This window comes from Peromyscus maniculatus, chromosome 7 (genome assembly GCF_049852395.1).
Source record: "Peromyscus maniculatus bairdii isolate BWxNUB_F1_BW_parent chromosome 7, HU_Pman_BW_mat_3.1, whole genome shotgun sequence".
NCBI lineage: Eukaryota > Metazoa > Chordata > Mammalia > Rodentia > Cricetidae > Peromyscus > Peromyscus maniculatus.
Window position 1 is genome coordinate 38,288,139 of NC_134858.1, and position 60,948 is coordinate 38,349,086.

Here is a 60,948-nt window from a genome sequence, read left to right on the forward strand (position 1 = left end):
GCCCAGGGAGAGAGCCGAGAAGAAAGGGGGCAGTGTGGTCTAGGAAAATCCAACTTGTCGCTGATTTGTGCCTGATGCTTGCTGTCCGTCAGCAGCCTCCCTTACATGCTTTTTCCTCTCTCTCCTTTTTTCTCCCCTTGCCTTCTTCTTCAGCGAAGCCTAGGGGAGCCAGTAAAGATTAAATGTGCTTTCTCAAAGGCAGCCACTTCATGCTGCTATGTCGAAAGGGCTATTATTATTAATAATATGAGAGAGAGAGAGAGAGAGAGAGAGAGAGAGAGAGAGAGAGAGAGAGAGAGAGAGAGAGAGGGGAGACTAGGTATGATGATGACGGACTGGCTCTTTGGAGAGGAAAAGGGGAAGGAGAGGAAGAGGAGAGACGGCGAGCTGAACGGAGAACTGTACATGAGCAGGACCTACAGAGGTGAGGAAAAGAAGTTGTGTGTGGGTGTTCTAAACAGACCCTGTACAGAGGGAAAGAGACGGCTTAGAAGGCTGGCTTGTGTGAGTCTAGTTCTTCTGGTGGGGAGGAGGCGAGCCTGGAGCTCTTCACTATTTTTTCTTTCTTTCTTTCTTTTTTCTTGTCTTTTTTTTTTTTTTTTTTGCTCGGAGTAGAAGGGCCCCCTCCAGTGTCTTCCTTAGGCCGGTGCTTTGTTATTCTGCGTGCCCAGCCAGCCATCTACTTTGCTCAGGCCTGGGATAAAAGAAAGAAAGGAGGGGTGAGGGGAAAGAAATTTTTTTAAAAGAAGCATCTTCCCGTCGGTCCCCTCCCTTTCGGTTCTTTTTTTTTTTTTTTTTTTTTTTTTTTGAGTCTGCACAGGAAAGCTCAGCTTCCAGGCAGAGGAGGTTGGGGAGAGGGACTCTATCAGGTACAGCACTAGTGGCTGTCTGTGAAGATGGAGGGGGATTATGCCTCGGATTCCTCTGAAATATTGGCCAAAGGCTTCAAAGGATCCGCAGCGGGAGGCGAGGGTGGGGGGGAGCATCTCCCCAGCTCGCACCCACCCCTTCCCACTTTGCGTCTACCAAATGACAGGCTGGTGCTCGCTCTGGGTGATTTTGGCCTTGGCCTCAGCCAAGCAGCTGATGCAGAGGAGGGCCCGGTTTGCAAGACTGACAGAACTCTGCATGCTAGAGAAAGAAGAAGGAAAAGAAAAAAAAAAATTTTTTCCCCCAAGCAGTCCTTGGGAAATTTTCTTGTTCTCTCTCGATTTATTTATTTTTAATTTTTTAACCGACTGTTTTCCAAATTTGATCAGCCCCAGCCCCTCCCTCCACTCCCACCCTACTGCCTCTCCTCCCACCCTCACGCCCCGGCCAAAGCATAAACCATAGAGTTACGGTCTTCTCTGGATTTTGGAGTATCGCTTCCTGCCCCCGCCTTCCCTCCCCGCCCCATTCTCTGTCCTATTGAACACCTCGCCTAGCCTAGCGCACAGCGAGCTCACATTCTCCCCCCGGCTCTGGATGGCGCTCCTGGAAGCTCTGCAGCCGGGCTCCACTTCAAATGGGTGAGTTCAAAAACCTTTCTAACCTCGGAATCCTGCTTCTCCCAATCCCCATCTCTTAGGATTGTTGCATGTGGCACGCTTGTCCTGGGGGAAGGCAGAGGGTTATTTTCTTCTCCTTAGTCTATTCCTGCTATTTACAAATGAAAGCTTTGAAGAGCTATTTAATCCTGATTGTAGATCACGTTTTTTTTTTTAATTAACCAAATAGAAATGGTCATTTCTGAGTCTATTCATATTATTTCCCAATTATTTTGCCCAAAGCTTAAAAGTTTTCTTTGATATAGCTGCCATTTGCATGTTCAGGCATGTATATATATATATATTGCGTATGCAGGGTTGTACGGAGTCAGCAATGGATCTAAATTTTGTGAAGGGAAGAGGCTTAGAAAGCCAGGATGTCGCCACACTGGACCACCTGTTTGCTGCATTTTAGTCCCGAGTCTGCAACTGAAATTGCCTGTCATTCTTGTTTTGCTTTGTTTTGTCTCAAGAAAGAAAAAATACTGTGTTGCGCTCCCCTCAGTCCCTGAGACCCTAACTTGTGATGTTTACCGTTTAAATCCACGGGTTAGGCTCTTGGGAGCTGCGAGTCGTGCCTTTGCGTCGCTGAAGGAACTTTTTGTCTTTTAAGAAAAAGAAAAAAGAAAAGAAAAGAAAGTTTGTCAGAAGTGATGAGAGTACACCTCTGAGGCTTCCATTGTTAGATGGGATCAGGTGACCAGAGTGTGGCAGCTCCTGGCTTCTGTTGAAGTAGACTGTTAGCATCCTGTGTTGGCTGTTATGGACGCCTGTGTATATGGCTGACACTGAGGCTGGTGGAAAATCATCGGCAGGGTCTATTCCTTGAGAGCAACACGCAGTACTACCAGAGCGTAACACCAACAGCTCAGTACCTGGTGGTTGACCTCAGAACATCTCAGCTGAAGTCCCAGCATGCCCCATGCCTCCAACTTTTAAACTCAACAGTTAATCTGAAAATTGTGCTCAATTAAAATGGGCATGAGAATATATTATATCTGCATTGTCCACACATGTGTTGTATATGGCTAGACAGTAGTTTCACTGACCTAGGTATGATGGAACCACTGGTTTGGAATAAATGAATAGGTTAAATATTCAACTCTTGTATTCAATACAAAGGAAAAAAAATGAAGAGACTGGGAAAGATAAAACATGTGTTACTTTGCAAGATTTCTTAAAAACAAAATGGAAGGAGTAATACTACCTCCTTGCTTTGGTACCTCTTTAAAAATGTTATGCTTGGTGAATTTAAAGGTGATAAGAATAGAAATGGATTTTCTAAATATCATGGGATGAAAGAAATAATTGAGTGCATTTGATATTGCATTCTTTGGGGGAAATCAATGCCTACGACTCTTCTTTAGAAGCTGGGAAGATTTTTATCAGGATTTTAATTCAATTCGACAAAGCTATTGGTAATACCAAACCACATGTAAAAAGGATCCTCTCTTGAGGTAATTGTTAGCATTTTCTAGTTTGTAGTTTTCTGGGATTATAACTTTTCATGGCAGGGTAATTTCAGTGATTCAGGTCAGCCTCACATCAGGGAAGAAGGACGCGGCTTACCTTCCCTTTGTTGCAGAAAATTCGGGCGTACAGTTTCCTTTAAACACTTTTACTCTTCTCAGCCCAGCCTTTCTCTCCATTTTTGGAAAATGCCTAAATCAGCCCAGACTCCAAATGCTTTCATCTTTGAAAGATTTTGTAATGGTTGTAACCTCATTGTACACAGAGAGAGGAAAGGGAAGGAAGCTGCTCTTCCCATTTTTAAATGCTTGTCTCAATTTTACTCATTTACCCCAAATTACAGTCAAGAAAGCATTTTGCATCAGAATGCTGAATTGAGAAGTGTGCAACAATTGTGCTACGTCTTTTGTTGAAACCTCTTGTACGGCTGTAATTTAACTATTACTTGGCAGCCTTTGATAGAATGTGCTTCAAAGCTTACAGTTATTTAAGAGATTTTGTCCATTAGTTTATATAAAATGATTAATGATTCCCCATCCCGTTTCAACTAATGTGCATGCATAGCTATGTGGAAATTACGGTGGTGCATCAGTTTAACTTATGGGTAACATATATTATCACATTATACATTTGAAAGATTGGCAAACATTTGGTGCTTTTTGAAGGCAAAATATGTATGCAGCTGACATGACAGAAATGTGTGCATGGATCAATAAAGATATGATAGATGTGATTTCTCTGTGATTTCAAGTGATAGAGGGACATAATTCAACACAAACGTTTCAGTTTGTACTAGCAGGCACTCCTGCTTCCCCATGTTTTCACGTGGATTGCTCCTGTTCTCAGGCTGCTACTGTAATGCAGGTTGGCCAGGCATTCAGCAGTGTGTACGACACAACAGATTTCTATATTTCAGCAGGCAACTGCTTCGGCGCAAGGGCAGGGTTCTCAACACCCCCTCTTCCTCATGGAGCCCATCAGCGGAGTTCAGTGAAATGAATAACATAATTGGTGGTTGGTTCAATCACTACCAGTCTAGACTAGCCCAGACGCATCAATTAGAGGGGACTGTCTTTTAAAGGGAGAGTGTAGCCGAAACAAGCAGGCTATTATTGATACTGATCTTTAAAAGCGCAAATCCAGCCTGGCAGATAAAAAAAATAAAAAAATAAAATAAAAAATAAAAAGGCGGTGAGCTGCAGTGGGGGTGCACTGGGGGAAGAAAAGAGACCCAGGGAACTGGAGCTGGGGTGCAGAAGGACAGGAAGCTGAAGAGAAAGGGGGGATAATGAGTGGAATGCAGTCTTGTACCTCCTTGGAGCACAGTTACAATTCAGTTCACAGGGTGCAGTGGCTCACCGTATTTTTAACTAGCATGCACACACACACACACACACACACACACACACACACACAAACACACACACACACCCCTTCACTAACACAACCACCTCCTTTAAAAAAAGTCTTCTTTTTTGCCAGCTTAAAACCAAAGCAGTTGAAATCTAACAGCTTTAAGAAGCCGCACTGATAACAAGAAGAACCAGCTGAAACCTCTTTTGCAATATTTACCCAAAAGAAAAATATGTTAAATGCTTAATTTTCAAATCTCTATTTTTTTTTTATTTTATTTTGTTTCAAGAGAGCAAACTAGAGAAGAGTGCTCATTTTTAAAATCTGATACTGGAACCAATTTTATGGGCAAAACACCTTTATACAAAAAGTTTACAGTTTCCCATTGAATACAGTAAAGTAAGAAGAATGTAACAAAAGGCTTTGGTGATTTGGTAGTTTTTTTTCTTCTCTCCTCTTCTTCTTTTCTGAGGGAGAAAAACAGATGATTTAGAAAGTGTTAGGAACATATCAAGCCCCAGGGAAAGAAAACGTTTGATTGGTATTAATTAAAACACTGCTAATATATTCTAATAAAATCAGATTTAACATTCTAAACTAATCCGCCTAGCATGTCAAAGGCAATGAAAAGTATTATCTTTCTTATTTGCATCTAGACAACTCGAATGCATTTGCTCATTCGGCAGAATTAATTTCTTCCACCAGTCTATTAAATCTCCTCACAGATTTGGTCAAACTTATTCTTTGAGACTAGAAGGGAGTGGGGTGGGGAATCCATGGAAGGTATTTGGAAGACTAGTGACTGTATTTAGGGCCGGGTTTCTGGCTGCCTGTAGTCTTTTCTCTTCCTTCGCTGTAATGGGGTGTGGAGAACAGCGGGGATTGCACAGTGATAAATGGCTCAGGGTTTTTTTTTCTCCCCCTTTCTCTCCTTCTACCTGCTGGCTTATTTAAAATTTTCAGTTGCCAAATTATATGAATGGCATTTATTCTGTGCGGTCAGCCTGCTCATCAGCATCTAATTTTTGTTTTCTAATTTCAGAATTCATGCTATCACAGATTCCTAATGGAAAATAAATAAATAAATAAATAAATAAATAAATAAATAAATAATAAATAAATAAATAAATAAATGTCCTTATAACCAGAAACCCATCATCTTTTCTCGGCTATTTTTTTTTTTAAATTTTAACTTCAATCCTAAGGGCAAGTGAGGAAAGGAATGTAAAATTTTATTCACCAAGAGCTGAGTTCTTTGTTCTATTCTTAAGTCAAATATTTCTCTGGAAGAATTCCATATTTTTCTGGAGCATGGTGTTTTAGCTCTTTATTGCTAAGCTCACCCAACTGATAATATTGTCCTCAGCTGGTATTATAGCTAAAATGTTTCGCCTGTCACCAGTCTCCCGAAACTATGATAGCCCATGCAAATATGAGGCTAACACAAAAAGATGAATGGGCCGGAAATGCTGAAGACCATATGGGTGTGTTTCCACAAGGAGGGAGTCCTCAGGCTGTGGAGAGGTGGACTGACTGCAGTCTGCACCGGGGAGGTGGCTGCAGACTTCTTCCTCCATTGCCTTTTCAAGTCTCCAAGGTAAAAGAGCAACCGCGGTTTGGTTTCACTTGTATTGTTCTATAATCCAGGCAATAAATGCTAATTAGTAATGCTCAAGGATCCGACCATTCAGAGTAATTATCATAATTTACTTCTTCCTCGTTAAAGACATTCCTTGCTGATTTAAAAAAAAGAAAAAAAAAAAAAGTCGTCCCTTCCCCATGGCATTGCAGTGAGGATTCACTAGAGAGACGTTCAAGGTACACTCAGAGCCTCCAGGCTGCATTTGAAGTCACCGACATGTGCTGTGCCTTATTCAGAATGGAATTGCAGCTTGATTTCTACGATGAAATTCATATAAATGCATCAGATTCTGCACATGCACAGGAATGTATGATTTTATTTTACAAACCCCAAGGCTCCTCCTTCGGGTCCCACCCCTTTTTCTAAAACCACTTATGAGCTGAACAAAGGAAAGTACTAACTATAGAGGCATCATTAAATGTGAACAGTCACTGCACTGTAAAGTGTGTGCTATGACAACATATTTCACTGCACAAAAGTGCAGATAATTAAATAATTCAACAGCAACCCCGACTAATTAGCAGAAAGATCTTTAAAGAGGAATAAAAAAAAATGGATCCAATCAACTTGAAGAATATGCTTCATTCTCCGAGAGATCTCAAATATATTTTAGTTCTTTGGAGATTGATTCATGTAGGGCATGAGGACAAAGCCAGTTGCTCAAAGCAGAGCTTGGATCTTCTTTAGACACACAAACTGGATGTCTGTCTTCGATGAGCTGAATTTAGTGTAAGACTTTCCATTTGCAGTCAAAGGTATACATGCCACTCAGACGCACAGGTCTCTTTTATCTATAGATCTATGACAGCCAACCCTTAGCTTTTCAGTTGGCTTCCTCAATGTGTGTATAGCCTCTTCCACATTTTCTAATGATACATGTTGAAGTTCCTTATTGCTTGAAGAAAGTATCGTGTTCACAGTACAGATAGAATAAGTAACTGTACTCAGTGTTGTCCAGGGTAATACCCCCTCCCCATTTCCTTTGTCAAGGTGTTATTCTTAGTGTTCATTGTTCACTGGTCCTTTAAGCAGGAGCTCCAGATTTAACTTGAGGGCTATAAGCACATTAGAAGAATAATTCCCCTTGGATACTGTACAGAAGGAGCCACCTGCAAAATGTTGATGCTGTTATTGAAGTCTCAAGTGGAATCAGCTTTCAAAAAATTAGATATTAGATACATCCGATATAATTTGCAATCTGTAATTATACTAATGTGCATAGAGCTGCACGTTGCTTTACATGTAGCCTACTTGAGTTTGTCGCCCACCCCCACCCTTGGGCATGTCTCATCACTTGCAATTGCTTCTGAGTAGAATGCTTTTTAAGCCAGCTTATTTTTTTTTAATTCCTTGTTAATTAATATAAGAATAAAAGGACTTTGCAGCCAGTGTGCTTGTGTGAGAATGAAAGTGAAAAACCTAGATGTTGAAAACTAATGATCCCTCGAAGGGTTGTCACTGGAGACACTTGAATTCTTTGCAAAACATTCGCAATTCTTTGTGGATTTGTTCTTTATCCTGACTTTGGATAACTTGGAAGCATGGAGAACATCAGAGTACTAAATATTACTTATAAGGAGTACATTTCCTTTGTTGGAATTAGAGAAATGACATTAGGCAGAGATAATAGTTTTTAACTTAATCAAAATAATCAAACCATTAACAATAATAAACAATTCCTTTTCTGCTTTTCCCCTCCATTTTGCATGTCACGTGATGAGTAACTGGAACTCTTGTGTACTAACTTCAGTTCCCTTTTGGGGCCTCAACATGATTCCAGAGATCTACTGATGGCTCCCCTGGGGAGCCTTCTCCAGCAAGCTGCCCCATGAAGATCTACCTACCAAGGGAAAAAAAAAAAAAAAAACCCAGGCAGAAGCACAGTGAGTTGGCTGGTCAGTCTGGCACTTGGCTAAATGCAATAGGTGATGAGATTGTCAAGACAAACTTGGAGAATTATTACTGAGCAAGGCAATGTAAGGGTCTCACTTGTATTTCTTCTGCATTCAAATTACAAAAAGGATCCCAAGAGACTCTTTTGCTGAGTAGAAGACCCCGCACCACTACTCGATGCAATGGTAGGTATAGAACCAAAAAAACAAAGCTGATCTGCAAAATTTTTAACTCATGACAAACATGTGAAATCTGTCCATTCCCCTACTGTCTGCTGCATGTTCATTCCTCAAATTTTTTAAAATAGCACTTATAGTATATAAAAGCCATTTTTGCATGGGTTGGGTCTGTGTAACTCCAAAGCAATATGGAGCTTGTTTTTTATCTTCTCACATATTCTTGGTCTTTCCATTACTCACTATCTATATGAATCATGAAAGTACTATATACAGTGTTCTTTTGTAATACAATATCATGCTAATTTATTCACAAATGAATATTGCATGTATGCCAAAAGCTTAGCACCACATCTTCAATATCATTGTTTATAAAATACATTGCCCATTCACAATATTTAAAAGTAAGTCATTCTACCAGTTAGATCTTGCCTCTGGAGAACCAGCATCCTCGGTGTACTCTTATTTAGTGCAGTGATGTGTCCTGGTACATTCCATTCAGTGTACCTAGCTCATTGATGCAATTTCATTGTGTGAGTATAATGGAGAAGCTGATGTCAAAGGTTTTAGTTAAATTAAAACCACCTGCAAAGCACATCTCATTCACAACAACTCCTGCAGAGTAAGAGAGTAACATTAATACCTCTCTTCTCAAATATCCTTATCTGTGAAGTGAGTGGGTCAGACCAGGAAAGTTCTCAGTTCTTACAGCTCTCAGAGTTGTTGAAGCTATTTTATAGTGTGGGGCCAATAGGAACAAGGCAGAACCCATGAACCCAGAGTCTGTTGGTATCAGTTGCCCTTCAAGGTTACATCTGATTCCACCTCCCGGGTTTAGTATTTACTAATCTGTTTTGCCCTGTTGAGAAAGCACAAAAGATTGGAGCTCATTTTCAGGAAGGGATGGTGACTGAAAAAACACCAGCCTAGGGGCAAAAATCAAAGAAAATGGAAATCAAAATAAGGCTGTCCAGTAGGAAAAGTGAATTCTTTATCATAGTTGTAAGCCCACATCCTTCAATGTTGACTTGGAAGATTCCCAGACAGACACCTGCCTTCCTGTTTTAGGCACACCCTGTCCCCCAGCCCTTCTGCTTGCCTGTCATCCCTCGGAGTGTGGTTTGTTTTCTCCCTTGGATCGATGCCTTTAAGTTTTGTGTTTCTTGTTCCTCTCGGTTCATTGGGATTGTGGTAATGCTCCTTTCAGGAGCCTACAATGGTTGCTCGACCACAACACACTTCCCAAATGAAACACTGACATGTTCAAAGCCACCTGGAAAGGGCCCCACCTCATTTTTCTCAAACAACCCAGCATGTAGAAGCCCTTCTTAAATCAGACTTGACTCCCCAGTCTTGACACCTTTAATATGCTTACATCTGACTAATTTTCTTCTGGGGCACACTCTCACCTTCCTTCATTAGTTTCTCCTTCCTTTCCTTTCTCCTATTTTCTCTCCTCTTCTCCCCACTTCCCCTCCCTCCTTCCATCCACTCACCTTTCTTTCTTCTTTCTTTCTCTTTCCTTTTCTTTCCCTTTCTCTTTCTTACTACTCCTGCTCTCCCTCCTCCCCTTTCTCCCTCTCTTTTTCTTTAAGTACCATGTACCAAGTTCTGTGTGAGGTACTAGAAAGACCAAGATAATTTCCAGGGGTCAGCAATTAGCACCCAGTAATTCCAGTGCTTTCCTTCACTCCTGCATGCTAAGCAGCTAGGCACTGACAACCAAGCTAGTTCGTCTTCATCCCCAGGACTTATTTGAATGTGCCCTGGACCCTGCAGTCTTTTGATCTCTGCCTGTGTGTCCTGTTTCGGTGAGGGTAGACTTGAAGCACTCCTTTCAGTAGGACGCTCTCGTCCACACTGGGACAAGACCACTGCTTAACTGATCCTTGAGCAAGGGGAACGATGAAAGAAAGCTGTTTGTTGTTGTCCGAGTGATGTAGCATTTCTGCAGTAGTTAGAAATAGCATTGTCTCTAAGGTGTCACAAATTCATTTCCTTTAAACAGTCAATGTGGTAACTGTCTGTGACATGTTCTATTATCTTTTCAGTTGTACTGATGTTGCTTTCAGCTGGTCCTATAGCCCCCTTTCTCAGGAATGTCTCCCCAGGGAGAGGACAAAGACGGCAGAGACTGCTAGACTGATGGACTGCTCATGCCAACTGTGAAGTTGAAACAAAGCAACTGACCACCTGAAGAGACCCCTCCTGCACAGCAGCCACCCACATGGTGCAGTGGCAGCCAATAGTAATCTTTACAAGAAACAGAAAAACCCAGCCCATTCACGAGTCAAAAGCTTTCCTTTCCTTGTGTGTATTTGTCTGTCTGTGTTCAGATTCACATGCCATGCATTTTTGATCCTAGTATGGACATGCTTGTTAGTGCAATTGTGTAAAGGCAACTTTGCCCAAGTGTGTTAATGTATGAAAAGACTGATTTTCTGGGGAGACTGATTTTTATCAACATACAGTATTTGTTCCTGAGAGAGATCTAGAAAGTGAAAGACAGTGTCATCACAGGTGACCCACAGAGACCTCATGCCACCACGCAGAAACACCACATCATGCCCCCAGACTCTGAGTGGCAAGCTTGGCTCTGTGATGTATGGCAGCTGCTTCCAAGGGTGGAAATCAAACTGGACAAGGGTACATAAACTACCTAAAATGTAGTGATAAACAGAGTCAGTAGACAATAAGAACAGAAACAAAACCAAAGACAATGTGCTTAGAGGAGGCCAAATTGGTTTGCCTAAGGAAGAATGTTGCCCTAAAGAGAAAATATGAAAACAACCTTTAAGGATGTTAAAAAAAATACATAAATGGGAAAGTAGGAGAAAATAGAGTCCTGAAGGGCATGGCAGAGGAAATCCACGTAGCGAGTTTTGGAGATTGCAAATCGTCCTGTCAACTTGACTTCACTCAACACTCAGCATCCCTCTCTGTGTGTCTTGTAAAGATGGTGCACACATGTATTTTCCCTCTCCCACCCCAGAAGTCACCTAAACCACACTAGAACTAAAGAGCCAGTTCTCTGACACTAGAAGGATGAAGGCAATTGGTGGTACCTGTGTAGAACTCATGATTCTTCTGTTTGTAATTGCTAGTTACCAAGTTTATTCCTTGTAGGAAATAATTTGCATAATGAATCTCATGAGAGCTCTAAAAAATTACACATTGTTCCCACTTCCCAGGTGACGAAACTGATTTTGATGAGGTTACGTGCCTGGCCAAGGTGCTATGTGTGGCTATGAACATTCAAGGTTGTGGTCACAAAGCTCATGAGCTGGAGCCTGAAGTCAGACTTTGTGATCAGTACCCACACTGCTGTCACTTTCCCCACAGCCCTTACTGTCTGTCCATGGAAACAAATAGCCCTTCTGCTTACTTATAGTCTCGATGCTCTCCACGTTTGTATATGAATTACACCAGAATGATAAAATGTATTTTCACGACAGAAAATTGAGAATTTAGTGGAGGAGAGCCTGTCAGCAGTTTAGACATTTCCTTTTGATTTTGGTCAGACATCATGAAACTTTTGACTTAGTTCTGCAAAAAAAAAAAAAAAAAAAAAAAAAAAAAAAAAAAAAAAAACTCTAGAAGTTTTAAGAGTAGTGGCCTTAAGTTCCCTGTCACAATATCTTTTTGATAGAAAACATAGATCTATAGTCTGTAAGCAGAGTAACTTTGAAAAATAAAAACCAACCAACCCAAACAAACAAAACAAAACAAAGCATATATTGGAAGTGTCCCAGCAAGGGACAGATACAAGGCCCTCAGTTATCATTTCATTGGCTTTTAAACTACTCCCTCCTGCCCTAAAGAAACATGAACTTCTATTTGATTACAGAAGGTATTCTGTCTATATGATCAAGGAATGCCTCATAGACTGGATCTAGTAGATCTCTCCAGTTCCTTCCCTCTTTAGCACCTCACGTCATTGTGAAGTACAGCTATGAACTAGTGTATTTGGGCCAAGAAGTTGTCAATGATCTGTCCCCAAAGAATACAGAATAGCGACAGTTATGTGTATACTATATCTTTAATGATATTCCCAATCATGTAGTCACTGTTCACCTGTACAGATCCAATCTCCCACTGTTCATCTTCTCAACCCACTTGACCAATGGTCAACTTTTGCAAATGTTGTGAATACTTAACCATGACTAATTTCAGTAATACTGAAATATTAACAATGACCACTAGTCATTTTGTGTTGTAATCCTCATTTATGCATGTAACTAATTCAAGATTCCTTTGGCCATAAGAAACTAGAACTAAAAATCCCATTCTTGCTTCCAGCTACTCTGCATTTGATTGACATTTAGCAGTGATTAATTAATACAGTGGCCATCTAGATACCATAGATGTCTAAATTGTGATTTTTTTTGGCTGAAAGGAGATGGTTAAGCTGGCTCTGCTAAGGGACAGATGTCTAACTTTTTGAGATACCTGGATATTTAACTGATGTAACTTTCTACTTAGCTGTTTGACATTGTCATAAGCAGTCCCCATCATGGCTCTGGCTGTCTTGTTTTTTCAAAGTACTTGTTGGCTCTGTCTTACACTGTTCTCACTGACTTCATAAGTAAACAGGTTTGTTGTTACCGAGTAGCCCAAGCACAAAGTGTGACTTCGTTGACATCTGAGTCCTTGACTCCCAATAAAAGAAATGTTGCATTAACTGTGGACTTGTGTTAATTTATTGGAAAAGACGGCTCTCATAGCTTGCTTTCACTTGTGTATGTATAAATCGAAACTAGTTTGTGATCCATAAGGACCAAATATCTAATGGGATAAAAACAATTGTTAAGTTAGAGACACTCTCTAATAATCCCATATCACCTTTAAATGCTGTGGTGATCTACCCAAGTCAGAAATCTAGGTTCAGTCTCTCTTGTGCACAGGCCATGGCTGGGAGTTCAGTGTCCCCTTTGGCCTTCCCCCTTTTCTTCTATTCAGATAAGTGTGCTTCTTCCCATTTCCTGTGCTAATGGAGTAAGAAAATGTTATCTTTTCCTATCTGGAGTACTGCCTCGTCCTACCAGGACTTCCCTGCAGAATGTCAAGGGGAATCCAGAGAATTCTCTAAATCATGAACATCATTCTCCAGGAATTAAAATCTTTATAATTACCATTGCCCTCGAGATCTCATGGCACCAAGTGAATTTGATGTTCTGGCTTCTTCTTCCAGCAGAACTCTCTGGAATCATCAAGTACTCATCTACCTCCCTCCTCATACCATCTGTCTTCTCTTACTCCCTCATCTCCTCACTTTTTTAGACCTGTAGCCTTTTGTCTATATCTCTCCACCATCCCTTCCAAATTCTATCATCTGTCCTTCAATTCTTATCCCAGTAGTCATTTCCTCTCAGAAGCTAGCATCCCAATGGTATGCTGGCTTCCCCACCAAGGTGCTATACTCTGAATTATCCCATGATTTTAAAAAATAGCAAATACAGGACTATATACAAATGACATTAACTCATTATATATAAAGATACCCAGAGCACTAGCATAAAAGTATAGTTGAGAAAGTCTGCAACAGCCATGCACAGTGTAATGTTAGTCCTCCCAGATGAGGATCGCTCATCTGGATCCTTAGCAAGAGGTAATCTGACTTCTTGTTATCTGAGCTGTGGTGCTATGTAGGAGATGTGTCTTTGGATTTGTAAGGACTCCTTGTCTCGGGGGTACACAGTCACAGGTGGATTCCTTTCCATTCATCCCAAGGATAGCTGAGTGGCATTACCCGATAGGATGACCAATGACTTTGTTTAATGTATCCACAGGCAAACAAAAGAAGGACATCGAGCTCTTACTTACAGTGAGGTCCAAATGAGAATGACTCAAGTAGACAATAGATTTGATCAGTCCTATTTTAGTGAAGGGTTAGCCAGATTGTATTACAATAGTGATTATTTATTGGGAACATGCTTATTGTATGTATGGCATACACTGGCCAGGTACTTATTGGATCTTAGGGATGCAGCAGGAAATAGGACAAACATCCATGGTGAATAATATGAATGTAATTATTTTAGTTATTTAGCAGCAGCCAATATATTAGTTCTCACACTTAGTTGCCCTTGGTAACTGCTTAGGGTGTTTAAATACTGATACCCAGGTCTCTTCTAAAAATATTCTGGGAATTGAGATTCTTGTTCCTTGGAGCCCTTATAGAGCTTTGACTAGGCAGATAAAACTGAAAGCTTTTGACCTATGGGAATATAATATTAAAATGAGCTCTGAGGTCAGGCCTGGGGTGCTGAGGTGGGAGAACGGCAAGGGCAAGCACTACCTGAAGTACAGTGAGTTCAGGCTCAACTTAGGAAGCGAAATGAGACCTCCTTCTCTGCAGAAAACCATAGAAAGTTAGGGATGGGGGAAGCCGAGGGGTAAAGCACTTGCCTAGTAGGTGCTAGGCCCTAGCTTCAATCTTCTAGACAATGAGTAAAGAAATCAAACATATTAAGAAAACTAGGAATTTGGTATTGGCAGTTGATATCAGGTTAGAGCCAAAAGCAGAAAAATTAAAATCATCTGCTTAACATATCTTCATTTCTTTTTTTTTTCATTTGTCAAATTTCCTCAGAAGACAAATCAGTACTTCATCACTGAAATGCCAAGATCAGCAAGATAATGACTCAGATATGAGCCAAACTTAGTTTCTAATTTTAACAAATACTCTTTTTGCTATAGTAAACTTTCCCAGGAAATAAAATCATCTTCAAACCATGAAAGAACCAGTATCCACTGTGATCATAATTTTAAAAAGCCAATCATCAAGTATGAACACTGTAAATTCTCTTTGTTAAAACAAAACCCACACATGTACACACATATAAAACTCTCTCTCTCTCTCTCTCTCTCTCTCTCTCTCTCTCTCTCTCTCTCGGATCGGGTCCCCAGGGGTTCTAAGGACATTTTTTTTTTTTTTTTGAGACAGGGTTTCTCTATGTAGCTTTGCGCCTTTCCTGGGACTCACTTGGTAGCCCAGGCTGGCAGAGATCCGCCTGCCTCTGCCTCCCGAGTGCTGGGATTAAAGGCGTGCGTCACCACCGCCCGGCCTAAGGACATTCTTACAAAGATCAATGTGCCTATGTTTAACTCCACTCTTAACTAGGAAGGACATTGTGACTTGGAATAGCAGAAATGACAGTGAAAAGAGAAAATTGAAAGAGTGTGTTTTGCTCTTGCAGTCTTGGTTCCCAGCTACCTCATTTCATGACATTCCATTCAGTTTAACATTTCACAGAACAGGTCTGTCAGTCTGTCAGTCTGTCCCCAAGAGAGAAGTTGGCATTAAACAAATAACTACTATTTTCCAAATAGCTTCTGTGACCTGCCTACCGTGTCCAACTTTCAGATTCTTCTTATAGATGAAGAAAATCCTGGAGACCTGTCCTCTAGTCTCCATTTTCACAGCATATAAGACCACAAAGGGAAAATGTGCCTTTCCGTTGGTTAGCCCAGTGGTTCTCAACCTCCCTAATACTGCAACCCTTTAATATAGTTCCTCATGTTGTGGTGACCCCAACCATAACATCATTTTCATTTCTACTTCATAACAGTAATTTTGTTACGAATCATAATGTAAATATCTATGTTTTCTGATGGTCTCAGGGTAACCCTAATGAAAGAGGTTCCTATGGCCCCCAAGGGGTCGTGACCCACATGTTGAGAACCACTGTTCTAAAGCCATCAAAAATCCACATCAGCATCCACACACTTCCTTCAATGCACATTTTGGTGTTTGAGCATCTACAGAGTTGGGAAACTCGCATTTCTGTTCCAAATTCCCCACGCTGTTGTCTAATCGCATTTTCTCTTGTTCCCCATGGAGAAAAAAAAACAGCTGGCTCCCATTCTTTCTAAATTCAACCTCTTCATAAAGACACCTACCTCTCTGGCCTCTCTTTCCGGGAATGAATAATAATTTCCCATTAGGAAATCATCTCTTGGATTGTGTATGCTCACCGCCATGTCACATATATGCACGCTCATTGCGTAATGCTCTTATTTCTAACAAGCCAAAGCCCAGCACAAAAACAAGCACATGAATCATTATTTTCATGAATGAAGTTACAGGTCCAATAATAGACACTGAATAAATAGTTGAGAACGATTGTCTTCTAATAATCACAGGCCAAATTTTGCCATATTTTCTTGCACAAAGTATTGACAAGCTGCTGCTTTGGGAGAGGCAAATTAAAAATTAAATGATCAGGTTTCAATTTCCTTAAAGGGAGTCCCCCCACCCCCACCCCATGCCCTACAGTGGAATATTCCATTTGGCATTCCATAGCAGGAGCCACCATTGCTTGGACAAAAATAGATACAGTATAGAGCATTCAGTCAATGGAGTAATCCAATTGTCTGAACATTCTTCTCTGCTTTGTCATTTACATTTTAATAAATCCCAGAATACATCAAGCTGCCCTGAGTTGCACAAGTGTGGCTAACCATGTGTAGTTTACCATATGCAGCTAGGGAATCCAAACACGCAACTCCTATAAAACGTCAACATTTGCTTTGCATATATATTTCCAGGTCCTTCCATGTTACAGAGAAGCACTCCCAAATTAAAAATTAATATTTTTCAATATATTTTCTGTCATCCACAAGTATCTCATTGTATCTCATTAGTATATTCAGATTTTGTTAGTGAAGGGGAGAGGGTGGGTGTGCCATTACGTGATCTTAGAATCCTAGTGCCTGTGAACTCAAAGGAAGATTCAGCAGATGCCAAAAAGAAAGAGAGAGAGAGAGAGAGAGAGAGAGAGAGACAGACAGACAGACAGACAGAGACAGAGAGACAGAGAGAGAGAGACAGAGAGAGGAAGGAAGGAAGGAAGGAAGGAAGGAAGGAAGGAAGGAAGGAAGGAAGAAAAGAGGAAAGAAAAGAAGAAAGAGAGAGAGGAAAAAAACATAATTATTTCTCTGCCAGTTTCCTTTCTGTTCACCAAGGAAGCTCATATAAACCACAATTTTAAAGCCATCTCACCTTCCACACTGCCAAAATGCCAGGCATCTCAGCCTTAACAGATGTGTATATGTGTGCATGTGTTTGCATGTGTGTGTGTAATTATTTTTATTAATCTATATGCATAACTTAGTTCATGCATATATTGGCCACCAGCTGCTTCAATGCTTTGAGACATTTGTTTTCCTGGCTTAACAGAGCCCGGTGAATTTTTATGATGCAGCAGAGCTAGTCATGGAGTGAGCCTCAGCATGTTGAAGAGAGGAGGGGTGTCTAAAGAAAGAACTCTAGAATAATTTCTACTCTAATATATATATATATATATATATATATATATACTAGTAATATATTATATATACTAGTAATATATAATATATACAATATAATATACCAATAATATATTGTCATATGTTAATTACACATTATATTATGCATAATTATATATTTATATATTACATGATATATTGTATAACATATTACCATATATTATATATAACTATATATTACTATCTAATATATATATTAGAGTTATATATATAATATATGATATACTAGTAATATATTATATATACTAGCAATATATGTTATATATGCTAGTAATATATATGTTATATGTATACTAGTTTTATACATGTATATACATATATATATACATATATATATATGTATGTATGTATGTATATGTATATATATATATATATATATCACATCTCGGGCATGAGATTTAAGCCCAATTTTGATTATCTCCTTTGCCCTTAATTAGCTATGTTGTTTAATCTTGCTCACCAGAAAACTCTCACTATAGGCTTTTCCTCTCAACTTTCTGATTATTGTTTGGAGTACTAATTGCCAGAAGACCAGTGTTATTTCCAACATCAGTGAATCTGCTCAATTTTGAACTTGAAATAAATTCAAGTGTTAAAGGGACGCTTGAAAGAATCCATTTTCTTACTGGTGCTTGGATTGGCTAAAATGCTTCCCATGGGGACTGTGAACAGTTCACTACTGCTACATGAACTCAGATGCTATGTTGGAGGGGGTGGGGACTGATACCATAGTGTACTAACACCAAAAAGAAGAAAACAAAAGGCCGGTGACACACTAATACATACACAAGCTCACGAGTATTTCTTGGGTCCTGCAGATGCTCTTCCCCTTACCAGAGTGTGGTAACTAGTGGGAGAGTATGACCTAGCCAACAACAGGATAACCACAGAATCATGTAGACTCTGAGAGCAGGACCCTCTTCAGCTTCCTGAGCCACTTGAAGTGTCATCAGTACATGAACTCAAAAAAAAAAAAAAAAAAAAAAACTACTGTGTTTATGGGACAGTGGCTTATAAGTGTAGATGATACTTAACAAACTTGAATAAATGGACTATCTCACCCCTCACTGGGGAGAATTTTGAGTCATATGCCAGACCATGAAGGTGAAGAGATAGTGTTAAAAATGTCATCTACATCAGTGAAAGGCCCAGGTTCCAGATCCAATTCTATTACTATGGTTTGAGTACAGATTGTTTGCCCCAGGGCGCATGTGTTCTCAAAGGTGACACGCGGGGAGGAGGTTTGGAACTTTTAAGATGTGGGCCTATGTGAATATCCTTAAGCTATTTGGGGGCGTGCCCTTAGAAGCAAGAAGGTATTTCTTGTGGAAGCCCAATTAGTTCTCAAAAGATTCTAACAAAAGCCCGAGCCTGGGCCTGCCTAATCTCTCCTGTTCCAGGTATTCACCTCTTCCAGCCACACATACTTTGCCAGAAAGTGAGGTAGTCAAGAGAAGGCCCCCAAAGAGCCTGCAGTGTGCAGTTGGAAGGAACCTTTAGCCTCCAAAGCTGTGAGGCAAATAAACTACTTTTCTTCCTAAAGTTAACATACCTTAAATATTGTGCTGTCACAATTTCCGAAAACAGACCAACCCACCTGTCCGTAACTAATATTTTTTCAAAGCGTTCTGGGCTTGACTTTTGCATACAACGAGAAGCACGGTAGTTGATGTATTTATTTTGCAGAGGTTTTAGAAGTAAGTATAGCTGCATTTTTGAGAAGACCCTTAGAATATACACAGCCCTGGCTTTTAGATACCCAGTTCACAGCTGCAGGCACCACAGAAGGGAACATGACGTGCAGAATGGACTGCAGACGTTTTGCTCCAATTTTCTTTTTAATTTCAGGTTTACAGACGTTCAGAGGTGAGGAACCACCTACACTCGCTCCCCTGATCAGAAAGTCCAGCTCAGATTACTTAAATACGTGTTCCCTGGATTAAACCACAGAGGCCTCCTCCATATGCCGTTAGGATACACAATGTCTGATCTCTCTGTTCATCAATCCTTCAGACAGTTAAAGGGAAAAAGGATGTCTCCTGCAATGTCTTCCCTTCATCAGGCTACAGGCAAGCCCCTTCATCATCCCTGAGGGCTTCACACCTGTGTGTCTACCTGCCCCCCGAATTGTGCTTCTCTAGATTGTAGGCAGTTTTGTAGAGATGTGTTCACAGAGAGGGGAGAATAATGGCAGCAGAGTCTTACATTTCTATGAACAAAGTTTAATATTCATCTTCTTAGAAAACATATAGCGGCATCAACCCACTTAGCCTTACTACATAAGTCTGTTTTATATTTTACATATGGCCCTGACAAATATCCATTTCTTCATCCTTAGATTCAGGCCAGATCCCAGTCTCTTTTGAAAATAATTGCTTTTACTTTACGGTGTGTACGCAATGTGTTTGGATGTGTGAGGGTACCCATGCACAGTCTGTGTGGACAATCTCGGGTATCATTTCTCAGAGACCATCATCTTTTCTTCTTTCTTAGATGTGGTCTCTCACTGGTCTGGAACTTGCCAACTAGGCTAGACTGCCTGGCCAGTAAGCCCTAGGGATTCACCTTCCTCCACCTCCCCAGAGCTGGTATTGGAAGCACTCATCACCATGCCTGACTTTTAAGCTGTGTGCCATGCAGATTAAACTCGGGTCTTCTTCCCCCCCCCCCAAATTATTATATTTAGTTATGTTAAATATTTCTCTAAGTTTTCTAATTTACCAGATTCACTCAAACTTACCCCAAAGAAGCAAAATATTAAGTGACTGGTGGAAGTTAAAGTTTCAGATGTTATCTTGTCACAAAACTGTATCAGAATAGCTCATGTCAGCACACACACACACACACACACACACACACACACACACACACACACACACGCATGCACCTGTACATGTGCAATTACATATGCATCCTTCAAATAGTTAAAGGAAAAAATGATGTTCCTTCCTGTGTGTTCCCTTCGGCAGGCTAGGAAGCAGACATCTAGGTTACTGCTAGTGACGCGGAGAAGTTGGTTGGATCAGCACTTTGTTTCAGTTAACCAAAAGAGGGAAAATTCCCTCTTGGAGGAATAGAGATGGCCACTGCATGAGCTCATGTTTTCAGTAACTGTGCCTGCCTCTTTCTTGTTCTCTGTCAGGTTGATAAATAGCCCTTTGGCGAAAGAAGAGTTTTAGGGCGATGGGCACTGGGATTCTTGTGCTCTCAAAAAAAAAAAAAAAAAAAAAAGAATATAAGTAAATATGACTTTGGAGCACATCTTGCTGGTTTCTCTTTGAGTAATGATTCTCCATGTGAGGAGAAGAGGGACTATTGGAAGGTGACTGTGGCCTGGTACTGCCCCGAGTTCTTTAGTTACAAAGTGCCTAAAGGAACTCACCAGAAGGCATTGCAACTCACTTCAGATTCTCTACATAATTTGAACTCCATGAAAAAGCGGATACAAAGTTTGGGCCCAGAGGATGAAATTCTTGCAAGATTCTAGGGGAGTCTGTCTACGTTATCAGGTGGCAGTGGTGTCTAGAAGCCCCTTTCTATGTGTTCTTTTGATCTTCCTGGGTTGAGATTTGGCAACTTGCTTCTCCTGTTCCATTTGCTAGTAATCTTTATCTTTCTCTCTCTCCTTCCCTCCCTCCCTTCCCCCCCCCTCCCTCCCTCCTTCCCTCGCTCTCCCTTTTCTCCTTCCCTCTCCCATTTCCCTTGCTCCCTGTCTTTCTTCCTTCCTTATTTTCTCTTTCTTTAAAAAAGATTTATTTATTTATTATGTGTGTATGTGAATGCCTGCATATATGTGTGCACCGCATACATGTCTGATGCCCACAGAAGCCAGAAGAAGGCATTGGGTCCCCTGGAGCTGTAGTTACTGATGAGATCTCAAGAACTGCACAACACTACACAAAAAGGCTACAACTGTTTGAGTGCGGGGTCTGTGCGGCTTCATTTCTTATTCTACCACTACTCCCTTGAGTAGTTCACTTTTGCACCATGGACACACATCATATCGAGATACAGGCATGTAAGAAGCACCATCTGACGCTGTCTGTACTTTATTTGAGAGGAAAACAAGAAAAGAGAGAAAAGGAGGGGAGGGAAAGAAGGGAGGGAGAAAAGAGAGGGAAAAGGGAGGCTTCCTGGGATGAACCCTAAGACTGTCTTTTTGTCTGAATTTCTTTGCACATTTTTATCTCTTTTGCTCCTGGTACCTAAGAGCCTGAAGTGCAAGCACTGTCAGCCTAGGCAGTCATCTTTTCCCTTCCAGAGGTCAGTACACTCCTTCACTGTCTCACTACCACTGCTTTCCTCACAACAGCCCCCTGGAATCAGGAAGTGACCTCGAAGGGTAGCTAGACACTGACTGCCTGGCCCCACCTGGACCTTTTCACTCAGTACACGTGGGAGCGAGACCAGGGCTGGCATTTCTCACAGGTTGCCAAGCGGTGGCTGCAGATCCTGGCAGGACATGCTGGGAACTGCTGCTCCAATCCAAAATCATCAATTCATCCTCTCTGGATTTCTCTTCAGTAGGATACACAAAGGCTGTTCCTCTAACCTTCTTCAATGACACAGATTTCTAGGACGCTTTTGTTTGTTTGTTTTTTGGGTTTTGAGAGAGGTTGGATTCAACTCACTGCAATTCTCAATCCTGCCTCAACCTCTCACATACTGGGATCACAGGCCTGAGCCACCAGTCCCAGATGCATAATCATCAGCCATCAAGAGTTCTATGATTTTTTTCTAAACTATATGTATCTGGATTAGTAGAGCCAAATATGAATCTGTGGCTAATTCTAACACACACACACACACACACACACACACACACACACACACACACACACACAAAGTATTTCCTATGATTGAGTCCCAAAGGTCAGGGTGACCTATTGCCTTGTGTGCACAACACCTGTGAGATACTATCTCATTATGATAAAAGGGATGCTTGAGGAAGGAACAGGCAACATGAAGATGTATGAGATTATGTTAGAATTCTGCTGTTTTGACTCCCAGTTCAAGACTCTAGCAGAGATCTTGGAGAATTTGTTTTTAATTCTTTTGAATCCTAAGTCAAGTGCAGGTCACAGCATTAAGATGAAGTTTCTTGATCTTTTAACACTGCCCCCCAAAAAAGAAAGAAAGAAAGAAAGGAAGAGAGAAAGAAAGAAAGGAAGGAAGGAAGGAAGGAAGGAAGAAAGAAAGAAAGAAAGAAGGAAGGAAGGAAGGAAGGAAAGAAAGAAAGAAAGAAAGAAAGAAAGAAAGAAAGAAAGAAAGAAAGAAAGAAAGAAAGAAAGAAAAGAAAAACAAATATGAGACAATTGGGAGATATCTCAGCGGATAAAATGCTTGCTGAGCAAGCCAAGCCTGAGGGCTGAGGGCTAGCATTCGGATTACCAGTGCAGCATAAAAGCCAGGTGGGCGTGGCAGCCTGCCTGAACTCCAGCGTTCTCTACAGGCGGAGACTGGGGCTCCACAGGGCCAGGAGTTCAGCATGATGAGCAGAAACAGCTAGCTCTGGGTTCAGGGAGAGAACCTGCCTCATGAAATAAAGTGGAGAGTGATCAAGGAAGACATTCAATGTCAACTTCTAGCCTCACATAGAGGAGCGTAGATAGGTATGGCACCTGTACACAGGTGTGCCCGGTAACATACAGACTCAAGTGCTCACAAAACACATGCCTACCATGTGCATACACACAAAACTGGTTGTTATTTTTGTTTGTTTTTTTCTGGGGGTGGGGTGGGGTTTTTAGTTTTATTTTGTTTTGTTTTGGTTCTTCGAGACAGGGTTTCTCTGTGTAGTTTTGGTGCCTGTCCTGGATCTCGCTCTGTAGACCAGGCTGGTCTCGAACTCACAGAGATCCACCTGGCTCTGCCTCTGGGATTAAAGGTGAGCGCCACCACCGCCCGGTCACAAAACTGTTTTAAAGTCATAGAGTTGCTTGATTTTGAATTCAGCTTGCTATTGGTTGTGTGAATAAAACTAAGATGAATTTAGACTTCTGCTGAAACAAGACTAAAGCTGTGAAAGCTTTCCTTTGGCTTCTACCGTATATTTGCAAAGAATTATTTTAATTAGGGCCCTGCCATTGGATTTTAGTTTACTAAAGGTAAAAATCAGGATACAATTTGTCCTCAGATTTGACCTTCTTTAGTAAAACAATTTCTACTTTATCCTACAGTTGATAAGGATGATTTGGAATTGGTGGAGCAGGGATTGAGATTTTAATGCACATTTCCGGAAATGAATACCAGAATTCAAGGGAAAGAAATTCCTCATCACACCAATTTTACTATTTATATACTCTCAACGTGTCTTACTCTTTTGTCCCCACGGTCCTCTCTCTGCTTTGTCGCATCCCATCTTGTCATGCCGTCATGACAAAGCAAAGCAATAGTCTAACAGCTAATGAAACTGCAAAGCTGAATTGGATAATGTTTTATGGGTTCTATTGTTTGGTCCCTAACCACTGCTGTAAAAGTCAAGGGTCTAAGTATGTGACCGACACACAAAGTATTTGAAGGAGTATCATTAACAACATAAATAGCAAAAGCTGGGTGGCGGTGGCGCACACCTTTAATCCCAGCACTCAGGAGGCAGAGCCAGGTGGATCTCTGTGAGTTCGAGGCCAGCCTGATCTAAAGAACGAGATCCAGGACAGGCTCCAAAAACTACACAGAGAAACCCTGTCTCGAAAAAAAAAATAGCACCAATGATCTGAATGTCTTTCATCCAAATTAGTCTAACCTAATCAATTCACATCATTGTAATACATTGCACAGAATTATATATGTCTGCTTTGTAAATAGCTATTTGCCTGCTTGCCCAAAGCAATAGAATAGCTTATGCTAAACTAACAGTTTAAAAAATTATAGAGTCAACTGGCACTATAATATTTCAATTGTTTGTTATGTACTTTGTATTTAACTCATTCAAAAAACATTAATTGAGGACTTACTATATTCTGTGATTATGAATAATACATAACCTAGCCCCCAAAGTGCTCACCCAGTGAGAGGAGGCAGGCATGTAAAGTCATGCAGGTCTTAAGGAACATTCAGTGCCAGGACAATTAGTGGTGTAGGTTTCCACTTGACAGAAAAGAGAAGCGATACCTAGAGAATGGTAAAAGAAGGATTTGAGAGAGTCTACTGAAGGATAGCTGCCCAGTGCTTTCTCTAGTAAGTGAACGTAATGAATGTGGTGAGCCAGCAGAGATGGTGAATTTTGCATTCCAAAGTCAAATGGCTCTGGGATGCTCTACGAGACTGTGTTACCTCTGACTCCATTCCATCTGTTCTTGTACATAATTATGTCAAGTGCATTAAAACACATTTGCAAAAGAGTCACTGGGTGGAGAAAACATGTACAATCTTTGAGCTGTCTTTCTATTCCCAGTAAAATACATTCACTTCAGTAGAATGTTCATTCCTTGATATAGCAGGATGCTTTGCTTAAATCCTCTCACTGAAGAGAAATGCAATGGGAGCCTATGCATGGGACCCTCATTTCTTTTAAACAATGGCATTTCTCGGAAGCTCCTGGTTAGTATCACATTATATAATGGGGACAGACGTGTCTGTGCAGTAGAAATGATTTGACTTATACAGGGATCCAACATGACCTCATGAATACCAAGGTCATATCAGTCAATTGTACAGTCCTATGATGACAGAAAAAGGTGAAGATTTTCTGTCTTTTAAAAAAGACACACGCCTTCATGCTAGTTGTGGTACTCATACCTGTAATCTTAGCTTTTGTGAGGTTGAGGCAGGAGGATTGCCGTGAATTTAAGGCCAGCTTAAGCAACGTAGAGAAATCTGGTCTCAAGAAAACAAAGCAAAACAAACTCACCTAATTGTAAATGAACAAAAGGCATACCACCAACTCAACATATTAAGTTAATTTTGAGATACCCCTCCCAAGGTGGATCACAGAAGCCTTCTGCAGGCCTTTGGGGAAGAGAGTCTGTTTTCATTAACTTCTCTCTTGCTGTGATAAAACACCATGACCAAGAACATTCAGAGAAGAGTTTATTTAGGTGTATGGTTCCAGAGGAATGAGAGTCCATCATGGGGAATGGAGAATCATGACAGACAGAATCAGGTATGACAGCAGGAGCTAAGAGGTCTTTTTAACATAAACAAGAAGCAGAAAGCAATCTGGAAGTGGAGCAAGACCTTAAACCCTCATGCCCACCCCTAATGATGGACCTCCTCCAGGAAAGCCATACCTTTCCAAGCAATGCCACCAATTGGAGGCCAAATGTTCAAGTGCCTGAGCCTGTTGGGAACATTTCCCATTTAAAACACCACAGAATATGTAGCACACAATTTGTTCAGTGTGTCCCCTGAACTCCAGAGGTCAGAGGATAGTCCCCATTGATCCAATGCCATGCAACATTTAAAAGTAGGTTTTGAAGGTGTAAAAGTTATGCGAAAGCAAGTCATTGTAGTCGGTCACCTGTATTTTTGTATGAGAGCCGGTCTCCATTTTCAGCCCTCCTAGAATGCTTTGCAGTGGTGATAGGCTTCTTCTTCACTGAGCAAGCAAGTCCTCATGTCAGCTGAATATTTACTGCTGTTGTGTATACAGTTAAGTCATAAAGAACTTTCAAAGTTTTGTCAGCTTCTGAATCCTAGCAAAAATGTGTGTTTTGTGTGTATCTATGTGTGAAGAGAATGTGTGTGAGAGCAATAAAAGGAGGGAGGATACACACACACACACACACACACACACAGAGAGAGAGAGAGAGAGAGAGAGAGAGAGAGAGAGAGAGAGACAGAGACAGAGACAGAGACAGAGACAGAGACAGAGAGGAGAAGCATGGACTCAAAGCATTACTGACCTGGGATTTACCAGCCTGCGTTTGGTTCCCATGCCAGTCGGCAGCACCCATCCACAGCAGTAAACAGCAGGTGAGGCAGCTATGCGAGCCCTAAGTGACTCTCTCACACCCTCTTCATTCAGCCAGTAGCCTTTTCTTTTCTTGCCTCTGGCTAAATATCCAACCACGTGAAGTGCTATGACTACCAAAGAAAAATGCCCTTAATATGGTATATTTTTATTGTGTAATCGATGCACATGACTCCTTTGTGATAAAACGTTTGTGCACACAGCACCTTAGTGTCAGGTTGGGTTGGGAGCTGTTTTTCAGGAGCCAACACATGCTCTCCCACAACGATGAACTTGGAGAGGATTTCCCACTGTGCCCTCCCACTCCTCACCTTTGTGTCTCTGCCCAACCCGCAGCTCTCCCACATCTCCTCCCTTTAGGGCCTCAGGATTCCTCTCGGTACCTATGAGAATAACTGATGGATTAATCCTTCTCTGAGATATTATTTAATAAGGTGGGTTCCTCCCATGGGTGTTAATGCTTTAATAAAGGAGCCTTATAGACTGTAAAGACTTAACAGCTTAGAGAAGGATTCTCCCAAGACAGATCTTTTGACACGGTGGAAGACACGTGAAGGTGAAAAGGAGGCACCTGGATAAATCACTTTTATTCGTGTTTCCTAACACCACTTAGCTTTGAGACCCTGTTAAGCAGACAATGTTCCTCTTGTGTTCGTGAAACTTCTACCTTCTCTACTCTATGTTCTCATTAGTCTAGATACTCAGCACTCTTCCCTTGATTCTACCAATCTTCAAGTCCAAACCCACTGGAGTCTAAATGCACAGGTCTACCCAAACTGGAATTCTTTCTGCTGTAGGCATCTCCATGTTATTGTGCCAGCAAAGGTGGACAAGTTCATGAGATCACATGGGAAACCCAGTGATTATCCAGGTCGTCTAAGCGTAAACAGTTCCCCATCCATATCAAACCCTTAGTGCATTGTCTCATAAGTCTTGTGCCTTCTCTGGCTTCTTTTTCTATTCTTAAGCTATTAGCCCCTGGCAAAGGACTCCAGAAACCATCACTACAACTCCACCTGCCTTCTCCTTGTCCAGCTGCACACCACCATCCCAGTTATTTCCACAAGTGCAACGACAACTGTGCTTATAAACAGAATCTAGCCTGAGCCCAAGACATCAAGGCACTGGCCTCACCTCTCACCTTTGATCTCGCCTAACCTTATTACTCACTGGACTTCTGTCATTCCATACACCCCACAGGCAATCACTCACACGGGCTCCAGATGTGGATACAGAGGTGCCTCTTCGAATGTAAGGCACAGTAAGATTTTCTTTCAGCTTCAAGTTCAAATGCAGAAAGTTTAACAGCAAATGCAAAGCAGTCACAGTTAAAGGCTTAAAGGATTTGTCATGTCCACAACAGAAACTAACGGCGTCCTCAACATCGCCTCATTTTTACTTGTGATTTTTTTTTTCTCTACACACTCAGGTTTATTATTAATTCATTGAGCTGTTCCCCACCCCCACCCTCGAGTCTTATCTCTCCCCTCCTTTATCACCTTCTTCTCTCAACCATTCCTCTTAGGGCCTGTCTCCCTTTTTTCGACACACACTCAAAATTATTAGCACGGATGGCAGGCCACTGCTCATCCGCACACAGTCTTAGAAACTGATGGCAGGGCAAGATGCCATTAATGGCCACTCTGTTCAGTTCCCTGCCATCAAGCCTCAGCACGGTCCGTGAGCCACTGCTATCATCATTTCAAATCTGAATTGAAACATCAGTTCCCTGAGGAAGCCTTCCATGACCTGCCCCCAATTAGATATTGTCCCTTTGTTTGTGTTCTTGAAACTTACTGTAATGTCTTTCTCTCTATCATTCATGGTTTGCAATTATATATTTGGGCTGGGATTTGACAAATGCCTGTTCCCGTGCACCGGCTATATGGGTGTGTGTGTGTGTGTGTGTGTGTGTGTGTGTGTGTGTGTGTGTGCAGATATGAGTCTTTCATTCACCACTGCTTCACTCTGCTAGGTCTTAGTCCATTCTTGGCTCATAGTATTGATAAGTGCTAGTTCATTCTCACTATTACTAATGCTAACTTTACGGTTAGCTTGGCCTTTATTATAAAAGCAAGCCTGACTCTAGGTAAGGCATTTATAAAATCAACTTTTTTTTTTATTCCTTCACGCATTTTTATTTCACACAGCTGTCAAACTACAACAACAACAACACACACAATGATGATGATTGGAAAATGAAAATAAGAATGAAATGAAACTATGGTCTCATTAAAGAAATGTGTCACTGTGTGGAGGACAAAAGGCAGATAGTACATGATTCTAATTCAAAGCAGCAACTGTCTGCTGCCTAAGAGAAGCAGAGTTGGCTTACTGCCTGGGGAGGAGGGGAGTCTCCACAGAGGAGGCAGCTTGTAGCTGGCATGCAGATTAGAATGAATTTGTCAGGTGGAGGTAGAAGGAACAGTGTCCTCCCTAGAGTGTCACACACACACACACACACACACACACACACACACACACACACACACACACACACACACGACTAGACGGGCAAAGAGGGAAGGATGAAAGCAGAGACGAGGAGGAGGTGGGTGCCGGTTGCAGGAGCTCGGGTGTTCTGTTCTTAGGCCAGCGTGGTCACTGGTGGCCTGTGGGAATAATTAATCTGAAAGGTTAGTTTACAAGATTCATTCAGCTCTCCTGAGTTTCAGTAGGAATCAGCCACTGTGTGGGTCATGTGACCTCCAGCACAGATATTTTCAATGATTCCTGTTTCTGGGGGAATCCAGTGTTTGGGGTGGTATGACTGTAGACTGGGTCCTTGTGTTTATATGACAACTACTTTATGGACTGATATATATATATATATATATATATATATATATATATATATATATATATATATATATATATATATATTTCCATGTTGTTCCCCATTTCCTAGAAGAGGGACCCTAACCTCTGCTGCCCTGGCTTGGCATTAGCTGCTGAGTCTCCTGGATTCTCATTGCCTATGGTTAGAGATTTTGCATTTGCACGCTCACTATTCACACTAAGTCTTGGTCTCTTGAGATGAATGGGTGGTTCATCATCAACTTCCACACCTCACTCTTTTCGGTGGAAGATGGGCCTGGCATTTGCTTCATCATCTCTTTTACTTTTAAAAAGAATGAGTAAGTGCAAAATTTCACTATAGCAATAAAAATCTAATGAGTTCTCACCATGTATATATGCCACACAATTTTTTTTGTGTGTGTTATGTTGTTATATGTGTATGTTTGTATGTAGGTGTGAACACCCATGTTCATGTATGCAGAAGCTAGAGGATGATGTAGGGAGTCTTCCTCTATTATTTTTCCACCTTTATACAAGGATTTTTCTTTTTGCTCCACTAATCAGCTCCCAAATCATGATGCGGAGACTTATTATTAGTTATGAATGCTTGGCCATAGCTTAGGCTTGTTTCTGGTTAGCTTTTTCCTTCAACTTATATTAACCTATTCCTCTTAATCTACATTTTGCCTTGGGGCTTTTTACCTTTTTTCTGTATGTCCTACTCTATTGGCTGGAAGCTGCCTAGCTGGCCCTGGGCATCTCCTCTCTTTCTCCCTTGTTCTCTCCTCTCTTCTTCTTCTCTCACTCCTCTTAAGCCTAGATTTCTCCTCCTATTTATTCTCTCTGCCTATTAGCCCCACCTAACCTTGTCTCTGCCTAGCTATTGGTTATTCAGCTCTTTATTAGACCAATATGGTGCCTTAGGCAGGTGAAACAAGTGCAGCACATCTTTACATAATTAAAGAAATGTGGCATAAACAAATGTAACATACCTTACATAGTTAAAGTAATAATCTGCAGCATAAACAAACATAACACATCTTTACATAGTTCAAATAGTAATTCCGCAACACACCTTAGTTTTTGAGACAGGGCCTATCACTATGCCAGAAGCTGGCTAGCAAGCTCCCCAGATCTGTGTTTCCTCCCCAAATGCTGGAGTGGCAGGGACATGCAGTCATGTGTAGCTTGACATGAATGCTGGGGGTTGAACCCAGGTCCTCCTGCTTTCACATCAAGTGCTCTTAGCCACTGAGTCACCTCCCCAGCCTTCTAAGCATTATTGTATACATGGAACAACTCCATAGCCATAAGAATTTGTGAGGTGTAACTACTACTACCCTCTTGGTTATAGATGAGGAAATAGCCACAAGAAATTTTAAGCAGTATGCCTTTTCATGGAGTTGATAAACAGAAGAAGCTGGGTGGAAACCCCAAACAGTCTCACTAGAGCCTGAGATGTACTGTGTGACAACACTCTAAACTCTCTCTCTCTCTCTCCATATATATATATATATATATATATATATATATATATATATATATATATATATATATATACTCTTTACTCATTGTCCCATGTGTAATAGCTGCTAAATAAATGTCCAAATTCCATTCTTTCTTTGATGTGAGCCCTATACTGTATATCTCAATTTGCCATCTCCAGTTTATTAACCAGATGCTCAAATGTAGGCCATCCCTTGACTGATGTCTATACTACTGTGCATCTATATTTTATCCCTTAGCCCTTGCAATGTTGTGCTCCATTTCTTTTCTGTTTTCCATCATGTCCCACCTTCCCTCTTCTGGATAATTACAGACAGCATTTGCTCTTCTGTGCCTACACTCAGCACTATAGGTCCGTTTGCATTGTGGCACTCTGGGGAACAAGCCTTTCGAGGACTTGTCTTTCCTCTACTCCTAGTGTATGAACTTCCAAAGACTCAGGAAAAACCTTTTGGAATGGGCAAGCCTTGAGTTTAAAAAGCAAACCAGGTAGCTATTGTAGACCTATTCTTGTGTCAGGCACTTCACAATTCACATATGTCCTGTTTAGGAGTCACAACAATCTAGCTAAGACATTTCCTCCTGGGGCTATGGAGACCCAGATATTGCATTTGGTCCCTAGAACCCTAGTGAAAGAATTGGGTGCACTGGCACACTCTTTTAATCCTAGTGCTGGGGCACAGAGATAGGATATTTCCTGAGGTACCCTAGTGAGTGTGTCTTGCTTACTTGGCGAGCTTTGGGTCATAGAGAGACCTTGCCTCAAAACTAAAATAGGTGGATGGTACCTGAGGAATTGAACCTCAGGGTGTCCTCTATAAATGTATGTACATGCACTGACACAGCCGTGTACATGCGCGTGCACACACATAACACACACACACACACACACACACATCTAAGTGGAAGGATGGGGTAGTCTTCTCCACATTTTATGGATGAGAAGTCAAGCTCAGAAAGTGAAGTTTCCCACAATGGGAAGTTTGTGGAAATACTACATTATCGAAGCAGACTCTGTAGGATGACTTCAACGCTCATCTGTTTTATTAACAGATATTTTTAAGTACCTACTGTGAGCCAAGCATTCCGTTAAGACTTAAGGATGTGTCGGTGCAATAAGATAACCATGACCCATCTGTGGAGGGAGAGCTCAGAGCTCTGCAGGAAGACACCTGATTAGTGAGAACACTAAGTGTGATAAATGTCCAGAAAAAAAGATGAGGTAAGTGTGCTCCCATGTGTTCCAAAAGTGGTAATAATAAAAGCCTTCTTTAGAAATATATATCATGCTTAATAAAGCAATTATTCCTTTCCTATCATCTTCATTCCTCGTCTTTTTTTTTTAACTCTTGTTATTAAGGAGTTTATTTGAACAACTAAGGTTTTTAATGGTGTGTAAACCACGTTATTGTTCTGATTGCAAACTCTGAAACTATTGATAGGTGCCATCTTAGGCCTATAGAAGCTTAGAAAGAGCTAGCCATCAATGATATCATGCGATATATGAGCTAGAAACTTCTAGAGGAAGTTTGTGAGGGTCAGTTTCAATCCTACGGGGTTCCCTTTGCATGAGAGACCAGGGAAATCCAGCTCACAAGCTCTAGTGTGGCAGCAGCAGGCTGTGGGCCCTGAGGACTTTGTGCCCTGGTCTTGTTTACAATTTGTCTGAGGCTTCTTGAGCTCAGCCCAGCCAGATGGACTCTTCCTCTCAAATATCAGACCTGATCTTTTCAAATAAAACAGTACAGAGCACGTTAAAAGCTTTGATCCAACTGTTTACTTTGCATTTGTGTGTGTTGGGGAAATGGGGACAAAAGGAGGATTTATTAGGCCTTGCTGTGGGTGGCCAGTGCAACCACTGGGCATGTGAGAGGGAAGTTTGGGAGGACTCTGTACCGGCACATTTTGGCCACTTGTCAGTATCCGGATGCCTGGTGCTTCCACCAACATCTGTCAACTGCTCTGGGGGCCTCTTTCTTTCAGCCTTCTTTCCCTTCAAAGGCAAGTTCCCAAAAGAGAGTGCAGAGTTGAGCAGTCCTTTCTGTATGTTAGGACAGGTGGGAGCACCAGGTCTGGGACTCTCCTATAAAGTTTTGCGACATCTCTTGGTGATTTGCTTGCCTCTTCACAAATGACCTCATATTTTTCAAAGCACCCCGTGTGGGATAACCTATTTTGTCCACACCCTTCTGAAACAGGTGGTTGTGCATGCATAATCTCTTTCTTCATTATCTGCCTTGCACAACAGCATACACACAGACTACACAGGCATTTCTACATTCTGATCATGAGAAGAGAGACTCTCTGACTGACTCTTACCATATGACCTCAGGAATTCTCTTTTTCCTGCAAAGTAGATAAAATTTGCCCAGTTTAGAGATTTTAAATTGCTGTAGGTCAGAGAGGTTAGTAACTGATTCCTTGACACTGAGTGTTGATATGCATTCTGATATCACCAAGGGTTAGAGCTGAGCTAAAACTCATACTAGGCATGTTGGCCCCGAGACATGTTTAATTTGTGCCTCATCTTCCTCGAGTTGCAGGAGTGAGCCCCTGATGGGGCATTTGTCCTCTAAGCACCAGCTGAAAATTCTTTGCCTGTACCAAATATCCAGTGCAAGGACCATCACTCTTCCAGGCACACTCCTGTAGGTCTGCTCTCCAGGTCTGCTCTCTTGTTTATTGGTGTCTGTCTAGCAGAGACTGGAAACGTCTCGGAGAAAAACTGCAATGAAGATTTTTGAGATGGAGCAAATGGTCAGGACCTACAACTGCCTGGAGCCCAGCCACCTTTCCCTGATCAGGAATGGAGATGGATCAGAGGAGCTGCAGATCTGACTAACCCTGACTAACACTCTTAGTCCACACCCAGTTTCCAGAGTCTACAGCATCCACGAGGCTAACAGACAGTTTTCTTATTGCTCAGCTCTAGGTCTCCCTTCTTGCCTGCCCCACCCAGGCCCCAGATAAAACTGTTGCACGTGAACCCTACGGTCTCTGGGGAGTCCAGGCAAGAGACCATGGAGAGGAATTTAGAAATTCCAGAACAAACCAGCACCTGAAGCTTAATGAACTGCCATGTTTGATGGAATTAGCTGCCTTAAAACAAAAACAGAAACAGAGAAAGGAACAACAACAAAAACAAAACAAAACAAAATAGAGATTTCTGGATTTTAAAAAGAAATGAAGCCTTTTGGAGAAAAGAGATAAAACACATTTTTTTCATGTTTATCAAATAGTGTTTAAAATTTCTGATGTGTGAGAGTGAGAGAGTGTGGTTAGGACTAGGTACTGTAATTAAATTGCTTGTAATCTAACTTGGCTTTTTGTTCCCATTTTCTTCCTTTCTTTCTTTTCTTCTTCTTCTTTTTTTGTATCAGTTAATCTGTTGGTTACATTTTCAGCTTTTCTTTGCTTCTGGTTTCATTTTCAGATGAAAAAATGCTAGGCACACAGGGCTGCTGTCTGGTTGCCATGGTGACCACAGCCTATTATCCTGCCTTGTCATTCATCAAGAAAGAATTGCACTTGACAGAGGCAGAGGGAAATGCCTGCAGTCTGCGGCATAGGAAGGGGGGGAAAAGCTTTTCTTGTCTTCTATATACGTAAAGGCCCTTTAATGCCCGTTTAGTTACATGTTTTATTTAGCATTATTTATTACTTGTAACGCTGATAATTGATACCTGTGAAAATACAGCCCCTCCCTTCAACGTATTTAACGTGCAATTTGTCCATTTGCTTTGCTTTGCTTTTCCCATTTCAGACCCATAACTGGTGTTGCACCCCCACTCTCTGCCACCACAAATACTGAGTCCATTCCAGGAATAGAAACTGCCAAAGGATTACATTCTCCACGGAGAATGGTCGCTGGGAAGGTAGCTAACGGAGCCAGCTCTCCCCACTTTCATAATCAACAGTTCCTGCATCTCGCTGTTCCTCAGACTGATGAGTGCAGTGCATGGCCAATGAATAACTGAATCTAACTACTGATTAAATTATTTCTCCAGGTGTGCCATGTCTATGAAAGACAGTGCCAGCAAAAGAATTCCAAACTCTGGCGGTCTTTTCATGAGATAATCACACATAAACTCATGGTTGTTCCTTTTACAAATTTGGATCTACATTGAATCCATTGTTCTTCAAAGGCAGGCAAGGGCTCTTGCTTATTATCTGGCTGGTCCTCATTACAGCCACCTGAATTAATCCAAAATACTTCCAAAAATAGATGGTCTCATGACTTTCATATGTTGAAAAACCTAGTCTTTTGTTTATTTTTTCAACTCTGATATTTTCCACCTCATTATTCAACTCTTAAAATGTCTGTATCCGACTGGGCCATTTTAAAGAAGTTTGCTGACGGCTTGCTTTGCTCTCTGGAACTGTTTGGTTTCCTTGTTAAGGTGAAGCATGTTGTAAAACCGGCAGCATTCTAAGTAGGGACCTTGAAGGGTGGTGTTTGAACATCTCCTCTGTTGTGTCTGTGATCAGGGAGGAGATGGACAATGTCTATACGTCATCTTGAGTTGGTAACACTGCAGCAGTTAGCATAAGCCATGCCGATGGGGATTAAACCACACTGCCTTGGGTGTACATAGGCAAGTGGAGAGAGGAACATGTCTGAAGTTCCAGTGTTGTTCTGTCTGAAGACAATGTCCCTGCTAGAGGTTGAAGGCAGCCAGCACAAGCATGGCGCCAAGCAGAAGTGCTCTTCCATTATAAACAAAGCAGAAACGCACACAATTATTTGGTCAGTTTGGCATTTGAGATGGTTCAGATTCTAACCATCCCACTACTTCCTTTTTGTCTTGATAATTTTGGCAAGAAGAGGTTTGGGGGTGGAGAGGGGTAATTCTAAAAGAATTAAATAATTATAGCTGTCAGGAAATCCATCCAGGACTTTATAAATTCCCACATAACAGTTCAAAATCTCTTGATTTTCATTTCATATGAGCTGAGTCCATCAGAGCATACCTCACAGCATCTGTTGAATACCCAGCCATGTTAAAATGCAGGGCCCGTGCAATGTGTTTTGCTTGTTTCTGTTTCTTTTCTATCTTGACTTTTAGAGACTAAAAAGTAAGAACAAAGAGAGAGAGAGAGAGAAAGAGAGAGAGAGAGAGAGAGAGAGAGAGAGAGAGAGAGAGAGAGAGAGAGAGAACTGATACGTTGGGCTGTTTCTTTCTGGTTCTCAACTTTTCCTTTAGTGCTGCAGTAACACCACTGTTCATTTCTTGTTAAACTTCAAACATACCTTTTGATTTTCAAATGTCCCTTAGGCTAATGTTTTCACTGCAGAATGAAATGAGCAGGCAGAAACAATTAAGTGAGCAGATACAGTGAAAATGAACACCGTCCGGCGCTTTCACACAACTGGAATTGGCGAAGGAATCCTGCTTGGAATCTGATCTTCCAGCCAGAGTTTTCACCTCCCTCGTCATTTTTTTCCCACCCCCTAGTGCACACCACTTCCCCTTTCTGGAAGAAAAAGCTCTAGGCATACAAAGAAAGGCCTAAATACTCGCAGGCATGGGAAATATTTTCTCTGCCTGTTACTAGGACCGGATAATCTCCAAGAAAGAAAATCCACCTAGACATTTTAAACTCTGAATGTCTCCCAAAGCCTGTTAAATGTTCACATGTGTCTTCATGAAATTTGTAATACGAATTGTTTACACAGCCCTGATTGAGGGCACGAGTGCCATTAAAAAGGATCTAGTCAGTTTAGGGATGGAAAATTGTGAAAATCAGGACTGTTATCCACAAGAAGTGTAGGTTTTTGCTTTTGTTTTGTATTTTAAAAATAATAATATATGACTCTTGACATGAAAAGGTATTTCAGCAACCCAGAGTAAGCTGTTTGAGGGTCTTCGGAGTTCTGTGAGGAATTAACAAGGCAGGAGTGAACTGTCCCCAACAGCTGCCCACGCGTGTCAAGGGCATCCCCGTTGTTCTATGAGACCTGTCACTTTTTCTGGAGGCACACTGAGAGATTTTGCATGGCAGGAGCCCAGCGTTCCTAGTATGGTGTTTGCTTTGTTCAGATGTTGGGCTGTGATACTAGAGACTGGCTCCACCTCTGCAAGGTGATGGTGCTGAGGACGGAGTCCCCTTGTGTGCATCTCAGAAGCCTGTTCTTATAGGAGAGGTGGCCTGTGGGACTGGTTCAGTCTGAATTCAAGCTTTTATTTCTTTAGCCCAGATGCAATGGGGAGGTGTTGACGACAGACAGACTCAGAATCCAAGCCCCACAAATCTTAAATCCTCCGGCGGACATCCTCTGTGAAGCAAATGCTGTACCCTCATCCTGAATGGGGAAGATGGAAGGCGTCCAGAGGATTAACTAAGTGGAAAGCATGGCTTCCCTTTCTAAGTTTTTTTTTTTTTTTTTTTTTTTTTTGGTTTTTCGAGACAGGGTTTCTCTGTGTAGCTTTGTGCCTTTCCTGGAGCTCACTTGGTAGCCCAGGCTGGCCTCGAACTCACAGAGATCCGCCTGGCTCTGCCTCCCGAGTGCTGGGATTAAAGGCGTGCGCCACCACCGCCCGGCCCCTTTCTAAGTTTTTAAAAATTAAATCCATCATTCAGAATTTTCTCAATGAAACACTTCTCTTGTAAAACAAGTCTTTGTGTTTTTGCTGTAGTTGTGATGGGGATGTGTTTTTAATGCCATGGAATGGTTTAACTCTAAAATAGCAAAGAGCTGGAGATGGCAGCTAATAAACACAAACACAGCTATACACTGACGTTACAATGGATTGCTTTAACTTGAATTTCCAGGATAGGGTAAATTTCTTACTCCACCAAATGGCTGGTTCCATGGAAATTGACTTCACATGAAAGGAAACCTGCCTGGAAAGAGCAGGCACTTGGTATCACTCAAAAAACCAAACACAGACACACTTCCTCCTCTTGGTTATTTACTTTTTTAAAACCTACAAATAAAGCACCCAAGGACTGTGGAGATCTGAAGCTCTCCAGTAAGGCATTCTTTCAGAGTTTATAAACCAGTTCAGAAGCAGTTAAATAAATGAGTTTTAGGCTGTCTGTGGAGGACTTAAGCAAAATAGGATTTTTCTACCGGGCAGATTGAAATCACTTGATCATCTTTTCGACACACACACACAAAAGAAGAAAATCTAAAATGTCTCTGAATGGATATTTCAACATAACATTAAAAGCCAAAATGGCTAGACAGAAACAAGAGATAGAGCAGTACAGCAGTAGGCAAAGGGTCAGTAAATCTGTGAAAGAACCTCTTGAAGATGCATATAATGTCACAATTATATGTATAAGTGCGCAATTATAATCTATTGGTAAAAAATAAATAAATCTACTGAAGTGATTTCACAGAACCTGTGAGTCCACAGTGGCTCACCTAAAGATCTATGCTGAACTCATGATGAGACCTTGTTGGGGAAGATCTTCATGGATTTAATAATGCTAAGGAACTCTCAAGAGAGGGGCATCATTGATAACAATAGGTCCTAAGTCCAATAACACAATTCCCTATAAGAGGCCACAAAGGGATAGGACACACACAGTGGAGAGGTCATATGAGTACGGAGGCAGGAACTGCCACTAGGCACAAGAGCCTGGGAGAAACACATGGGATGGGTTTACTACTGTGAGCACCTCCGGCAGAAAACACCTTGATTTCAGACTTGGGGCTTTTAGAACTGTGTGACAATGAATTACTCTTATTTTTTTAAGACATACATTTGTGGTAACTGGTTAGAATTTCCCCCAGGAAAGCAATACAGGGCTATCTGACAATGAGGGTTAAAAAGAGGCACACTGACAGAGTTCAAGGAAGGACAGAGTGACTGAACTCTTAGAAGAGGATGCATGGAACTAGATCTCATGAGCAACCAAAATTCAGGGACCCGTTTTAGTTAGAGTACCTTTCCTCTTTTACTTCACCAACTCTGATGGAAAACCAACTGCTTCATTCTGCTAGCCTCTGAGTTTTCCATTTTACAGCTTCTATCACTTCATAAGGGTGTAATCCCCATCCATATTTACAATCCCTGTGGAAGGATTCTATAATGCCAATGGAGTCATGTCTATCTGTAAACTAAACAGCAAAGATTAAACCACCAAGATCTTATTGAATATGACCAATCCTGAGAGGACCTGATGAGTGGTGGATGTAAGGGGTATCAGATGTCCATCACCTGGCTTCTTTTCCATCTGTAAATCCTGAGAAGACCTGATGAGTGGTGGATGTGAGGGATACCAGATGCCCATCACTTGGATTCTTTTCTGTCTGTAAATATAGAGCTGTCATTCTTGAGGACATCAGCACAACATTGCAGAAATAAGATTTGCAAGGCCATCAGAGCTATGCCCTTTATAGGTGGTATGGCACTAGGAAGACATGAGACCTTGCAAAATTTCTTTATCTTATTCTTAAAAAATGAAGATAGAAATGACTGGGAGTATAGATCAGTGCTAGTGTTTGCCAAGATGTGTGAGGTTCTTAGGTTCAGTCCCCAGCACTGAACAAAACAAGAACAATAACAAATAAACACAGAAGTAGATGTGATAGTGTAAACCTAGGTTTCAGAAGGCTAAGGCAGGAGGGTTGTGAATTCAAGGCCAGAAAGGATAACAGAGAATTCTAGGCCAGACTGGGCTATACTGGACTCTGTCTCAAAATGAAGATGGAAGTGGAAATAATATGAAGAAATAAAGATGGAGTTGTTTGGTAACTATCCTGCATCTAGAAGAAGCCCAGTGATGTTAGTTAAGGATGACCATAGATAGAGCTTGAGTGGACACAAGAGACTGACAGGGTCTGTTGCTTTATTTTCACAGATGAAATTTCAAGTTTTAAGCTCCTGAGAAAACCAGGACAGGAATTTAGGTTACTCAGCTACCAGATTAGTGTTTCTTTGTTATTTTACAGGATCTGTCCCCATTTCTGTGGGTATAAAATGAGGTCTAATTTGGAAGGTGTCACTCAAATAAGGAAAAAGCATCACTCTTAGAATGGATAATAATAATAATGTTGGACTTGAGGTTTGATAGTGACACAGGATAAAGATGTTTAAAAAAAAAACAAAGTTCAAAGTAATAGGTTGGGAGTAGAAAGGCAAGGGACCAGTTAGGTGTCTGCATCCTACTGTTTGCTCTGGAACTTATGGGAAGAAATTATTTCGAGACAGCATTTACAACACAAAGAAACCATAGTGACATCAGAGCCCTTTAATTTTTAAGCTGAGTTCTTGTAACCCCACCACCACCACCACTCTGTTTGTTTTCCTTTTGCTTTCTCTCATTATGTAACGATATTTGGAAAGGAACTACTTGGCTCAGTTTTGTAGTGAAGAAAAAGAAAAAAAAAAGGTATACCTTCTGCAAGCCAGAGTCGGTCCAAATAAGATCAACCCCCACCGTGTGTGGCAACTACAATCCAGACCATTTTTTAAACTTTATAATATCAACATGGTGCTCAGTGTTTACATTTTAAAGTCCTGATAAGATCAACTATACTTTCAAATTGCAGTGGACCAGAAAAGATCTTGTTTCTTCGAAATTCCATGATCAGAACTGAGGACACACCACACGCGCGCGCACACACGCGCGCACACACACATTATATGTAAGTTGTGCAAATACCTATCTGTACGCACACATCACTTATAATATGTGGCATTGCTGTAAAGGGAGAATGCCTTTGAAAGGTCCCATTCTCATAGCAGTCCTGCTTTAAAAGACTAGTCTGTGTGCGAGGCTATTCCTGCATTTGTAGGAATAGCTCACCATTAGTTTTCTTTATCAATGGACTTTGTGAATGCAGCCAACAGAGGGAAAGGTTGATATGTACACAATGATATGAGAGGATACTCAAGCAAAAGATGAATTGGGGCCACTGTACTCTAAAAGAAGTCATGACTAATTCCATCTGTGATTCTGATTACCAAATTCCAAATCTTCCCAAGTTTTAACATGACAAGCATCTGCACAGCAGCCTACTACCGCTTGACTAACTCAGAAGTATTTTGCTTTTGTTAAGGATTCTTTTCTGCAATGTCCCTTGCTGATCTTGGTCTGGGACAGTCTGTGCTGGAGTGGCCCTCTGATCAGAGCCTTTTTGAGAAGTTCCAACCTCTGGGTCTGCAATATCTCAATGCAACATCTCAGATTTTATAATACAATGTTATAATGTATGATTTTTAAGAAATTTACTTTTAGAATGGCCTCTGCAAAATGGATATAGTTCTGGTTCTGTTTTTGCTGTAGAGCATCTTCTCTGGTTATGTGTGTAGTAAGGATCATGTTTGCACACCTTAGAGATGTTGCCATATGGTCACTCCTTCATTGGCATGCATCATGTGCCTCCTGACTCGCTACTGCACTCCAGGTAGTATTCTAGGTATTTGGGATATATGGTTGCAGAAAGCAAAGTTGACTAACTCATATAATCTATTGGGATATAAAATAAGATTGACAGATATAATCTTATTAACAGAACTTTTATGCAAAGACTTGAGGTCTGAGAGGAAGTCTGACATTTGAATACACAGAAAGGTTATTCTAGGCAGCTGGAACAGTCATTGCAAAGCACAGAGGAAAGTGAGCATTTTTCTTGGCCTCTACCCTAATTCCTGGGACCCATGAATAGATGACTTTACCGTGTTAGAGGGACATTGAGATAGGATCAGGTTAAAGATGTTACACTGGGGAGGTCACTCTGTATCAACCAGGTCAGTCCAAAGTCATCACAGGCATCCCTATGCTAAGGACTATGGATGGAGCAGAAAAAAAGATAGCTTTCCTTAAGACAACGGAAATGCACCAGCCATTTATTATGGACAGTGGCTGGAGTCTACATAATCCAGACAGGACAATATGGGATTTTCTTCTCACTGCTGAATTCCAGGTCTTCCTACCCAACCCCACCTTCCTCCAGATAAAAGCCACTGGGCATCAGGCCTTTGATGTCCAGAGGAGGAGATGAGGAGAGAGAAACAACTAAGGGAGCTAAAGAGATGTGGCTACTGTCTTTGCAGATGAAAAGGGGATGCAACAAAAACATGGGACTCAAGAAACCAACAAAAGCATGAAGAAGACTTTCCAACCAGCATTTCCACAGGAGCACGGCCCTGAGGATGACTTGACTAAGCCCTCTGAGACCCATGTGTGACTTCTGACTTCTAGAGTGGAAGGCGATAGACATGGATTCTTTTAGGCCACCGTGTTTGTGTTAGACTGTTCATCTACAGTCAGAAGTTAATGAATGAGCTCAATAAATAGTATGTTCACTCTCCTGGTCAGAGAGTTTTCAGATCACATTATGCTGTATAGCTCATACATCCAGGCACTGAGCTTGCAGTGGAGACTATGGACTAAACACACAGTCCTCAACTTGAAAGCTATGATCTCAAAGAATTTAGCTTCTTCAAAATGAGTCAAAAATCTACAATTGAAAGTAAGTAGAAAGGCTGTGAGGGCTGAAGCAAGAGGAAGCAGGCATGAAAAGTCCCAAGGGGAGTGATATTTTAACTAAAATGTAATGACTGTTAATAATTACTCTGACAAAGATGGGAGATGTAATGTTGTAAACACAGGTAATGTCAAGGTCGGAGAGTCACTAACAAGCTTGACATAGCCAGAGAATTGTGAGTAGTTCGGGACTCACTGGGAAGTAAAATGAGATGTGCCAGAAGCTTGATTCCTACATCTGGACGAGGAATGGCCTTTAGAAAATGAAAGTGTTAACGCTGATTTAGTGTTACCACTAACATCTCTTACCTGTCATAAGATGCAGACTTTAGGGATACGGTTTGGAAAGGTTTACTAAATTTGACAGACACATTCATCTAAACAAGGCCCACCAGTTTTGCTTTAAGGTGAATGTGTATTTTGTGGAGAGGATGTTTTAACTAGTTAATTTATTTATTTATTCTGACTCAGAGCTTCATGTAGGCTGGCCTGGGACTTGCTATGTAGCCAAGGGTGCTCTTCAGCTTCTGATCCTCCTATCTCCACCTCCTGAGTGCTGGGGTTACAGACATGTACTCTCATACTTGGTTTTATGTGGTGCTGGGGGTCAAAGCCAGGGCTTCACACACTCCCCCAACTGAGCTACATCTCAGCCTCAAGGTTTATTACTAAAATTCACACTTGCCATGCAAAAGCAAGCAATAAAAACGCCATATCAGGTTTATACAAAGAAGTTGGGGAAAATTACTCTGTGACACAATATTAAGTAGAACCCTGGTTTAAAAAAAAAATGAGTTTCACATGCTGATGATTAAGAATTAAAAAAAAATACTATAAAAAATACTATAATAAGTATCCATGTTGGGGCTGGAAGCATATTTTAGTTGGCAGAGTACTTATTGACTTAGCATGTATGATGCTCTGGTTCCACAAAACTAGGGGTGGTAGTGTACTCCTGTAATCCTAGCATTTGGGAGGTGGTAGCAGAAGGATTTTGGAGACTAAGGTCATTCTCAGATACATAGCAAGTTCAAGGCCAACCTGGGCTAAACAGATTCTGTCTCAGAAATCAAAATCTGCGTTACCTTGAAAAAGACCTGCTGTCATCTTGTAAGGAAGTGAGCCCCGAGGCGGGTGGTTATTTCATAACAACATGGGCGTGCACAGAGATCTAGCACAGATTTGAGGTATTGTGTGTATGAGAGAGATTTTATATTCCTGCATGGTTGTGTTCAGCTGGGTGAAGTTTCCTGTGTCTCCTAATACTTCTTGCAGATAAAATCATGCATGAGCAAATGAAAAACCCTGCATCAAGCTCAAATTTCTATGAGCTGCATTTTAATAGGTTGGCATTTCACAGCTAATACAACAGCAGGAGGATCTACATAGGGCATTTCTATTGCTCCCCAAAGATCCTCTTGTTTCTGTCTCCATCAACAGCTCTTAATTCCAGGAACAACAGCTGCTCTGGTTTCTACTCTTGCCCTTTCTGGGCCTTCCTGGGCTGCATGGAGTCATGCAATCTCATGTGGTTTGGGCCTGGCTTCTTTTACTCCAAAGTCTTCGAGGTTCCTTCCTACTGCTGCCTTTAGTAATTCCTTCGACAGCTAAGGAGCATTCTGCTATGTGAATCCATAGTAATTTGTGTTCCCGTATTTCTCAGTGGTGGTCATCATGGTAGTTTTCAGTTGGGATTATCCTACTAAAAGCTCCAGTGAACGCTTTTTGCACTCCTGTCTGTCTGTAATAAGTTTTCATTTCTCTTTGGCAAATACATATAAAGTAAAGGTGCTAAATTATAGTGGAAGTATATGGACAATTTTATGTAGAAAAAAAATGGCCAGACAGGTTTCAGAAGAATATGCATCTCTTCATACTTCTATCAGTAGCTGCTCCACTACCCAGCAATACCTGATATGAATTTCCAGCCCTCCTACTAGGTGCCCTGTGGTGACACATTATGACTGCCAGGTGCATTTCTTGGATAATCATGTTATTGAACACCTTTCCTGTGCCAAACGGCCATTCATATGGTTTCCTTTGTAAGGTACCTTGCATTCATTTTATTGGTTGTTTAACACTATTTCTTTATATTTCATACTTTCCTGGGTCCCTTTTAAAAATATGTATATATCCCCATATCATGATTGTATTTTTTTATATCTGTGTGTGTGTGTGTGTGTGTGTGTGTATGTGTATGTGTGTGTGTGTGTACACGCACGTGTGCCAGGGAGCACAAGCAGTGTCTGTCCTCTTCAATTTCCACTGTGTTGGAGTCTCCTGTGGCTCACTACTGTGCATGTCATGCTAGCTGGCCCATAAGCTTCTGTGGATTCTCCTGCCTCTGCTCTCTGCTTCCCATCTTGTAAGACACCACTCTATCCAGCTTTGTGTGCTTTCCGGGGACTGGAACCTAAAAATTGCTCTACCCACTGAGCAATCCCTGATAAAGTCTTATATTTATCACTGCTGTATCATTTGGTCTTTATGACTCTCGTTAATGTTTATATAGAATATAAGACCTGAGTTTGGGTTCCTCCCCCTTCCTCATCCTCACACAGACAGGCAATTATTGTGGTATTATTTGTTGAAAATAATGTCCTTTCCCATTCAGTTATTTTAATTCCTTATTTTAAATGAGATCATACAAAGTGGGTATATTTCTTACTTATCAATGTACTTGTTAATCTTCTTTTGTTTTGTTTTGTTTTTCAAGACAGGGTTTCTCTGTGCAGTTTTGGTGCCTGTCCTGGATCTCACTCTGTAGACCAGGCTGGCCTCGAACTCGCAGAAATCCACCTGGTTTTGCCTCCTCAGTGCTGGGATTAAAGGTGTGGGCCACTGTCACGCAGTGTACTTGTTAATCTTCAAGACCATGCTGTCCTTCAGACTTTGATTGCTAATATTGTAAATTTAATTGATTTTGCGTAGTTCATGATAACTTATTAACTTTATATATTTTTTGGATTCCTTGGAATTCTCTGTGTGTACTGTGCACAATGCAAGACAGTTTTGCTTTTGTCTTTTCAGTCAGTCCTTGCAACCTTTCTCCCTTTTCTTTTCTTTTTTGGGAGGGGGTTGTTTTATTTTATTTTGTTTTGCTTTGCTTTGCTTGAAACAGGGTCTCTCTATAGCCCTGGCTGTCCTGGAACTCACTATGTAGACCATGCTGACCTCCAACTCACAGAGGTTCACCTGCCTCTGCCTCAGAGTGCTGGGGCTAATGGTGTGTGCCACCCCCTTGGGTGCCCTTCATTTCCTGATGTTGTCTTCCTGTACTAGCTAGGATCTCCAGCGCAAAGATTGTGGGAAGAGTGAGAAGATGGGCATCTAGCGCTGCTGAGTCCTAAGGAGAGGGAACTTGTTCAGTTCAGTACTTGGATTAAATGTGACGTCACCTATAGTTTTGAAAATAAATGTCAGGTTAAAGTTTATATCCATGTCTAATTCCCCCCGATAGTTACTGTTTTGATAATAACTGACAAGATAATAAAATGATTTGTATTTTATCTTTCCAGTCTGTAGATAAACATAGATTTTATTTTAAATGTTATAAAAACATTTCTGGGAGAACCCCTCATTGCATTGATCTGTTTATGTATTGCTGAATTTGAGTTGATTATTTTTCCCTGTGTTTGTGTTAATGAGAGATATTAATTTGTAGTGTTCATAATATTTTTGAATGGTTTGGTATCAAGATGGTTCCTATATTTAGAGATGTTCCATCCTTGGTATGTCTGAAAAGTTCACAGTATATACAATTATTTCTTCCTTAATTATTTGATGGAATTTACCAGTGAAGCCATCCTTGTTTGGAGTCTCTGTGGAAAGGCTTGAAGAGTTTAAGTCAGCCTTTATTTCTTATTTTTGATAGTTTCGTACATTAGTACTGTGTTTATATCATTTTTACTCCACCATCTCCACCTCCAGCTCCTTCCATGGTCTCTCTACTCTCTCTCAAATTCATGATCTCTTCTTCTTCAATCATTAAATCATTATAGTTGCGCGCGCGCGCGCACACACACACACACACACACACACGCCCCACTGAATACACTTACTGTTGCTCATACGTATATGTTTTTAGGGCTGACCAGTTGGGATTTCATAACCTATTAGAAGACTCATCCCTAAACTGATTCATTCTCTCTCTCTCTCTCTCTCTCTCTCTCTCTCTCTCTCTCTCTCTCTCTCTCTCTCTCTCTCTCGGCAGCCATTAATTAATTGCCTTGCAGCTCTTCATTTAGGGGTGGAGCCCTGTGAGATTTCTTCCACGAGGCTGGCATTCCAACTGGAACTGCCATTTCTGCAGATCTTGTTGAGTCAACCATATTGTTAAGTTTTCATGGTGCATCTTTCCTTCATATATAGAAGACACAATCTTACAGCAAATGCCCTGGCTCTCCACATCATTATGCCTTATCAGGTACTTTACCTTAGTACAGGCTGCCTTGAATTAAAATCAGCCCACCCCATCACAAGGAACACAAATATTTATCATGCTTTTGTCTCCTAATCTTCACACATTTCCTCTCTACATGTTATTTAAAAAATCCAATTTATTGTTACTGTTTTTTTCTTTTAACAATGCATGGTTTTTATAAGAAATTAAAGAACAAAGCATGGCTTATATTTACCCATGTTGTTACTGTTCTCAGAGATTTTCATTCCTTTGTGTAAATCTGAATTTGAATCTGAAATCTGGTGTTTCTTTTTTTTGCAGCTTGAAAGCTTCCCTTATCATTTCTTCTACTGTAGAGCAGGTGTGCTGGTGACACAGTCTTAGCTTTTTGTTTTTAAGAAATATTTCACACTGCGTATAGAACTCTGTTGGCTGTTTCTCCTTCTGTCATTTAAAATCTGTCGATTTGAGGAAGTGGAGGAAGCCCTAGTAAGTCAAATCCTGAGTGAATGCTCTTGACACAGGCATGAGGATGTCAAGGCCTCAGACACATGGAGAAAATGGGAAATCTTTCCCCTTATGGTGATGCTCACAGGTAAACAGTAAAGTCTTTCTCAGAGGAACAGTCGTGACTGTTGACAGTATGTGCAGGAAATGCCCACCACAGCTTTTCCCCACTGTATATTCATGACCTAAGACTGTTTCCCTATAGATCCTGCTCCTACTGAGATTAACTAAATCTGTTTCCTTGATCCATCTGCACACCATAAACCCTGCCTCCTTGATGTAATAACCCCACCCTCTTGTTCAACTGTATGCAATAACCTGGCCTCTAATAAACACACTGAATTTCTGCGGTGCTGAGGTTTCTTGTTGGGGTTCACCTGACTGAAGCTTTTCTGTATGTTCATCTGTCTGTTTTTTTCTTCCTTACTTTGGCTACCCCAGTTATGTCCATCTCTGGAGCTGTTCAGGATCCCTCAGTCTATTGTCTTCTGACTTCAATTGGACACGAAGTCACTAGTTTTTCTTAGGATGTAGTCATTTTCTCTGGCCTTTTAGACACTTTTACTATTACTGATCTTTGCTATTGAATGATGATGCGTCCTAAAGTAGATTTCCCTGGAATTATCCTCTTTGGGATTAATTAAGCTTCTAAGATCTCAGAATTGATATTTTTCTCAAATTTAGAGACCTCTCAGTGATTTTGCTTTGAGAAAACATCTCTCTTCCTGGCGCTGCAATTTAAGAGTAAAATTAAATCTTGTCAGAGGCCAGTGAAGCCTAACATTTTGGCTTCCCCCCACCCAGCCTTCACTTGTTAGTTTGGATAGTTTCTAGTGTGTGTGTGTATGTGTGTGTGTGTGTGTGTGTGTGTGTGTGTGTGTGTGTGTGTGTGTGTGTGTGTGTGTATTCAAATTAATTTATCTTTTCTTCTGCTGATAACCTCATCCAGTGACTTTTCCATTTCATGTATTCCCTTTCTGGTTTGACAGAAGGTCTAGGCTTTGTCTTTGATCCCTTCCTATTCTTTTTTATGATACTTCCAGTCTGCATTGTTTCTCTACTTGTTATTATACATTGTGTTTTTCTTGACAACTGAGCATATTGACAGTAGCTGTTTTTTTTTTTTTGTTTTTTTGTTTTTTTTGTTTTGTTTTTGTGGCCGAGGTCCACTCAGACTGCGCTCCCTCCCTCTCACTCCCCCAGAGGGAGAGAAGAACGATCATCAATGGCAGGAGGCGGCTGCACAGAAGCAGCACCTAGAGCCAGCTTCACGCTCAGGAGGGAACACTACGTCTCGTCCTCGTGGTCTCGGGTGCTCTACACAGTCAGAGAAACTTCTCTAGTAACGAACTATAGAAATGATCCCTGAAAGTATAGTCTTGACAGTAGCTGTTTTAATGCTCATGTCTTTTAATTCCATTCCTATCGTCACTTCTGGGTCTGTTTCTATTGACTGGTTTTCCTTCTGGCTACAGTCTGTATGTGCGGAATCATTTCTGATTTGGGGCTGAGGGCTATAGATCTGAATGTTGCTCAGTGTCTGGATTTTGTTATCTTCTTTAACAGTGTTGAGTTCTATTCTGGAAGGTAGTGAAAGAGAGTCATCTTGATTCTGAGTCTTGTTTTTGAAATTATGTTAGAGATGCTTTAGAATCTTCTTTGGAAATAATTTTTTCCCTAAGGAATGGCTTTTCTAATTTCTCTAATCAACACTGTGGGGGCTTAATGAGACCTCGACTCTGTGGATAGTTGAACATGGGATGCCCCTCACCCTCCTTCCACATCTAGCACTTGTTCTAGTCAGAGTTCCTCACTAGTTTTTTCTTTGTTCCAATCATCAAAAATCTTAAAATGCCCATTTAATACATTTTGTTCAGTCTTATTTGTGACAGGTAGCCTCGTTTGGAGATAAGAACACAAACATGTGCATGTAAAAAAAATAAGGTTTTACTCAGCCATCACTTAGTCTTGTGCTATTTTCTCTCAACACGGAATTTCCTTTATCTTCAGAAGGTTGTTATTCACCTGAGGTAGAATAATTCTGTTGATGGGGGCACTAAGTAGAGCCAATTAGATCCTAATAGCCCTGACAGACTTTACGTGAAATGCAATGTGAAGTGAGTTTTCTCTTTGAATTCAAAAGGTTGATTTAGAAAGGACTCTATTCTCAGTATCTGAGACACTAGCTGCAGTATCCAGATCAATGGAACAAGTGAATCCCTTTCCTTCACCTGTATTCATCCATGTTACTGAATAATTAGCTTGTAAGCAACTAGAACAATGACAGAGGCCATTATTTTGAACCACATACTACCTGGTACTATTGTGAACCTGATTTCTATCATAAGTGAGTCTAGACAAATATATTAAATAAGTAGAACTGTTTAGCAGTGTGTTTTAAGGGTTCTTTTGGGATAAGCTGCACGTAAGCTTTGTGAATGCTGAGTACCTAGTGGTAGCCTAGATTTCTTAGAATTTATACTCAAAACCAAGGTTGTAAACATGTGACTTTCTTAATAAAATAAATATGAACATTCATTTAGAATTGTTAATTTTCTGAGCATACAGTAGATACATTTTTATTTTTGGTGGACCAGGGAAACATTAATGTCAGTGCCTTGGACATAGTAGGCAAGCACTCTACTACTGAGCCACACCTGCCGCCCAACTGTGTTTTCAGGACCAAGTAATATGTTAAGTGAACTATTCTAGGCACAGAATGGAGTATATTCTAGAGAAAGCCTATGCCTTGCTATGATGTAAATATAAACAACCATATTTATTAAATAGTGCACAAATGAAGAGTTTGAGAAACTGCCTTTCAATCTTCTATTCTTGAAACATGGAAGCCATTACCCACCCAATGTATCACCTAGCCAATTAGGAAACATTTTCCTCCAGAAGTAAAACTAGGTCTGGGGGTGTAGCTCAGTGGTAGAGTGCTTTCCTAGAAGCTTCCAAGCTTGGGGCTCAAGTCTCGGCATAGAGAGGGGAAATGAAGCTTAATAGTATTGCTGCATATTATACCTGTTGGCCTTAAAGTCAACCTTGGCTGTTAGTGAACACTATGGGTTTGTTTCAACCCTTCTCCTCCTTTTCATCCTCCTTGTTCTCCTCCTCCTCTTCCTCTGTATCCTTCTTGTCTCCTTCTTCCTCCTCCAACACTTCCAACCCTAACTTCGTTTAACCTATGTAATGGATGAAGGAGTTTTACTCTCAGAAATAGTTTCCCCTAATAACACATAGATTGGCTCTCAGTCAGTGTGTATCTCCTAAGCCTCCTTGTTAAGCACCTGGTTAATTTTCCACTTCAGTGGGTAGTGTATTGCATCACATACACCTAAGGATCTGAACAGCAGACTACAAGACACTGAAGATTTCTCATCAGAAGCATCTGTCAGGTTCTTAATATTTTGAAGGGATTCTCAAAATTAAAAGAGAACATTTATTCTCATCGGCACTGAACCTCTGTCTTCCTGTAGACAGGAAGTAGGGTACACTGCCTCCTAGTCACAGGCCTCCCTGACAGGGCACCTGAAATGTAAATGAGAAGCAAACACTGGTCATTTTCTGTGATCCTTGTAAAACTAAATAAAGTCCAAGTTGAATCAAGTAGTATTCTCAATGCACGCATCCTCTTCCATCTAACATTATAGCGAGAAAACAGATCTCCTCAAATTGCATGTATGTCTGGTCTGGAGGAAACTTTCAACAGATGGCATATTGTAGACAAAATGAACATGTGTCTTTAGTATTTAACACTTACTTTATGGGTAATTAGGTCCAGATTTCTCAAATATAGTCATAGGTATATTAAATATAACAAGTATAGATGAAATATATATCCTTCCCTTTTATTGTTAGTAAAACAATAGATGCAAAATACTATTTCCTTTTATATTAAATATAACAACTTTAAGAACAAATATATGTTCTTTCTGAAATAATTCCATGATATCTGAACATACATGTATATATACGTAGTTGAAGTGTGTACATACATGCATGAAAATATAAATGGGTGGATTTTAAAATTCTGCTAAATATTTGTTTGTCCTTGAAGCTCATATATCCAGGATATGTTATCACAAAATGAAAAAATATAGTTAAGTGAAATGTAGTAGCTTTAATAGACAGTTTCATTTGTATGATTTCATTTAGCTAATTTTTTCATAAAATTGACCAATTGTTTTGACATAAGATAGACGTTTTGAAGAAATGTGTTTGCTTATAATTGTTAAGTGATTAACTTTGTAAGTAGCATATGTTAATTTTATATTTTAAACATTCTGGACTCCTAAAAGACAACTTGTGAAGTTATGCATGCTGCTGTCGCATAAGGACTTACTGGAATCAGCCAGAGCAAGATGTGATAGCAGCAGAGGTCTTTAGGACAATGAGCAACAGAATTACTCCAGTTTCATGTACAGAAGACAGCAACCTTGAGACCCTCCAAAATCCATAGATCCCAAGTAGGTAAGAACTATGTAAAAACATCGGAATCAAGTAAGTGTGATGTTTTCCTTTGGGGATATTTTATTCAGAAAAATAAAGATATTTCCAAGAAAATGAAAGGAGAAGCTGACAGGAAAATCCAAACATCTTTTAAAATACCTGGATATAACTTCAAGAGTGGCACACACCACACAGTGCATAGACACACAGAAGACACATTGTGTCCACTTAGATTCCCGTCACTCATTTCAAAAATTAACATTTTGATAATGTTCTTTGATTTTAAAAGTATTATCCCTTAGGGCTGGACAAATGGCTCAGTGGTTGGTAACACTTCTCTCTCTTCCAGAAGATCTGAGTTTGTGTCCCACTGTCCACATTGGGTCTCTCACAACTTGTTGTAATTCCAACTCTAGGGGATCTGACATTCTCTTCTAGCCTTCAGAAGTACCTGCATACATGTATCATGTACATACAAAGACATGCATACAGGTATACATATAACATACATATACAGAGACATGTACACAAACAAAAAGAAACACTTGAAAACACTACTTATAAATCATATGCTAATCTGCATATCATCTTAAGTCACATAGAAGCTATGAAGACATTAGAGTCCTTTTACTTCATCCACAGTCCATAGCAAACATAGGCCCGGTTCAATTAAAATATTTTACTTACTACTATCTATAAATAATATCTATAAATATTATCTATATTTATAGTATAAATAGTATCTATGAATAATAATTTTCAATCAATTTCTACCTTCTCATTTGTAGGAACTGCTCAACAGTGTTAAAATATGGTGATTATTATCGTTTTTGTGGATATTCATATACACATATACCAGCCATCCATATTTGCCTAGAACTGAGATATCTTCTGTATATGTGACTTGGAGTCTGAAATCCAGGAGCTCCATAACAAATCAGGATGGAGGAGGATTGGATACTTCTGAGTGAAGGATGCTACCCAGACTGTGTGATACAGGTGCAGCCATGTTTACTGAGGGCTTAAAAGTTAAGCATGGTGTCCAACATTCAACTTTTGCCTTTTTCATTTAATCCTCATGATAGTTCCTGATGGTGGGTGCTAAATTATCTTCATTTTAGAGATCAATACATAAACTGAGGCATAGTCAATGTAACACAGACTTAACAAGTGTGCATTGAATAAGCCACAACATGTGTCCTTTTAGTACATTTATGTTCGTCTTAGACTCTTGCTATAGTACAGCCTATGGAGCATCATTTTATAATAGGCTTGATAAATGAGTGAAAGAAAGGCAAAATTTAAGGATAACTGTTGCCAAAGGGAAGGACCAGTCTTAGTAATAACACTCCTTTACTTCAGTGAAATTGACTATTCTTACGAAATGAAGATGAGTGAAGGTGAAGGCTGGAGAGAAAGCTCAGAGGTTAAGAGCCTTACTACCTTTGCAGAGGGCCTGGGTTCAATTCCCAGTACTCAGGTTGGGTGGCTCAAAACTATCTATCCCTCTAGCTCCAGGGGATTTGATGTCCTTGTGTGAGGGCATGAAAGAAAGATAGATCTATGCATAAAATAAATCTTTCAACTGAAAAGCGTATCTTTCTTGAGGGGAGGACTTGGCAGATGGGCGGGGAGGAGAACTCAGGTTCAGTGAGTCATGGAAGTGAGACTTACAAGTGATGAAAAGGAGCCATGGAAGACTGGAGGAGAGCAGCAGGCTGAGGGTGGAAGTGCGTGTGCTCCTCTGCTGTACACAGGCCCAGTGCTTTCGGAGTCAGAACACTGTGGGCTGGCTCCTCTGCTGTTCAGCTTCCCCTCAAGACCTAGTAGGAGCTCATGCTTTAGCTTGACAACTGAGGGCTTAATGCTATGTACAGGTTATGAATTATTCTCCATGAGTGGTTTTCAACCTTCCTAATGCTGCAACCCTTCAATATAGATCCTCATGTTGTGGTGACCTCCAACCATAAAATTATTTTCACGGCTACTTCATAACTATTTTTTGCTACTGTTATGAATTATAATGTAAATATTTTTGGAGATAGAGGTTTGCCAAAAGGTCACGACCTACAGGTTGAAAACCACTGTTTTAGATGACTACTTAATTGGGTAGCAGAGCTGGCAAGAAAAAAATTTAAGAGCTATTTAGTGTATTTAATTTGACATACAGTATTTGATTTTGTGTGTGTGTGTGTGTGTGTGTGTGTGTGTGTGTGTGTGTGTGTGTGTGTGTGCATGTCTGAGTACAGGTGACCTTGAAGTCTAGAAAGAGGCTGGATGCTGGCACCATGCTCAGCAGCAACTTGCTCTTGACTGCTGAGTCATTTCTCCAGTCCCCACAAGAAAACATCCTTCATGGAAAATGTAGCTTTCCGCCCTCAAGCCTGATAGAGGCTTGACCCCACCCTTGTATATGGAGTTCTGCTCTCTGCCGTGGCTGTCAGACTATCCAGCATGAACTGCTAAGAAATGGGTTTGAGGAAACACTAAGCTAGATTAGCTTTACCCGTCTCTTCTGTTCCTTCAATATACTCAACCAGATGACTGATATTTTCTAGGTTAAATTACAAAAAAAAAAAAACAAAGGAAGTAATAAATGAATAAATAGAATATGACAGATGTAGTGGAATATTCTTATTGGCATACACTCATTGCACACAGTGGATTTCATAACGGCATTCATTTTCATTCAGATACATCATGTTCTTTGACCTTATTTCATATTCATCCCCTTTTATTCTCTCTTATCTTCCTCCACACTTCTGCTAGTCTCTTTCCTTTTCCCAAATAGTCCACTTTCTATCACCATCATCATCATCAACACACACACACACACACACGTAGTAATCTAGGATCCATACATAAAAGAAAACATAATATTTGTCTTTCTAAGCCTGGCTTATTTTGCTGAAGATAATTATCTCCAGTTTTATCCACTGTTCTGATGACACAAGTCCATTCTTCTTTGTGGTTGAATAAACACATGGTGGATATATTTCCTTGTCTGTTCATCCGTGTTTCCAAACTTGGCTAGACACAATGAAATAGGACTCAGCATCGAAGAAGAAGGAAATTCTGACACACACATGAATGAAGCTGGGTGACATTATTCTAAGTAAAATATGAAGTCAGTTACAGAGGGACAGATACTGTAGGACACCATTTGTATGACTTGCTTGTCTTGGACACATTCATTGGGACAAGGTGAAACCAGCTGCTGAAGGATGAGGACGTAGGAAGTTATTGATTCCTGGATACTGTGTTTCTGTTAGAGAGGCAGGAATTTTGGAGATGGTTGGTTTGGTGGTAGGACAACAGTTAGGATATATTTAATGCCAATGAACTGTGCACTTGAGAATGGTCACACGTTATGTGGATTTCACCGAAATTTCAAAGAAATAGGAGAAGAGGAGCCCAAGTCTGTAAGTGTGCACTGTTTCCAGCTTGATCTTGTTCTGACAATGGCTGGCTAAACACTTAAGCAACTTCCTAGGTGGACTGGGTTTTCATTATTGTTGTTTGTTTGCTTGTATTTTTGCATTTCTCATCTGTAAAATGGGTATGTGTTCTTCTTCTTCTTATGAAATTTATTTCTTTTGAAATGTCTTTGTTTGTCTTCTCTTGAAATCCAAGTGATCAAGACTGTCTCGTCTCTTCTTTATCTGCTTCTCCAATCTCAAAAGGTTAGAGTGTTTGATCACAGACCCTGAACCTGGCACAGGGTCAGACTTGACCTGTGGCACTTAGGCACCATGGAAGGTGGCTGCAGGGCAGGGCTAGGTAATGTAGAAGCTCCCCTGAAGCTCACACCTGTGTCCCCTCATGACCAGGACAACATACAAAGAGCCTTCTCTTCCCTGCTGAAAGACTAAAAAGAGTTGGTGTGTTAGTTATATTTTGTGTCTGTGATGATACACCATGACCTAAAGTCATTTATGGAAGAGTTTCTTTGGGCACATGGTTCCATAATAGCTGTAGGTGGTGTCTTCAACCACGCACAGTGAGCAGAGCAGTGGAAGTGGGATTAGCTGTAAACTCTCAAAGCCCGCCCCCAATGACTCGCTCCAGCAAGGCTCCACCTTCAAAGGCTTCCTACAAACTTCCAAAATAACACCACCAATATGTGAGCCTGTGGGGAGCATATCCTACTCAAACCACCACAGTTGGGGAGTCTTTTGGAACTACTGATTTTACTCATCTGAAGTATTTTACTTTAAGAAAAAAAAAAAAATTTCAAATCTCTGCACCTCCATCCCAGAGTGATGCTTGGTTGAGAAATAGAAGCAACTAGTGAGGATACAAAAGATGTTGGTTAGCAATTTTGGAGCTAGGAAGGTGTGATAATAAATTTCTGCTATGTTATCCAGTAGCTGTGGGTTCTTGTCTATCATGTAATTAAAATTCCCCCCCCCTTTTTTTTTCTTTTGAGGCAGAATCTCACTATATAACCACTGTGGGCCTGGAACTCACTAAGCTGACCTCAAACTCACAAAGATCTACCTGCCTCTGCCTCCCAAGTTTAAGGATTAAGGCCTTGGCCACAATGCTCAGTGTAATTATAACTCTTAAGCCTTAATGCTCTTCACCATATACTTGCTTGAGAGGTGTGGTGCTGACTTCATCAAGCCTTAGAGCACCCAGTGTGTAGAAAGTATTCAATTTTTGTTAACATACATTCATTAAGGTTGTGGTCCCAGTAGGAAAATTTAGGCAGAGAAGGCTGCATAAAAATGTTGTTGATGGAAATGTAAATAAATACAACCATTATTTTTTAAAAAAAGAATATGTAGAGGCATGAAAAATTAAAAATATTTCTTCCATATGATTTAGCAATGTCACAATATAACAAATACTAAAGGAAATTGAGATCAGGACATCCAAGGGATACCTATCCTCTGAGGTTTTCTGTCCCACTCTTCAGGGTAGCCAAGACACAGAGTTGACCTGAGTGTTTAATCAGCAGATGGAGGGACATGGAAAATGTACTGCAAATGCACAATGGAATGCCATTCAAACTTTACAAAAGAAGGAAAGTGCAATATCATTGACTACATTGATGAATCTGGAGAACATTACGCTAAGTGAAATAAGTAACACATAGAGTGACAAACACAGTAAAAATCTCACTTCTATGCAAAATACAAAAAAGTGGAACTCATGCAAGCAAAGTAGAATAGCAGTTACTAGGGACTTGAGGAGGGGAATTAAAAAATTCTTTCTCCGTATTTGTTCCAGACTCCTTTTTATGACTAATGATCTTTAAACACATATGGGACCAACCACTGTGGATTTGGTCTGTGTCTTCAGCTCCCTAATGCTGCTCTTCCTTTTCTTCCCCTTTCTTTAAAATGAACCCTGTGCCTCACATTCTTCCCCCTCGAAAAGTGCTACCAAAGGTTGTGATGAGTCACAGCAGCCTGGCTAAAGAATGATCAACATAAAATATCCCAATATAATCCAGTCCCACATGATGCTCACCATGAATTATTCATACAATCTGATGAGGACACCGAGAGCATTTGTAGTCAAATAGCTTGTCTCCAAATGATGAGCCACACATCTGAAACAGATCACCATGCTCTCACTTGCAGATGGGGGACAAGGGCCTGGGAAAGCACAATGACTGAGCAGTACAGAGTAAGCAATGAGGAATGTAACATTAAATACTAACACCAGAGCTCAAAACTGAGTAGTAAATTTCTACCCACCCCCTTTCCTGTCCCTAATTTCCTGTAGGATGTATGAGTTTATTTTTAAGAAATGTGCACAGGTGGAAGAAAAACACACATATGAGGACCTTTTATTAACCCAACTATGCTCAAATTCAGCTGCTGTTATACCAACAAAGTGTAAGCTAAGGCAGTGTCTACACTCTGCTTCTTAATTTGGCATGCATGGCCCTTTGTGACTCAGTCCCACCCAACTTTGTCAGCATTAGCTGGCCCACCTACTCTCTAACTGCAAACTGAAACCTCAAGTAACATTTTTACTAAACTCTCTCCAACCCTGTATCTTTGCCATTGACTCGAACACCCTTCTCTTCCCACCTTATTTCCTCATCCTTTGGTCCAAGCACTCATTCTTCCAGGAATACTTTTCATCTTTCCTTCATCCCTCTTTGAGTACCCAATATAAGGTGGCTATTACAGTCAGAGAGCATCTATGATGGTCAGTTTTCATTGGCAGCTTTACACAGTCTAGAATCACCCAAAAAAAGGAGTCCCCATGAGGAACTGTCTAGATCAGGTTGGCCTGTGAGCATGTCTATGGGGAACTGTCTTGATTGCATTAATTAAGGTGTGAAGACTCATCCATTGTGGGCAGTGCCAATCTTTTGGTTTGAGTCTTGGACTATGTAAAAGTGGAGAATATGAGCTGAACACTAGCATACATAGATTCATTGCTCTGCTATTGACTATGCATGTAATATGACTAGCTACTTCAAGTTCCTGGGTCTTGACTTTCCTGTAGTGACTGACTGTAATCTGGAATTGTGAGACAAATAGGCCTTTCTTCCTTAAGTCACTTTTGCTAGAATATCTTTTCACAGCAACAGAAAAGAAGTAAGATAGCACTTCACATCTTACATGACTCCCATTGCCTGTTCCCATGTCAACCTTCCTCACTAGGCCCTCAGCTCCTTTGAAGGGCTGGAGTTTAAACACATAGCTGAGTGAATGAACTGTGTTATTATCTATGTAAAATTCCCATGCTAAACTTTTTTAGTTTAGTGTCTTCCATTTTTTAAAAGAACTTCTGAAGGACATAAGTAAAACAAAATGCCAGGGCTAGAGAGATGGCTCAGAGGTTAAGAGCCTTTGCTGCTCTTACAGAGAACCAGACTTTGGTTCTCAGCACCTACCTGGTACCTTACAACTGCTCAAAACATCAGTTCTAGGTGATCAACACTTTCTTCTGGCCTCTTTGGGTTTTTGCATGTATATGGTACACATAAATTCACATACACATTCACATAAAATTACACATATGAAATGTAGCACCTTAGCCACTCTTAAATATACAGGTCAGTGACATTACATGCATTCATAATGTAGAGCCATCACTGGCATTTCAGGAATCTGCACAGCTCTTCTCTGCTGAAATGGTAATGCCTTGTAATACCAGGGAGCAGCTGGGACTTTCTTTTGTCTTTGTATGCTATAGTTCAAGGTGAAGAATGAAGAAGCTAGTGTCAGATTACTAGTCTTGACCAAAAAAAAAAAAAAAAAAAACCCAAACAAACATAAAATCAACCAAATCCAGGACCCTAGAATAGGGTCTTACAAAGTGAGTATGACTTCCTTAAGTGACTTGTAGGGTTGATGGACTCAGGAGCAGAGCAGGCCAGATTACTTAGTCTTTATCCACTTAAGCTGCTATAACAATACACTTGAGCCAGAGCGATGACTAAAGCACAAAACTCTCTATCTCCTACTCCTAGAGGTTGAGAAGTCCAAGAGAGTAGTTTGTTAGCTCATGGATCTGGCCACTGCTTCTCCGAAGATGCTTTGATATAGCATCGTGGTGTAGGAGAGGGAAAAGTGACAAAGAGGGTCTAGCTAGTTTCCTCGAAACTTTTTATAAGGTCCCAAACCTCCCTCATGAAGGTAGAGATTCTTTGACCTGACCTCTCCCGACTTGAATATTATCATCTTAGAGTTTCAGCCCACACATTTTTGCATGGGCACAAACCTTAAACCATAGCAGGAAAGAACACACTATAATCTTATGATGACCCAAAGGAAGATAAAAATTGAGATACATGCAGATTTTATCATATGATCTCTGGGACTCTAAGACTCACCTCGCTCTCCAATCAGCACCTCATGGCATGCCAACATCTACTTCAGGACACACGAGACTGCTTTTTCGAACAGCCATTGTATAACAGGGCTCTGACTGTGGGAGCTTTTCTTGTTACATTGAGTTGTTATTGTCTCTGCCATTCTTCTATCTTCAGGTCACAGGGACTCACAGGAAGTTGAATTTTTTTTAGCTCACAGCACTCTGAGTTTTAGGACCCATCTGTTAAGAGTTCTATCACTCTTTTCCCTGGTTGAAAACTTTTATGAAGACTTTTATGCTCTTCCTCATATGGTATACCTTCCAATTTCATCACTTTCATGCTTTTTTTCCTTCTGAAAATCCTTTCTTTTGTCATTCTGTCCTCTAAATGTGTTCATTAGAATGAATGTATAGATTTCTTCATGCTCAGGACTTGAAAAATCTAGGGTGGAGTCATATATTTTTCTAAGTGGATAGTGGACACATTTTTCTTTTATTTTGTAAGTTCCAGTCCCTGTTTCAATATATAAATCCCTTAATCCTTTCCTTCCTTCTTTCCCCTTTCCTTCCTTCCTTCTTTTTTCCTTTCTTCCTTACTTCCTTCTCTCTCTCCCTCCTTCCTTTTCCTGTTTTCTTTTCTATGCTTATCATATCAAAACAGCATGTTTACATGCATTTGTTACTCAAAAATTCCTTTCTCCATGTTGTCAAATTTTGTGCACCACTGAGTGAAAGTGCCCACCTCAGGCCTTGTTTAAATCATAACATCAAGTACAGGCCACCATATAATTCAAGAATAAATAAACCCCAAATGAAAGCAAGGAAAAAAGGAGTTCTACACCTCATCCCAAAGCAGAAGGGAGTATCCCTTTGTTCTGAGAGTTGAAGTGAAACTGGACAGGCAGTTTGGGGCAGGATCTGTGCAAGAAGAAAAAGGTCTTACTGAATTATTCTTTTTCAGACAATACAGACAAAGCCAAAATGGGAAGAAATAAGGCATGCCTGAAACTTGGATTTATATATGCACAGAATTAATCAAGAAGAAATCGACAACTCCATTGCCTGTTATTGTTTTTATGGTTCTTCATTTAGTTTTAGTCATCTCTGTCACAGAGAAAAGTCCATAGGCTCCACAGGAAAGGTTGGCCTGACCCAAACTGTAGCAGAAACAGACGGTCATCTGATTTTAATAACAGTGTTTAAACAGAGCCGGGCTGCCATTAGTGACACCATCAACAGCTATTTATGTAGGAAGCATGGCATAGAGGCTTTCAGCCCCAAGGAATTTTTTTTTCTTTCTTTCAACATTTGTGATTGTCTGTCTACATAGCAATGAAAACATCTGGATGTAAACAAATCTTTCAGTCCATCATCCACATGGCTGGCACACACAATATAGAAAGTCAAATGTTAGGAAGGCAAAATGCAAATAGCTGAGTTTTTTAGAGCTGTAAAAGTCACCAGGTTGGAGTACTCATTTAGAGGGTGGCTACGATAGAAAACCCAGTGGGACAAAGAGGACTAATTGAAGTTCCTCAGGTCTGTTAAGGCCCCATTCCAGGCCTCGCTGTTTACAAATGCACAGCCTGTCACCCCTGCCTCAGCTGAGGCTACCCTTCACTCAGTGAACGGTCCCATTGGAGATCACATACTCCATCTGAGTTTTCAGGAACATGTAACAGCTTTTCACGCCTCTGCTTATGTACATTTGCTATAACTTTATTTTCCCCTAATTCTTGTGTCTGATAAATGTCTCCTCCTCC

General features: G+C 40.7%; 1 long non-coding RNA gene and 1 other non-coding gene across 2 annotated transcripts in view; one reads left to right on the plus strand and one right to left on the minus strand.

The window, feature by feature from the left end:
* Positions 1-12,744, plus strand: part of LOC107401712 (uncharacterized) — a 12,911-nt gene extending 167 nt beyond the window's left edge. Inside the window, exons 1-2 of the long non-coding RNA XR_013052709.1 lie at positions 1-8,072; positions 10,115-12,744. The exon at positions 1-8,072 is cut by the window's left edge and continues 167 nt beyond it. This is a non-coding gene — a long non-coding RNA (uncharacterized LOC107401712). The remainder of the gene's footprint in view (positions 8,073-10,114) is intronic.
* A 35,366-nt stretch (positions 12,745-48,110) lies between these two features.
* Positions 48,111-48,326, minus strand: LOC121831277 (small nucleolar RNA U3). The gene has a single exon (XR_006074646.2). It is a non-coding gene; the product is annotated as a small nucleolar RNA U3 (small nucleolar RNA).
* Between the last annotated feature and the right edge of the window lie 12,622 nt (positions 48,327-60,948).